The sequence below is a fragment of the Triticum aestivum genome, chromosome 4D (genome assembly GCF_018294505.1).
Source record: "Triticum aestivum cultivar Chinese Spring chromosome 4D, IWGSC CS RefSeq v2.1, whole genome shotgun sequence".
In the NCBI taxonomy this organism is placed as follows: Eukaryota; Viridiplantae; Streptophyta; class Magnoliopsida; order Poales; family Poaceae; genus Triticum; species Triticum aestivum.
Genome location: NC_057805.1, coordinates 73,066,712 through 73,138,800, shown reverse-complemented (window position 1 = coordinate 73,138,800; position 72,089 = coordinate 73,066,712). Strand labels below are relative to the sequence as shown.

At 47.9% G+C, this 72,089-nt stretch overlaps 1 protein-coding gene across 1 annotated transcript; it reads right to left on the bottom strand.

Moving 5' to 3' along the window:
- Nucleotides 1-17,378: 17,378 nt before the first annotated feature.
- LOC123096294 (protein translocase subunit SECA2, chloroplastic) lies at nt 17,379-29,018 on the bottom strand. The gene is made up of 30 exons (XM_044517988.1): nt 28,692-29,018; nt 28,533-28,602; nt 28,368-28,432; nt 28,156-28,276; nt 27,663-27,754; nt 27,435-27,500; nt 27,087-27,151; nt 26,914-27,001; nt 26,754-26,819; nt 26,544-26,659; nt 25,929-26,019; nt 25,055-25,138; nt 24,834-24,926; nt 24,650-24,745; nt 24,476-24,561; nt 22,317-22,395; nt 22,134-22,247; nt 21,893-21,988; nt 21,752-21,815; nt 21,365-21,654; nt 20,838-20,893; nt 20,604-20,721; nt 20,419-20,499; nt 20,016-20,095; nt 19,401-19,455; nt 19,239-19,308; nt 18,976-19,165; nt 18,744-18,867; nt 18,195-18,269; nt 17,379-18,119 (listed from the first exon to the last, which is right to left on the bottom strand). Exons 1-30 carry the CDS (start codon nt 29,001-29,003, stop codon nt 17,946-17,948), a joined length of 3,177 nt encoding a protein of 1,058 aa, XP_044373923.1. The 5' UTR covers nt 29,004-29,018; the 3' UTR covers nt 17,379-17,945.
- Between the last annotated feature and the right edge of the window lie 43,071 nt (nt 29,019-72,089).

Genomic DNA, 72,089 nt, shown 5'->3' with positions numbered 1-72,089 from the left:
CGTTCCTAGCATAGTGAACATGGAACTTTCCCCCTCCGGTCCATCTGTCCGAAAACGCGAAACATCGGGAATACTTTCCCGGATGTTCCCCCCCTTCGCCGGTATCACTTCTTACCGCGATTAGGGCACACCTAGCAACGCTCATTGTCATGTCATGCATCGTCATGCATATGTTTGCATTATATTTATTGTTTCTTCCTCCCTCTCCTCTCGCTAGACACCGAGACCGACGCCGCTGCTGGTGCCCAGTTCGACTACGGAGTTGACGAGCCCTCCTACTTGCCAGAGCAACCAGGCAAGCCCCCCCCCCCCTTGATCACCAGATATCGCCTATTCTTCTCTATACTGCTTGCATTAGAGTAGTGTAGCATGTTACTGCTTTCCGTTAATCTTATCCTGATGTATAGCCTGTCCTTGCTTCTACTGTTGTTACCTTTACCTGCAATCCTACATGCTTAGTATAGGATGCTAGTTTTCCATCAGTGGCCCTACATTCTTGTCCGTCTGCTGTGCTATACTATCGGGCCGTGATCACTTGGGTAGTGATCACGGGTATATACTTATATACTCTATACATGACACCTGTGGTGACTAAAGTCGGGTCGGCTCGTAGGAGTACCCGCAAGTGGATCTTTGTGGCGGAGCGACAGGGCAGGTTGAGACCACCTAGGCGAGACGTGGGCCTGGCCCTGGACGGCGTCCGCGGTTACTTCGACATAACACGCTTAACGAGTTTTTGGTATTTGATCTGAGTCTGGCCATTTGGTCTATACGCACTAACCAGCTACGCGGGAACAGTTATGGGCACTCGACGTCGTGGTATCAGCCGAAGCCTTCGTCACGTCAGCGACCGCGCGGCGCGCGCCGGATTGGACTGGAATGCCACTAGGCTAGGTCTGCTTCCGGCCGCGTACGCAACGTGCAGGTGTGCAATGGCCGATGGGCCCAGACCCCTGCGCGCATAGGATTTAGACCGGCGTGCTGACCTCTTTGTTGTGCCTAGGTGGGGCTGCGACGTGTTGATCTTACGAGGCCGGGCATGACCCAGAAAAGTGTGTCCGGCCAAATGGGATCGAGCGTGTTGGGTTATGTGGTGCACCCCTGTAGGGAAGTTTATCTATTCGAATAGCCGTGTCCCTCGGTAAAAGGACGACCCGGAGTTGTACCTTGACCTTATGACAACTAGAACCGGATACTTAATAAAACACACCCTTCCAAGTGCCAGATACAACCCGGTGATCGCTCTCTAACAGGGCGACGAGGAGGGGATCGCCGGGTAGGATTATGCTATGCGATGCTACTTGGAGGACTTCAATCTACTCTCTTCTACATGCTGCAAGATGGAGATGGCCAGAAGCGTAGTCTTCGACAGGACTAGCTATCCCCCTCTTATTCTGGCATTCTGCAGTTCAGTCCACTGATATGGCCCTTTACATATATACCCATGCATATGTAGTGTAGTTCCTTGCTTGCGAGTACTTTGGATGAGTACTCATGGTTGCTTCTCTCCCTCTTTTCCCCCTTTCCTTTCTACCTGGTTGTCGCAACCAGATGCTGGAGTCCAGGAGCCAGACGCCACCGCCGATGATGACTCCTACGATACTGGAGGTGCCTACTACTACGTGCAGTCCGCTGACAACGACCAGGAGTAGTTAGGAGGATCCCAGGTAGGAGGCCTGCGCCTCCTTCGATCTGTATCCCAGTTTGTGCTAGCCTTCTTAAGGCAAACTTGTTTAACTTATGTCTGTACTCAGATATTGTTGCTTCCGCTGACTTGTCTATGATCGAGCACTTGTATTCGAGCCCTCGAGGCCCCTGGCTTGTATTATGATGCTCGTATGACTTATTTTGTGTTTTAGAGTTGTGTTGTGATATCTTCCCGTGAGTCCCTGATCTTGATCGTACACGTTTGCGTGTATGATTAGTGTACGGTCAAATCGGGGGCGTCACACTTGCGCTGCCTGTCAGAAGAGAAAAGAAGAGTTGTTGGAGAAGAGATAGCCCGGCTTCTGGCAGCCGGCTTCATCATGGAGGTGTTCTTTCCGGAGAGGTTATCCAACCCGGTCCTAGTGCTGAAGAGGAACAAGCAGTGGCGCATGTGTATTGATTATACCAGCCTCAACAAGGCATGCCCCAAAGACCCATTTGCTCTGCCAAGAATTGACCAAGTGATTGACTCCACAGCCGGATGCGAGCTGTTGAGATTTTTGGATGCATACTCCGGGTATCACCAGATCAAGCTGAACCCGGCCGACAGGCTGAAGACTGCCTTCATCACGCCATTCGGAGCCTTCTGTTACCTGACCATGACGTTCGGCTTGAGAAACGCCGGCACCACGTTTCAACGTTGCATGCAGAAGTGTCTCCTCAAGCAACTCGGCAGAAACGCCCATGTCTATGTGGACGATGTGGTGGTGAAGACGGAGAAGCGTGGAATGCTACTAGAAGATCTCAAGGAGACCTTTGAGAATTTGCGCCGATTTCAGATCAAGCTCAACCCGGAGAAATGCGTCTTTGGAGTACCAGCCGGCCAGCTTCTTGGCTTCTTGGTCTCAGAACGCGGCATAGAGTGCAACCCTGCGAAGATCAAGGCCATCGAGAGGATGGAGGTGCCCACCCGACTGCTGGACGTGCAAAAATTCACCGGCTGCTTGGCATCCATCAGCCGTTTCATCAGTCGGCTGGGCGAGAAGGCTCTTCCCCTGTACCAGCTCATGAAGAAGACCACTTTTTTGAGTGGAACGACAAGGCGAATGAAGCTTTTCTCCATCTCAAGAAAATGTTGACCACTCCGCCTATCATGGCGGCCCCGACTCCTAAGGAGCCCATGCTCCTCTACATTGCCGCCGCCAGCCGGGTGGTCAGCACAGTCATAGTGGTGGAACGCAAGGAAGAAGGAAAAGCCCTACCAATCCAGAGGCCGGTATATTACCTGAGTGAAGTACTATCCGCTTCCAAGCAGAACTACCCCCACTACCAGAAGATGTGCTATGGCGTGCACTTTGCTGCCAAGAAGCTGAAGCCATACTTCCAAGAGCACCCAATCATTGTGGTCTGCACAGCTCCACTTGCCGAGATCGTTGGAAGCCGAGATGCCTCGGGCCGAGTGGCCAAATGGGCCATAGATTTGGCCCCCTACACCATCTACTACCAGCCTCGCACCGCCATCAAGTCACAAGCACTGGCCGACTTCCTCGTCGACTCGGCCGAGACCCAGTACCTGCCGCCAGCGCCAGATTCCACCCATTGGCGGATGCATTTTGATGGTTCAAAGATGCGCACTAGTTTGGGAGTCGGCATCGTCCTCACCTCTCCCAAAGGCGACAAGCTCAGATATGTGCTGCAAATTCACTTTGCCGCCTCCAACAACGTAGCTGAATACGAAGCACTCATACACGGGCTCCGGCTTGCCAAGGAACTCGGCATTCGCCGGATCCTGTGCTATGGAGACTCCGACTTGGTGGTCCAGCAGTCGTCAAGCGATTGGGACGCCAAGGATGCAAATATGGCCAGCTACCGTTTCCTCGTACAGCAACTCAGTGGATACTTCGAAGGGTGCGAGTTCCTCCACGTGCCAAGAAATGACAATGAGCAAGCCGACGCCTTGGCACGAATTGGCTCCACCCGGCAAGCAATACCAGCCGGCGTCGCCCTGCAACGTCTCCTCAAGGCCGGCTGTTTCAGGAGGAGCCGGCATAAAGATGGAATCTGACTTGAGAGCCCCAGCAGCCGGCACGGGAACTTCGGCAGGTGGCCCAGGGACTGCGGCAGTCGGCCCGGGGAATTCATCAATTCAGCAAGCGGCGTCCGACTCCAACCCACCGCCTCCCAGCCCAACCGCCCTCGTGCAAGTAGCAGTCCTAACAGTCGAAGAATGCAGCACCTTCATGGGCCCACCCCATCCTCAACTTTCCGGTGAACAAAAAACTACCGACTGATGAGATCTCGGCCCGGCAGGTGCAACGCCGGGCAACAGCGTACACCATCGTCAACAGAGAACTTGTGAGGCGCAGCGTCACTGGTGTTTACCAGCGCTGCGTGGAGCCGGAGCAAGGCCAAGCAATCCTCAAAGATATCCATCAAGGCGAGTGTGGTCACCACGCGGCTTCAAGAGCACTTGTTGCCAAAGCTTTCCGCCACGGTTTTTTCTGGCCGACTGCTCTAGAAGATGCCAAAGACTTGGTCCAGAAGTGCAAAGGGTGCCAGAAGTTCCGCTCCAAGCCTCATCAGCCGGCTTCTGCACTCAAGACTATCCCCATTGCTTGGCCCTTTGCTGTCTGGGGCCTGGACATGGTGGGACCATTCAAAACAGCACGAGATGGCATGACTCATCTGCTTGTCACGGTGGACAAGTTCACCAAGTGGATAGAAGCAAAACCAATCAAGAAATTGAATGGTCCGACTGCTATGACTTTCATCTCCGACATCACCATCCGGTATGGCATACCACACAGCATCATCACCGACAATGGCACAAACTTCGCCAAAGGCGCCTTGGCCCGTTTCTGCGCGACGCAGGGCATCCGACTGGACTTAGTGTCTGTAGCCCATCCGCAGTCAAACGGCCAAGTGGAGCGAGCAAACGGCCTTATTTTGTCCGGCATCAAGCCCCGACTGGTCGAGCCTCTGGAGCGTTCGGCCGGCTGGTGGCTCAACGAGCTGCCGGCCGTCCTCTGGAGTCTGCGCACAACCCCGAACAAGTCAACGGGCTTCACTCCTTTCTTCCTCGTCTACGGTGCCGAAGTTGTCATCCCGACGGACATAGAATTCGACTCCCCTCGAGTCACCATGTACACCGAAGAGGAGGCAGATGAAGCACAACAAGACGGCGTCGATCTGCTTGAAGAGGGCCGGCTGTTGGCACTCAGCCGGTCCACCATCTACCAGCGGAGTCTGCGCCGATACTACAACCGAAAGTTCAAGCCAAGATCCTTCCAAGAAGGAGACCTTGTGCTCCGGCTGATCCAGCGAACAGCCGGCCAGCACAAGCTCTCGGCACCTTGGGAAGGCCCCTTCATCATCAGCAAGGTGTTGGGCAACGACTCCTACTACCTCATCGACGCTCAGAAGCCTCGAGCACGCAAAAGAGATGATTCCGGCAAGGAGACGGAGCGACCATGGAATGTGAATCTCCTTCGAAGGTTTTACAGTTAAAGCAGTATGTACCACGCCAACTTTTGTATTAAGTACAAAGACTCCGGGTCCCCCGAGAAGAGCTCGGGGACTGCCCTCTTTTATCTATATGATAAGTATTACGCCTGTCATTTGTGTTACCCCATTAGACCGTCTGGCACCGGGTTCGACCAGTCGACCCAGGGACTTGCCACTTTGTACTATGAAATGCTTCCTGCAGCCGGACAAATAATGTGTTGGCACCTTAGCTTTCTCCTGCCAGAGGCCGCAGCTCGCAGAGCGACTGTTTGGTCGGCAGGAGCTAAGGTGAAAAGGGTGTCTGCATGAAAAAATGGCTAGGGACCTAAAGCATACACATAGTCCAAGCCGGCTTCTTGCCTCACCGACCGGCTGTCGAGCAGCCGGCCAACCAGCTTCTACTTAACTTGCTAGAAAACTCTAGCCGGCTAAATACTTGCCTTCCTGAAAGTGGCTAAGTACTTGACCCAGCCACAGTCCGCAGAGCGGCTGTTCGGCTGGCAAGACGGCAACCAAGGGAAGGCGGCAAAGGAAAAAAGCCAAAAGAGCAGAAAGCAAGGAAAGATAGAACTCGGCTAAGATATTTACACATCAAAAGGCCCTTGGCCGATATTCAACAGAAGTTTGAAATACACCCCGCGGGTGGAACTGTGCGAAATTAACAAAGTTTGTTGAGACTGATAAGCAGGAAGAAGCAAAGGTAAATGGCAGCCTAGGAAGCAGCAGACGGAGTCGGCGGAATGGTGGAGTCGGTGGTGCCGGCTGGTTGGGCGGCCGGCTAGTCGGTGTCCGCTTGGTCGCCCTCGGCAGCAGCCGGCTCGCTCGGGCACGGCTCGTTGGTGGAGGCGCGGTCGAGTTGAGGCTGGCCGTCCGCTCCGACCTCTGGCGCCTCCTCTTCACCTTCCTCCTCCTCTTCGTCTTCTCCCTCGTCGCTGGAGTCGACCACCTCGGCCGAGTCCTCGCCATCCTCCGGGTTCAGCCCAAACCACTCCGGTGGCGCCTCGGCACCGTTCTCGGCCAGCTCCGGGACGAAGATGCTGGTGTTGGTATACTCGGCGATTGCCGCCGCTCGCTTGACAAGGTCATCCTCCACCGCCACCAGCTCCTCCTGGGCTTCCAGTCGAAACGTGGTCAACTGGGCTAGATCTAGCCCAGGGTACCATGCCTTGACGAACTCCAAGGCCCGGCGTGCTCCGGCCCGGGCCGAGGAGCCCTTCCACGCCTCAAGACGGCCGGCCGCCACCTCCAGCCAGTCGGCAGTCCGGCTGGGTGTGCGTGGAGTCGGCATGTCTGGCCACAGGGCGGCGATCGCCTGGGCGCCGACACGCTGAAGGCGGCGCAACATCCGATGAGCCGGCCGAAGACGAGCTTGGATGTTGAGAAGTTGCTCGCCAAGAGTGCGGGGGGTGTCGGCAGCGATCTGCTCGCCTTCTGCCCTCCGTCCTTTGCGATCGGCCTCGATGGCCTGGTTGGCGGCACCAGAGTGACCTGGGAAGAAGTCTGCTCGGACAAAAAAGCAAAGAGTCAGATCAGAAACAAGAAGTCGGCTTGATCAGAGGCCGGTAGTTTGAAGAAAGAGTAAAGAAGGCAACCTACCGTCGACCATGTCTTCAACCTCGCCGAAGCTGGCAGTCAGCATTGCCTCCTTGTCGGTCCAGGCGGAGCGTTCGGCCGCGAACTCAGCAAGGAGGCCGGTCTCCTTGTCTTCCGCCTCCTTCTGGGCCTTCTTGAGAAGCTCCGCCTGCTCCGCCAGCTGCGTGACCAGCCGATCACGCTCCTCGGCCAGCTTGTTGCAGTCCGCCTCCTTGGCGCGCAACGCGGTGTTGGCTTCTCCCAGCTGCTGCTGCAGGGTGGCATTGGCTTCTGCAAAAGAAGAAGAAGAAGAAAAGGACATCAACAATCAGCGAAGAAAGATGAAGTTGCCAGGAAGATCCGGCCCGACTGCTCAGCAGTCGGCCCGAATCTCGGGGACTACAGCCCGCGGGTGCGCCAGCGCGCCCCCGCAGAGAAAGAAGAAGACTTACTCCGGCTCTCCGACAAGTCGACGGCACATTGATCCAACTCCTGGACTTTGGAGTTAAAGGCGGTCGCACGAAGGTTATGATAGTCCTGCAGCAAAGATATTAAGTACTCGGAGCTTGCCAATTAAAGTTCCGAGCCGCCTGCTCAGCAGCCGGCCCAAAACTCGGGGACTACACCCAGTGGGTGCGCAGGCGCGCCCCCACGAAGCAATATAAGAATTAAAAACAAAAGAAGCAAGAAGCATACCCGGATGGCCTCTTGTGATTCCAGGAACGCCTTGTTGCAGTGCTTGAGAGCGTCGGCTTCGGCGCGGAGTTTGGCTTGAACGTCCAGGATCGCGTTGTTCAGAGGGCCCGTCCCGCCTCCCCGCACCCACCCAATGGGCGCGGCGCTGGTCGCCTCGGTGTCCGGGATCGAAGAGCTGGCGGCGCCGGTCTCTAGTGGGCGTGGCGCCGAGGCCGCCTTCGCGAGCCGGCGGCGTAAGGGTGTGCGGACCCCGGGAGTCGGGCCCATCACCATCTCGTCTCCGGCTGGTGGCGCTGGTGGGTCGGCCGGCTGCTTGTCTCGCGCCTCCTCAGAAGGTGGCGGCGGGGGCACGATTACATCCGGCATGGCAACGTCGAAGCTGTCCCTCTCCATGATAGGGTGCTCGCCGCCGGCTTCCCCAGTCTGCGCCACGAACTCCAGTGGTGGCGGCTTAGAGTTCAGGGGGTGACAAACATCGCCGACTGACGGCGTGCAGCTTCCTCGGCCTGCTTCTTCGCTGCGGTGGCGGCCTCGGCCTCCGCCAGCTTCTTCAAAGCGGCAGCCTCCACCCTGTCCGCCTCCGCCTTCTCCAGGCGGGCGGCTTCCTGCTCCTCGCGCGCGTTCCGCTCCGTCACTATAACGCCCACGATGCGGCTATATCTCCCACGTGTCGAGGCACGACTTAGAGGCATAACCGCATTGTAGTTTTGTCGCAAGAAGGGTCATCTTCACACAATCCCATGTAATGAACAAGAATGGGATAAAGAGTTGGCTTACAATCGTCACTTCACACAATACATAAATGAAATCATACATCAATCAGAGTATGCACATAGGTCCGACTACGGAACCAAAAGAAAAGAAGACAACCCCAAATGCTAGATCCCCGATCGTCCCAACTGGGCTCCACTACTGATCATCCGGAAAAGAAACATAGTAACGACCACGTTCCTCGTCGAACTCCCACTTGAGCTCGGTTGCGTCATCTGCACTGGTATCGTCGGCACCTGCAACTGTTTTGGTAGAATCTGTGAGTCACAAGGACTCAGCAATCTCACACCCGCGAGATCAAGACTATTTAAGCTTATGGGTAGGAAAGGGTAGTGAGGTGGACCTGCAGCAAGCACTAAGCATATATGGTGGCTAACATACGCAAATAAGAGCGAGAAGAGGAGCAACGGAGCGATCGTCAACTAGTAATGATCAAGAAGTGATCCTGAACTCCTACTTACGTCAAACATAACCCAAAAGCCGTGTTCTCTTCCCAGACTCCGCCGAAAAGAGACCATCACGGCTACACACGCGGTTGATGCGTTTTAATTAAGTCGAGTGTCAAGTTCTCTACAGCCGGACATTAACAAATTCCCATCTGCCACATAACCGCGGGCACGGCTCTCGAAAGTTTATACCCTGCAGGGGTGTCCCAACTTAGCCCATTATAAGCTCTCACAGTCAACGAAGGATATTCCTTCTCCCGGGAAGACCCGATCAGTCTCGGAATCCCGGTTTACAAGACATTTCGACAATGGTAAAACAAGACCAACAAAGCCGCCCGATGTGCCGACAATCCCGATAGGAGCTGCACATATCTCGTTCTCAGGGCAACATCGGATGAGACATCCTACGAGTAAAACCAGACCTCGAGTTTCCACGAGGGGGCCCCGCAGTCTACTCAGTTCGGACCAGCACTTAGAGAAGAACTGGCCCGGGGGGTTAAAATAAAGATGACCCTTGAGTCTGCAGAACCCAAGGGAAAAGGGGATAGGTGGTAGCAAATGGTAAAACCAAGGTTGGGCCTTGCTGGAGGAGTTTTATTCAAAGCGAACTGTCAAGGGGGTCCCATAAATCACCCAACCGCGTAAGGAACGCAAAATCAAGGAACATAACACTGGTATGACGGAAACTAGGGCGGCAAGAGTGGAACAAAACACCAGGCATAAGGCTGAGCCTTCCACCCTTTACCAAGTATATAGATGCATTAATTAAATAAGAGATATTGTGATATCCCAACATAAACATAATCCAACATGGAGCAATCTTCATCTTCACCTGCAACTAGCAACGCTATAAGAGGGGCTGAGCAAAAGCGGTAACATAGCCAAACAATGGTTCGCTAGGAAAGGTGGGTTAGAGGCTTGACATGGCAATATGGGAGGCATGATATAGCAAGTGGTAGGTAGCGCGGCATAGCAATAGAGCGAACAACTAGCAAGCAAAGATAGAAGTGATTTCGAGGGTATGGTCATCTTGCCTGAAATCCCGCAAGGAAGAAGAACGAGTCCATGAAGAAGACAAACGGACGAAGTCGAACGAATCCTCAAAACTCCGGAACGAAACCGAAGCTAACGAGAGAAGCAACCCGGAAAGAAACAAACAACATAGTAAACAACCATCACATAAGCATGGCATGATGCAAAAACAAGTATGATGCATGTCCGGTTTAAATATGCATGGCATGGCAAAGTGCACCAAACAACACTACAAATTAAATGGAGCTCAATATGCAACGAGTTGCATATTGAAGAAACACCACATCAATTATTTAGTTCTCTCTCGTTTATGTACCCAACAATATTAAATGTTATTAAACATGGCAAGAGGTGAAGCATAGTAAGACTATCTATCTAGGCAAGCTTAAATGAGGCCGGAACAACAAACAACAATTTCGGAAAATCCTCATATGCATATTTTGGAATTGGTACTGTTCTGCCATAAACACAATTTTAATGTTGTTAAACAGCAAAATAAAGTGCACCATGTTAAACTAGGCATTTTTCTACCCCATTTACATATAAAGTTTATTTAAATCCGAGTTACGGTTAATTAGTTATGAAATAAATCATTTTAACATGGCATTTAAGCAAATTAAATAAACAGCAAGTTTAAACATTTTAAACATGGATGAGAGTGGCATATTATGAAACTAGATGAAAATCTAAGCATTTTACATGTTTAAAACATTTCAATCCGATGCACGGTTGTTGAGTTATTATATGCATGAACATGAGGGGTTTTTCTGTAAAACATTAAATCCTGGGATAATTGATTAAATCCGTCCAGAGGTAAAAACACTATACGGGCCGAAACTGGCTAGCCCAACAGTGCACCGGGGGGGGCTGCTCACAGTGGGCTGGCAGAGCTGGGTTCGCGCGGATGGGCCGAGGGGAGGCTGGGCCTCGGCGCTGTGGATAAGGCAGCCCACGCAGCAGGGCGACTCGTCAACGGCGCGGGCGAGCGCTCTGCTTGACCAAAACGAAGCAGGTGGCAGCGGGTGAAGCAGGGGACTTGGCGGGCGGCGCAGGCGCAGGGGCTTGATGCAGGACGGCGACGCTGGAACTTGGGGCTCCGGCAGCGCCGGGAACACGAAGACGGGTGGATCCGGTCAGCTGGCGCCGGATTCGGGCAAACGGCAGCGCGGACGGAGGAGCTTGGGCACGGCGGACGAGGAGCCTCTCAGGCGACGGCTCTGTTATAGAGGAGACAGAGGGAGTCCGGTGAGAGAGAGAGATGGGAAGGAGGGGACGGAGAAGAGGTGCGGCGACCTGCTGGTGGTGGGGAACCCCGGCGACGACGAACTGCAGAAGGCGGGCCTCGTAGCGCTGGAGCTCAAGGCGAGGGGCATCTTCTCGAGGAGGAGGAAGAAGTAGAGAAGGCCACGGGCTCCTGGAAGAAGATGGTGGCGGCTTGAGGAGTTTCCCATCGCAGATCGAGGGAGTCAGGCGGCGCTCCGGTTCCTGTGGAGAAGAGGCAGAGAGATGAAATGGGAGGGAGAAGGGAAGAAGAAAGGAGAGATAGGGAAGGAGAGGGCGGCCCTGCTGGTGCTCGTCTTGGCAGGTTCGGGCGGCGGACGGAGCAGCTCCGGCGGCGCGGGGTCCTGGAGGTCACCGGAGCTTGCTGGGGGTGGCGGAACGGCGGCGAGGCCGAGCAGAGGAGGCGCACGGGAATGGAGCTGCGGGCACTGCGCTGTTGCTGCGGGCTCGAGGAGAAAACAGAGGAGGAGCTCCTCTCTTGTGGGCTTGATCGAGGCAAGGAGGAGGATTTGGTGGTGGCTGGCTGGTGGATCGGGAGGAGGCTGCGGGATTGGCCCGATGGAGAATTCGGGGAGAGGAGGTGGGTGCATCGGGATGGATCCCGAGGAAGATAGTGGCGGCGGCCGAGAGGAATCGATGGGACATCTCCCTAGATTCTAGGGTTGGTCTAGTTTATATAGGAAGTGGATCTAAATGTAGACTAATGGAAGCCCTTTGATCTAAATCGAACGACTGAGAAAATATAGGTTAGGAAGTCCAATTAAGAAAACGGAGATGTTTTAGGGATGTCAGGGGATAATCTGAAAGCAACGGTGATGACTGAGCAGTTCGGGTTCGGGGCAGTTTCCAGACGCGTGTGAGGGGTTTGAGCATTGTGTAGAGAGGGTCAAACGGCCGGGCAACAAAAGAATTGTCGGCCTTGAGAAAGGTCAACAGAGACGAGGAAGAAGCGGCAACTATCAACGGGTGCAAGTTTTATGAAAACATGCGATGCAAAGCTCATGATGACATGATGAATGCAACAAACAAAATAAAACACACGGCGAACACGAAATATATGGAAGGCGTCTGGAGCGTCGGTCTCGGGGCGTTACAGTCACCTCCCGGAGGTCGGCGGCCGGATCAATCCGCCGGGTGGTGGTGGAAGTCTCCGCCGACCCCACGATGGAGGCGGCGGCTGACTTCTCAAGAGAGAGCGGGGCCCTAGATCAAGGGAAGCGAAGCGAGGAAGCTCAGACAAGATCAGCAAGGAAGGAGAAAGTACGAGAGGAAGACAGTACTTACGTGGAAACCAGCTGCGGCTCCTTCACCGCCTTGCAGAAGCGGATGGCCTTCGCGGCCGCTTCATCCCGCTTGGTCGCCGCGGGGGTGGACGTGAGATCGTGGGATTAACCGTGCCCACGACCCCACGCTCTCGCCTTTATCGCGCGAGTTACTGCGCGTAGTAACTCCACAGGGAAACCCAACCGCCCGCCTCGGCCGCAGCGAATCCGCTCGCAGGCCGAGGCCCGGTGGTGGCGGGCCCAGCCTGCGGTCGCGTCCCGTCACGCGCGTGGGCTGGCAGGTCGACCAGGCTGGTTGGCGCCATGTGGCACGCCCATGACGGGCGGCGGGCCGAGAAGCTTAGCAAGCACGCCACCTGGTTCCCGCCGATGCATTCGAAATTCCAGAAGGATCCGACTAGACATACCCAACTCCTGCCGACCAGCTCCCCAGAAGTCGGATGGAGCTTCCTTCAGAGCACCCGGAGGAGGAAACTGTTGAGGCTCCCCGGCTCCTCAACCGTGGCCCCTCACCAGCTTCGTGGACTACTGTCGGAGTAATGGGCCACGGGTAGCCTAATCCGAGCCCCCGAACCTTTCAAGACATCGAGGCCGGCTGCGCCCCTCAAGACGTCAAGATAGATCTCCGCCTTCTGGCGGCCGGTTGGCCGAACGGCCGACTGTCAGAAGGCGGCCGAGTTCCAGAAGACGGCGTCACAACAGGCCGACTCCTAGTGAGCGGCCTCCAGAGAGGCCGGCCCCTAGTAGTCGGCCCGTGGCGCCCTCAAAGTCTGCGCCCTCATCAAGGAGACAAGACAGGGTGTGGCTACAGCGTCACTCCTGACAGGCGGAGCCCTGTTCCCACGACGGCCTGTCAGTACGGCTTGCAGGCGGCGGGCCCTACCAGGCAGAGAGAGCCCTGAAGACGGAGGAAGCCAGGCCAGCCGAACCTGAGGGAAGCCGGCTTCCAGCAGGCGGCTTATCCCTCCCTCGGGCCCCGTGCGCCATCAACCAGATGAGACACGGTGTGGCTACAGTAATCTCCCATCAGGCGGCGGGACTGTAGCCACGCTCCCCTGACCAAGCCTGCGTCATTAGCATCACGGCTACAGTGATCAGCAGCCGGCAAGACCCGCGAGCAGCGGGAGCGGCCTGTTGGTTCCGTACCGGACCAGGCGGCGGGCCCCAGTAGCCGGCGGAGAAGCCGGCGGCCAGAGACACTGACAGCCGGGACCTACACCCGGCAGATTACCAATGTACCCCTAGGGGGGTAGGCCTATATAAACCCCCAGGGCACCCATGCAAGGGGTTGGAACCTATTAGAACTAGACTCATACCTAGAGGAGGGGAGAGCGTGCCTGCCTTCTTCCACCTCTAGCAAACAGCTCAAGGAGCACCATTGTACCACTAGTGCCTTAGTGATCATGCGGAGACCCTGCAGAGCAGGACTAGGGGTGTTATCTCCACGGAGAGCCCCGAACCTGGGTAAAGTTCGTCGGCGTACGTGTCTACGCCTCATCCCGCTTCCAGGCACCGGCGACATTCTACTCGCTCCCACCATGATAAGCCATCCTTTCGCATATGTCGCACCCAACCCCCGACAACCGAAGAGAGCAGCGACCGGCGCCCCATCAGATATGGCAACTCTAGATATTGACGAGGCCCCTCCAGGTAGCTGACACCTCCAGCCACCCGGGCAGCCTCGACCGCGTTGTCCTGTACTGCAGGTTGTCGCCCAAACTCCTGAAGTCATCGCGCCCGTGAGAAGAGGCACCTCACCGCCTTCATGCACCACCCGTACCGAGCCCAATCTCACCTACTCGGAGCTACCATCCCACCCACCTTGGGAAAATCTAGCCCGCCAAAGCGCTAGCCCTAGGCCAGAGTCATTGTCGTGCATGCAGCAAGCACCATGGCAAGGGGCCTCGCCGCCACCTACGCTGACCAGGATTCGCTCGATGACGTGCTCCAATGGCGATGAGGAGAAGGGAAGGAAGAGAAGAGAGCTACACAATGGCGGCTAGGGTTCCCTCCTGTCGCTCGAGGGAGCGACTGGAGGGACGGAGAGGCGCCTTACCACCCTTGTGCACCACCCGGACCAGGCCAAAACTCACCTACCAAGAGCTACAGCCCGACCCGCCTTGGGCACAGATCTGGCCCGTCCCAAGCGTCAGCCCTGGGTCAAAGCCACCACCGATGTGCATGTAGCCGGCACCACGGCCGGCACCCACCTAGCCCCACCCGCCACCAGCTTAAACCCGGAAGAAAGGTGAGGCCGCCACCGCCACCATGTGTCGCTTGAAGAAGCACGACCGCTAAATCAGTGTAGTCGTTGCCAGCACAGGCCCGCACCATCGTCTCGCAACCCTCTGTGTCACTGCCACCTACCACCGTCGTCGCCAAAGCGCGGTATCCGGTGCGACGCAGCTCCCCGCATAACATTGTGCCCCCACCTAAAGTAGCCGCACTGCGCCACCCCACCCTACGTAGAAAGGGAGAAGGGGCCCCGCCGCCACCCACGCCGGTCGGGCTTCACCTGATGATGCGCACCGATGGCAACGAGAAGGGAAGGAAAAGGAGAGAGTTGGACGACAGCGGCTAGGGTTCCCTTATGTTGCTCGACGAAGAAGCACCTCACAGCCCATGTGCACCACCCGGGCCGTGCCCAACCTCACCTACCTGGAGCTACATCCCGAACCCACCTCGTGCCTAGATCTGGCACGCCCGAAGCGCGACCCTAGGCCAGAGTCACCGCCTACGCGTATGCAACAGGCACCATGGTCGGCACCCGTCTAGCCCCGCATGTCGCTGGCTTGAACCTGGAAGAAAGGAGGCCACAGTCGCCACCATGCATCGCTTGAAGGAGCACAGCCACCAGATCTGTGTGGTCGTCGCCACCATAGGCCCACACCATCGTCATGCAGCCTCTGCGTCGCTGCCACCTGCCACCGCCGTCACCGAAGCATGGCCGCCGTCACACCACAATGCCCCCACACAATGTGGTGCCCTCGTCTGAAGTAACCGCCCGTGCCACCTCATTCCACGTAGAAGGGGGAATGGGCCTTGCCGTCACCCAAGTTGGTCAGGCTTCGCCCGATGACACGATCCGACGGCGGCGAGGAGAAGCGAACGAGGAGGAGAGATCTAGGCGCGGCGGCTAGGGTTCCCTCCTACCGCTAGCGGGAGTGATGGGAGGGACGAAATGTTTTCTTGGTACTTCTATCTATACTCACTAGGAGGTAGTTCTCCAACTCACCATGATATTTAAGTAGGGTTTCCACAAAGTAGGAGTACTCTTTCAACATGTGGTTGGATGGTTAGAAGGGTGGTTGTACCCCCATCCCATCAGGGACCAAACTTCATGTTTGACATATGTGTGTCTCATAAAGGTAAGGTGTATTATTTTTAGTGGGAGGCGACATTCCCGTCGATAGCGAGGTGTCTGTGTGACTTTGTCAATATCATTCATGGACGAATGGTAGGATGTCCATGCATGCATTTATATACATTAGTGTATATCCATTTGCGTCAGCATCTATGTATATACTGTATTTCTCAAATAAAACACCATTCTCCAAATAAAGAAGAGAAGAAGGATTAAAGCAGAGCCTAACGAAAATGCCCAGTTGAGTTGAGTTGAGTTGGGTTGAGCAAGGGGAAACTACTAGTCGCGGGAGAATGTCAAAGTATTGGACCATATGTGTGTGGTCGTGGTCTTTGTTCAGCAGGTACTGATGCGCCAGCCTCGGCGAAGACCACAAGATAAGTTGACGTGGAAAATTCAAACCAAGATCTTTCTTTTTCATTATCTTTTTTGCGGGTGGGGCTGGGCACACATGATCGAGGGCTATGTGCATACATAGAAGTGAACTCATTCATGGCCGAGTGGCCCGAGAATAAGTATATGCCGTATTATTTATTTGAATGATACTATGTGTTAACTAACATGCACGTCCATGCGTACATGCAGGAAGGACACCCTGCTGACCCACAGGGCATTCTGTGATGCCCTAGCTGAAGAGACTGCAAGGCTTATCGCAGCTGCAAACAACAGCAGCAGCACCAGTGATGATGGGTCTGATGATATGTAGTATACTTTTTTTTCTTTTCTTTTTTTGCGGAAGATATGTAGTATACTGGTAGTACAGTACTAGTCGTGTGCCCCAGCGCCAGGACACGATTGATCAGGCTGGTCTCGGTCCAAGTCCACTGCGGTGCAGATTCTTCACCATTCTGTGCGGCTGCAACACCGCAGACCACACATATATTGTGGGTGCAATAAATTCCCTGACGGCAAGGTAACCCAGCCGCTACTACTCTGATATAGCTGGTCAGATTCAGATAGACAGATGAGTGGCACTTGCCATCCAACACGAATGACACGCGACAGGATCACCCCATTCATTCCATCCCAATATCCCATCCTAATCCTAAAAAGAAAAATCGAAAATAAAGTTGGATGACACCCAACCGTTACTGAGATGAGGCGCACGCAACAGGGGAAACGCACGCGCACGTCATCCATGATGTCACACGCATTCTCGAGGGAGTGAGATCATCTCGCGTGTTGAGAGCGATGCTGGAAAAGGGGAAGAGAAGAGGCCGCCCACGCGAATGAAACGCGTGGAAGGTAAGAAAATATATACTCTACTCTGATACTACCTTTTATTATGTGAAATGAACACATGCCTGATAGCTACGCCGGGAAGATCCAAAGTAGAAAAGACAGCGTAGCTGCGTATACGTGATACCGTGACACGTCGCGTTACCATCATGCAGTGTCACTCGTGCCAACCACCTCTCTACTTGCTCGCGCGACACTTGCAATATAGAATGCCAGAGGGAATATGCGGAATGTAAGGAAGCCGCAAAAAAAATACCCTAGTCGGCAGCCAATGTGCAAATAGCTCATGACAGTATACCAATGTCGATAGTGATTCTATCATGCAAAGTATCTGGAAGGTTGAAATATTTGCCTTGTCATCATCATCAAAAGCAACGACTTGACAAATGTCAAACACTACTGCCCATTAGGACAGCCTCAAGAGTTCCGTGTCCACAAGCCAGATACTCCGCGTGCATGCAATTCCTACTTGTCTGGTAAAGGTTTCACTCACAAAATAGTACAGACTGGACAGAAATATATGTATGATACGACAACACAATGTGCGCAAATCTGTATTTTACTTGGAGTTGCAACATATAATGAAGCTCTGATTGTCACTGGCAAAAACTGATGAGCACTTCATGTGTGCGTCATCACCTAGATCCAGTTATGTAATATACATCCCCTGTCTGCACTTCATCTATATCAAGTTGCGTTTTCTACAGAGTTAACTCGTTGCTGGAGTTATCTACTCGTACTAGATAGTGGTTAATGTCTATTGTCTTGTAACCTACTCCCTCCGTTCCAAAATAGATGACTCAACTTTGTACTAACGTTAGTACAAAGTTAGTACAAAGTTGGGTCATCTATTTTGGAACGGAGGGAGTATATCTAAGACTCCGGGGGAAGGCCATCCATATGAAAAGCAGAAAGCCTAACCCTAATGTCACCTGGCTGCCATCCCAGTCAAGCCTGTGTTAAGAGACTTCCCCACTGATGAGGAACCAAGCCAGCAATCTAGACACGAAACACGTTCAAACAATATGAGATTGCACTGGCCATGCATCAGAAGTATCTGGGTGTGCAGTCTCTTGAGGAAAAAGATTCATCAGATGTGATGTTACTCGGCTATTGATCCGCAGTGTTGAATATCTCTTCAGATTCCATTGGAGATGACCAGTAACGGAGTAGGGCTTCGACTGTCAATCGTCGTGTGGCACTCAACATTGAGATGAAGAACCGACAGCCATCAATCTTATACTCCTCCAGAGGATTTCTGTGCCCAAAGCTCCGGACATTCACCTAGTAAAAAGTAAAAAAAATCTGAGTCAATGATAGAAAACTGGTAATCAAAGAGTCTAAAGAGATTGAAATTACCGCAGAACTAAGCTTGTTCATGTTAACTAAATGGTCCTTCCACAACATATCAAGTGTCTTCAGAAGTGCTTCCCTCTTCAATTCAACAGAGTTGCATGATTACATAAGAATATGTGTTGACTTGAGAAAAGGATAAAATGGTCATGACGAAACACATATAACTTGTCAGGTAATGCCAAAGTTACATCCATTATGCATTCCCATGACGCCACAATCAAGATCCTTTATTTGTAACTATAATCTTATGCTAGTTGGTACTCCCTCCGTCCCATAATGCAAGACGTTTTTGCAAGCTAACATAGTTTGCAAAAACGTCTTACATTATGGGACGGAGAGAGTAAATAATATGGTTTCACAAACAGAACTTCACATGATAAAAATGAATGGGAACTTGAAATAAGAACAGAGTAAATGCTATGCAGATTGCAACATCACTAGCAAAGTACCCAAGAAAGAATATGACCTTGACCTCCACAAAGAACACATAGGTCTCAGTGGGGCTTTATCCCCTGACAAGACCACATAAACATATTCGTAAGAGAAGCAAACCTCAATTCCCCTGATGTACGCATCATGATGACGGGACTCTTGCAGCACTTCCAGGTAGGTAGCTATTAGAAAATCCCCAAAATATTTCCGAAGAAGATTGACAATGTTTGTATATCTCCCTTTCCTGGATTTTTATCACATAGATGAAGTATAGAGAAACAATGAATACCTGAGGGTGAATGTGTAACACCATGTTGAAGAAAAACATATACGGGATTACATCACAACTTACTTTGATGTATCATCAACACACATGGCAAACCATCGCATTGCTGAAGATGTTCTCTTACGAATTCCCCTGAATGAATTAGGTGGCACTGGCATGTTTGGGAGAACAAAATTATCGACCTCCACAGAGCCATATCTAAGTATTTGCTCAAGTGATGATTGTAGGTCTTCCTCTTGGGTCTCCTTGAATGTTTCTGCAGAGTATCTCAAAGTCAGAAGAGTTAACTGCATAAGAACATGAATTCACTATATATTTAGGCTTATTACCTGTCAGCAAATTTCCGCCTAGACTGGCAAGCTCATCCAAAAGCTTTGCCAAATCCCACGTCTTAGGTGGCTGAAATGAAATGTAATCAGAACAGCTGACATATAGCACACCAAAAGGAAATTCTAAAAATGATATATAAAAATCAGGGCAAGATAAAGTACCTTCTGGGGATCAACATTTCCCAGAATAATTTCATCAACTACAGCTTGCATGTACCTAGTAGCATTTCAACTGAAGTCATGTAATTGGTGGGGTAAAAACTTTCAGAGATAAATGATTTAAGTTTAAAAACTGAATCATCTTGTATAAAGAGGAATAGATAGCTGGATAGTGATGATGATAAGGTAAAAGATGAACATTCTGAACAAGATCAATATAAGATTTTAGCATCAGATGGAAGGGGTGTCCTAGGAAACGCAAACTGAACTGACGAACAAGGAAAAGTGATTTTAATTGAGACAAAAGCGAGCATGCAATCAAAGAAATTATGACCTATCAGGGCAGTGCTCGAGCATCAATGCATCTCATGTTCACAGGAGCACAAGACATGATAAGTAAATCCTGAACTCCTAAGAACTCACAATTAAATATCAGCATATCATCTACTACTTAATAATATGCTTCTGACAAGTTACCCTGAATCCGCATAAGCAATAATGTATTATTTCTACTCTTAAGACATTATATAAAATAATGTTGTATCTTAGAATATGTTCGTTACCTCTCATTTGAATTTTTTTATTAGATAAATTTCAAATTAAGGATGCCAAACTTACTGGAAAATTTGTTCACTGCAGCTTTCAGAGTCACCTGATAATATCACCTGCCTAAGGCTATAGATGTGCTTTCTTTGGACCTATCAAATATGAATGATACTCCATGAACAAGGGAATTCAAGAAATGGAGAAATTACATTAACCAATTCAGTATTTAAACCCTGACGTGTATGAAAATTGAGCTGCGGCAGTAAGAACTAAGAACAATAAAAACAGTAACCTTTTTCATTTAGATACAAACATCATGGTTCAAATGAATCAAAGGGCCTTAATATCAACGGTATTCTGGGGTGACCAGTAAAACTTTATAAAGAACAAAACCAAAAAATAGCTGGATATTAGCATAACGGTCAGGGAATGAAACAACAGTATAGAAGTATAGCAACTGAGAGAAATTATATACCTCCAAGACTTCATCAAACTCAACAAGATTTTTCCTTATGCCAAAATAATACTTCTCTGCATTGATTTGAAGGCCTAGAAGCTGCATTTTGAGAAGTAATGCATGTAAACAAGAGTACAAGACAATACACTGTGATCCCAAAACAAAAGGTATCAATGTTAGCATATCAACAAATGTAATCTGACCTGTTTTACAACAGCATTGCTCTCGATCGCTATGTCTTCGCCATCTGTTATCCTTGATATTAGTCTCACGGCCCATTCTGTGTCCAAATTAAACTTCCGGAACATTTCATCTTGTAAGCTAGTTGACCAAAGTTAGAGACACTTAGATTTGTCAAGTAAAAGGATCATCAGATGCTACAATAGCTACAATAGTTTAGTGTTACACAAGTGTTTTTTGTTCAGGAACAGACATACCTCACCATAAACCGTGTGGAACCAGGATCACCTTGTCTGCCAGCTCTACCACGTAACTGCGGAAAAAAACTTGCAGATTTTATGCAACTGTGGCAGTACAAATTTCATCACACAGAACTATATTCTCAGCAAGTTTTTATTCAAAGAATTGACAAAATCCACTAATTCAACAAGACAGACAACATATTGCATCAAAAGCACAAAGTTTGCATGTGATGCTTTTGAAGAACTCTGGCAGCCATGAAAGAGATAGAAACAGCACACAAATAAAATGAAAATTGATTTATTTACAGTAAGATGTACGTAATTAACAGAACGGAATAAGACAGAACTTAATAGATTCTGTTTGCAATTTAATGCCAGTTGATTCTATGTTTATGTGCCCACGTTAAGCAGCTTATTGAAATTATTTCCCCCCAAAGATAGTCCTGGTAGCTAAAACTTATTTAGTTTCAAATCACATCTGACAAACAAGCCTAAGCATCATGCCTAACGGAGTGTACCCTGCAGCATCAAGAGTGTCTTACTTGGTTATCAATTCGACGCGACTCATGCAAAGAAGTTCCTATTACATGAAGCCCACCTAATGTCTTCACCTCAGCACCCTCGTCAAAACAATGAATTTCGCAATCCTTTAAGACAGTGGCATAAGCAAGTGCTATTGCATCACAAAGAGGGTACATCTCAGTCACTTCAGCCACACGCTCTTGTAGTTTTTCCAAGCCAATTGTATTACTCATTTCAATTGACTCCATAACAGCGGATTTCGCCTTCTGAAAAGACCATTCATTGCTCTCACTTTTGTGAACATATTTTGCTACAAGAATACATGGGGGAGTGAGCCACGCAATAAAAAAACCTTGTTACAGGTTATAGAACATACAACCACTGATAGTCCAACACTTATTACTAACCCATGATTGCAGCTTTGGCAAGCAGAGCTAGTGACGATGGCCCGAGTTTTATCTTGGAAAGACCCTGACAAAAACCGAAAGGTGACAGTGAGAAACACATTTGGAGTCTTAGGACGGCTAAAAACTCACAAAAATAATCACCTTGTGGGATGTGGACTCCCCCTCAGTTTCGACATCTGGGGTGTCGTGCGATAGAAATGGAAGTACATTGTCTTCTACAATTTCTTTTGCAAGCATCTACCAAGAACAGAAAAGTGAACTGATCAGGCCCTGGAGAGAAAAGTCTCTACTAGCTTTCTGCTTTCACATATATATACACGAAGAGAGCTATCAAGAGATGAGATTAAATACCCAAAAAAAAGAGAAGAGATTAAATACTAACCTTAGGGTTGCCACCTAAAATGATGTCTGTCCCTCTGCCTGCCATGTTCGTTGAAATTGTAATTGCATGTTTCCTTCCAGCCTGTGCAATTATCTCAGCTTCTCTAGCAGCATACTGCCGAGAACGATTCAATTAGCTCCAAACATGGAAGAATAAGTTAAACTAAATCAGGAATTTACATACCTTTGGTCTTGCATTAAGTACATTGTGAGGAATATTACGAGACTTAAGAAGATCCGACAGGTATTCTGAACTCTCAACACTGGAACGGGTATATATGCCATTAATTCCAAATGCCACAAACGTACCACATGCAGAAATTAAATTACTGTAAAATCAAGTGTTCATGCCCATGAACATTGAATGGTACCAACGGGCGAGGTAATTATAGCGACAGCCCCCATAAGATTTAGAGAGATTTTCTTCCCAGACAAGTAATATGATTTCATGAATATTTTGGTTCCTATGATAAAGGTTCATTGATTGGTATCCTATCCACTCCCTCTGCAAAATGTAGGGCCATATGTTGACTGATCAATTTTGAACTTTGACCGTAAATTCTGTACACTGTTTTATTGATAGCTACAGAATCACAATCACAAGAAAGTGTATTTTTCTAATGCGAATCCAATGTTATCAAGTTTATATAACATACCTCATGCATTGTTGGCTTAATTGTTACTCAAAGCATGGATTGGATAGTTAAAATGCACCCTACATTCTGTAACAAAGGGAGTATAGTTTAGATAGGTTATTATTGCGATTGATTATATTCGTATTGTTACGTGTCCACTTCATAAGGAGAGCATCATTACCATTACTAAGCAAGCAAAAAATAAACCCAAGTTCCTGAGAGAAAAGATTATTTCTTCCTGCCCCTGTGGTGCTCCCAGCCTACTTGATCCAAGGACACCTCAATCAGGCCCGGTCCATACCCAAGCAGACAATTACACAATGAGTCAATGACTTTTGCTGCGAAAGTTGCTAGCTTTGATAAAGGCCGACAATGTCAACATAATGGCCGACTGACAACACGATGGCACAATGATTGGCATGCAGGAAACTTTGGGGAAAATGGCGTCAGCATAAAGCGACACAAGCAAAGCGTGCCGCTTTGCCGTGAGGCCCACAGGCACTTCAGCAGAAACCTCTGTTTTTAACATCGCTGCTCCCAGTGCCAACTATGCTACTGGCATCTCTCCACTGTTAGAGCAACTCCAATAGCTCCTGTAAAAGTCATTTTATGTGGTGACCGTAAAATCTAGGGGAAGTTGTCTAACACCAACTTTTCTCGGTTCCTGTAGAATTTCTTCCCCTAAAATATTTTTTCCTGTTTCCCATTAAACAGAGCTGGGCCCTGCATGTCAGTGACACGGCGATTGGGAGCGTGGCGACAGCGGCCGTAGCGGTGTGGGACATGGGAGGCGCGGCAGCGGCGGGGTCGGCCGAACATGGAGACATCGGCTGCTGGTCGGGCAGGAGCGGTTATGGCGCTTGCCGCAGTGGTTGTGGCCTGAACGGCGAGCTGGTGGCGGAGGAGGAGAGGGGCGACGATGGTCGGTCACGGTGGAGAAGGGCGGCAATCAGCGGTGCCAACAGGCGCGGGCGCGGAGGACAAGCTGTGCGCGGAGGCGGTGGGGTCCAGCGACTGGATAGGAGCCGGCGGTGGTGCGCCGACGTCGGAGGTGATGGCCGGCGCCGCGGAGATCTGGTGTGCCGGCGCCGCAGTGGCGTTCCGGTGCAGCGGCGCGGCGACAGCCCGGCGTTCCACTCGTGAAGTTTCAGGCAGTTTCCTGCCCGCCAAAATTATACAGGAAGGTCATCTTCCCATAAACGTGAGGGAAGTTGGGCGCAATTATACGGGATCCCGTAAAAAAATCAGGTTTAAGGGAGCTGTTGGAGGCCTTTTTTTGCCTCAACTTCTCGTAAACTGTAGTTTTTTTAAGGATACGGAGCTATTGGAGCTGCTCTTGGTCCGTACCTGTGCAGCTTCTCCTCATTCTATGATACCAGCGCGCGGGAAGGGGAAAGCGAGCCCATGCGGGGATGTTTGCATGCCTGACTCTGCTAATAAACACAACGGGGAGACCTAATTGCAGCCCGACTCGTGAGAAGATTACGGGTGTTCGCAGCGTGCTATTAAGTTCTCAAACGAATGAGCGATTTACCGGGGGCAAAAGTGTCCGACTATCGGCAAATTTGCTAAGCGCGAGGTTGCCTTGGACCTTGTTCTTTGCACAGAAAATGTCACGCCCTCCTTCTGGGAATAGAGGGAGTATTATGTTTGGTAATATGCAATGCAGTGCAAACCAGATTTCTTCTAGGTTGCAAGGAAAATATACCTGGTAGTTCCAACCAAAACAGGACGGCCCAATTGAAACATAGACTCTACCTCTTCCCGGACATATTGCCATTTACCCCTTAAAGTCTACAAAACGTAATAGTAGACATCAGATGTTTTGTCATCATAAACAAAGGAAAATACTGGGTATGATCTCACTTCTCAGCGGCCTTACCGCAAAAGCTTGGATAGGTAAGTCCACCCGTATATTTGGCAGATTTGTGGGCACCTCAATAACTGGCATCTTAAACATCTTCAGAAATTCCTTTTCCTGCAGAACCAGTATATGATCATATTAGCGGAGCATAAATAATATGAACATAGAAACTATCCAGGAAGTGGTCAAGTAGATATCGTACCTCTGTCTTAGCAGTACCTGTCATCCCGGAAAGCTTAGGATAAAGCTTAAACAGAGACTGATACGTAATCTGAGCCACAATTACTGAGTCTGCCTGATGAATTGCAATTAGCATTGCATACAAGAAACTGTCAAACACTTTCACAAACAATGACAAGACTAATAAAAGAAAATTTATATTAGTTCATATGTACAAATTGCAATGGGTAAGTCAATGATTGCCTGGATTTTGAGGCCTTCTTTTGCTTCTACTGCTTGATGAATACCATCAGACCACCTCCTTTTGGGTTCGACTCGACCAGTAAGCTGGAGAAAAAAGTTAGGAATATAGTTTCAGAACAAAGTCTTCCTAAATGTGCCAATGTGCAATTGTAATGGACTAATAGGCAGTGTCAAATATAGGATCATGAAGATCTTTTGCATGAGATAGAGCATGGTAGAGGCGATAAAAACAGTGGTACTTTTCTCAGGTTACTAAATTGAAATAGTGCAGCCCAGCAGGATCAGAATGATAAAAAGAATGGACCTTAGTCAGGTAGAAAAATGATATATTAAACACGAGAAATATTGAGTACATCATATTTCAGCTTCATGTGACCATGGTAATAGCCTTACATAGTTTACCCCAAAACAGAATAGCATGCACTGGATCCATTTAATAGCTAGTGGACTGAAGCCAAGTAAGGCATGCCATATTTTTCGATGTTCTATCTAGTTTCAAGGATTGCATGATCCACTGAGCTTGTGGACTGAAGCCAAGAAGAGGACTACCATATGTTCCTATGTTCTATCGGGTTTTCAAGGAGTCAGTAGGTGGGGTGGGGTTAGTAATCAAGGATTATGATTGACTAGTGCACCGACAGAAGATATGTAATATCATCAGAAGATATGTTGTAGCAAAAACAAACTGCTGTGAAGCTGAACATAAGCTTACTTGTATAATTATCAACAGAAAAAACGTTTTGGATCTCAAATAAAACATGGAATGTCCGTCTCAGTCCACTATCTAAAAAGAAATGAACTAAGTCACCCTATATAAGTTCAAAAAAAAATCACCCTATATGGCAAATAAGCAATTTTGAAATTGATATAGTACCTCATTAATTATGAGAGCTTTTCCATTCCTAACAATGTACTGTACATCCCTTCGATAGAACTCTTTGGCCTTCAATGCATTTGTCACAAATCTGAAGCACTCGACAAGTTTAGGGTCAGAGTCATGTCGCATGTCCAAGTTGCTAGTAAGTTGGTCGCACCTCACATGCGGTTCCATAATTTAACACTAATTCTAAACAACCATTTGGATATACAGTGAAAGGAGGGAAGAACGTGCACAAGTGACAAGCAACCAAATGGAAAGACTACCATGGAAGAACTGTGTTGTTTCTGGGTTGCTGATAGGCAAAAAAAATATTGAGGGAAAAGATTGCATTTATATTAAAATATCATCACGGTCATTACAATCAGATAGCACCAGCAGCGCCAAATCCCGTGGTAGTTGGCCCATATAGACAGTCCCCCCTACCACAGTTGTTGCCATCTCTCCCGTGGCAATTTTAATACTTGAACAGAACTGTATATTAAATGTTGAGTTGACTGTCAATAAATCCATAGAGCAGAATAGCTACACTGAACAGAAAGCTACAAAAGAAATAAACAGTGATGGCACCTTGCAGACAAAAGCTAGAAAAGAAATAGACAGTGATGGCACCTTGCCCACGGATCATTCTCATCCCACAGATCATTGGTCCCAAGAATCATCTCAGCATAAGTAACTCCATCCTCTGTTAGATCTATATTATTGCCCTTCAGTTCTACAGTATAATGCTGCAGAAATAAATCAAAATAATGATTATAAGTGGGAAATATTAGTAAACCATGACCGTTGTAACTTTAATTCAAGCAACATGAAAATACTCACAGCACCCTCTATGAGAAGATCTGCAACTTTAGCAGCAACTGGATACCGTGCTGCTTCTCTATTATCCTAATATAGGATAGAAAAGGCTGGTGAACATCTTGCATTTTGACAGGCCAGGCATAGGAGGAACAGGGTTAGCAAAAAAAATAGCGAGGAAAACCTCTCCACTTATTAACAATGGGTTTCTTCCTTCATCTATAAGCACTGAGTCCACTTCATCCACGATAGAGAAATGGAATGGTCTTGGCCTATCAAATTGTGTATTACGCAGAAAATTAACAAATAAACAAATCACAGCTCTGAAAAAGTGAGAGGGAACAGCCTCGAATGTACCATCTCATGACTAACTGTTCTTTCTTACGTGACAAGTTGTCACGAAGATAATCAAATCCAAGCTCCTGTAGGTTATGAGCAGTCTTTGAGAACCTATATATATTGGGATATCACCATAAAGTACTACATAACCAAGATAAGCAGGTAAAGGGTTCATTAACAAGTATGGCCGCAGCTCACAGGCAGATTCTCGTAGAAGATTCAAAGACAACTTATTTTATTATTACTTTTAATCTGAAATGAAGACAGCTTTAACATATAATACCAAGTTGCAAGAAGAAGAAAGGTCCTCAGATGAATAGCCACTATAGAACTATCTAAAAGTTGTTGTTCTACTGAGCATCTTACCGAGTTATTAGTGTATGTAATGTCACACATATAGTTGGCTCTCCTCTCATCAGACTTCATACCCGCCTATGCATATGCCACAGATGAAAGAGTGAAAGAAGGTTAAATGTTTGCCTGCGATCATACGTTTCTATAGAAATACTGTAACAGCGCAAAAACTAACTAGTTCCAAGCAAGAACGATAAGGGAGTCTAGAAAGTATGACAACAGCATTATGTAGAAGTACACCTGAATTAGACCGACAGTTAGGCCAAGAAAACGATGAACGCGACCCATCCATTCAGCATCTCGCTGTGCCAGATAATCATTTACAGTCACCACTGAAAAAGGATTACAGTGCTTATAAATGTGAAGAAGTGGGACCAAGGACATGGATGCCTGACTAGGGTTTAACAATGCAAATGTGGAAAGTGGATCAAATCAATGTATAATATCAACAAACCAAGGACATTGAATAAGCATCTTTGTTCGGATCAACAAACACAGGCAAGAAGAAGTTTATAATCCGAGTAACAAAAATATCTTATATATACTCATGCATATATTATTGAATAGTATGATTTTAGCAAACTACGGTGGGGAATATGGTGGTATTTAAGAACAAAAGAACGAGCATGTGCATTGCGCTCATCCATGCACAATGCCATGATAGACTCAATGGTACAGTTTAACTCGGAACTTTTGATTGGCAAAACGCAAATAATCTAAATGCATACAGTACCATGAACTCCATCCCCAGTCAGTGCATTGAGATAAGCTGCCAAGGTCGACACGAGTGTCTTCCCCTCGCCGGTCTTCATCTCCGCAATGCACCCATCGTGGAGCACGGCACCGCCAATAATCTAACACAAAACATGAGTTAAACGAAGCTCGATCACCCCCAAACAAACTCGTGCATTACCTGAACATCCTAACAGAGCAAAGCTTGTATACCTGAACATCAAAGTGCCGCATGCCGAGCGTCCTCCTTGCCGCCTCCCTCACCACAGAGAACGCCTCTGGACAGGAGCAAACACACACCAACGCATCTCAGACGACAGCTCGAAGGGAACGCTGCAATGCAACACTAACAGGAACAGGAACAGCAAGGGGACCGACCTGCCTGAACGTCGGCGAGCGTCTCCCCGCGGCCCAGGCGCGCGCGGAACTCCTCCGTCTTGCCCTTCAGCTGCACGAACACATAAATCCATCACCCACACAACTAAAAGAAATCGGGAACCAGGAATCGTGGGTGGGGTGTTCCACGCGGCACGCCACCTGTTCGTCGGAAAGCCTCCGAAGAGGCGGCTCGAGTGCGTTGACGGCGGAGACGAGGCGGTAGTAGTCACCCACCACCCAGGCGTTGAGGCCGCATAGGTCCCTCCATGAACCGGCCTTGGCCGCACCGGCGGTGGTGGTGGGCGAGGCTGAGGGGGACGGTGACGTGGCAGCGGAGCAGGACAAGGGACGAGGCTTCCTGCAATTGCTCTTGCGCTTTGCTCGGGGAGTGGCTGTGGAGTTGGGGAATAGGCGGGGCGTGGGGGCGGGGAGGAGGTGGAAGGAGGGAGGGGAGGAGAGGGAGGCGGCCATGGAAAGCGTCGAAGCGAGAGACGAGGAAGAGTGCAGGGAAGAGAGGAGGGCTTACATGTGGTCCCACGAGCTACAATAATTTGGTGTCTAATAAGAGGGGGCCACACCGTCTCACATTAATTATACCCGTCCGATCAAGCAATCCAACGGTTAAGAGCCAGGCTTCCTTTTTTCTCTACTAGCAAAAGTGTCCGTGCGTTGCAACGGATGAATAACAAAAAAATCATAAAATTTATAGACCCAAAATAAAATAATTCGAGTTCAGGCAAATTGCACCAATATGTCATCAGTTTTACAGATTGATAATTAAGAATAAATGATGCAAGAAAGCAAAGAACACGAGACATCAAATTTATGACAAAAAGAAATAGATCAAAGATTTTTAATGATGTAGGCAGTCGATCCCCTAGGGGCCCGTGCGTTGCAACGGGAGACCAAAAATACATGCTAGCTAAATAAGTATGACTTAATATCAAGACATATGAGTGTCCTCTATTTTAACATGGTGGCTCACCATGTTGCCACATATATTTCTTCTCACTCTGGTTGATGATGGACACAATATCCATGTGGTCGTAATGCATTCGACGTAGTAAATCCTTAGGCAATGAGCTTGCCACTGCACGACACACTTGTCATTGTCTCGCGCAAGGGAATATTTAAATCTTCAAAAACAAATCTCATCGACCATGAACTACTCCCAATGCCTAGACATATAAAGACATTCCAAAAACTAATCAAATCCTAGACATAAAATACTTCTGAATCGGCGAACAGTTTTTCAAATCGACAAACATCTTTTTTAAATTAGGACATCTTTAAAAAATCATGAACATTTGTTTATTGAAATGCATGAATAGTTTTTGAATTCATGAATATTATGTGACTCAGCTAACATTTTTTGAATTGATGAATTTTTTTCAATTGCGGCATGAATTTTGAATTTCGTAAAAAACATTTGATTTTTTGAATATTTTCTAAAATTTCATGGAGATTTTTTCCAGATATTTTTGAATACACAATCATTTTTTTCAAAATTATGAACATGATTTTACTTCCCGACATGTTTTCCCATATTGTGATTTTTTATAATTTGTGAACAGTTTCGTAAAATCACCAACATTTATTTGAAATAGCGAAAAATTTATGATTTTCGGAAGATTTTTTGAATTCACTCACATTTTATAATTTCTCTATCATTTTATTATAACTGGAAATTTTTTATAATTTGGAATTATGAAATTAATTTAAAGAAGAAAAAACTAAAACAGAAATGACGAAAGAAAAGAAAAGACAAAATGAAAAAAAACAGGGGCATCACACCCCGTAGGCCGGCCCATGAAGGCGTTGGGGGGTGGAGGAGGTTGACGGTGTCCTGAACTAGGGGGTACTCACTATGTTGTCTCCCGACCAGCCGGATCGAGCCGAGGACCCCCATGGCGGTTCACTATTGGGCCAGTTCGGACAGCGCATGCTGCATATAAGGAGCATTCCACAAGACTTGGCGCCCAAGACAAGGATTCCTCTAAACCCTAGGCCTACGGTGCATATATAAACCGAGGCCGGGCTAGTCAATAGACAATCTCATATTCATTACTACAATCTCGTGGTAGATACCTGTACTATGTACTATTCCCATATGAATACAATCAAAAGCAGGACGTAGCGTTTTACCTCCATCAAGAGGGCCTGAACCTGGGTAAAATCTCGTGTCCATGTTACCATCGCTCCAAGACGCCTAGCTTAGGACCCCTACTACGAGATACGCCGGATATAAAACCGACAGAGGTGCCTAAGAAAAAGGAGGCAAAAAGTTGGTATTACCAGGATTTAAAAAGTTGGTCTTCAGGGTAGAAGCAACAAGCTCTAGCCACCACGCTGGTAATGTGTCTCTGTTATAGGTAGGACATCATATCTCTAAAACCACTGAGCACGGCGGCGCCTTTGAAAATAAAAACCGAATCGTTTTCTTAACTTACGGGTGGCATGGCGGGTAATTTATAGCTAATTCGGGGGCGATTATTTGGATGGACGACCAGAAGCATTATTTGCTTTATTATTAGGGGTAGATATTATACTCTCTCGGTTTTTAAATATAAGACTTATAGAGATTTTAACATGGACTACCAGATTGTTGTGTCATAGGAAGGATAGCTATACTAATTCGGTATACTCAAACTACACTTTTGGTACAAAATTGACAATCTCATCTCACAAGGACGAAATATCAGTAATTTCTATTTACTGGTCGATCCCATCTTTTATGGAATCAATTTTTTTAGTGTACACAAATTTTGGGAGTCATATTTTTTTCTTCCTTTTGGTATTCGAGTTGAAGAAATACAAAAATTCTATAACTACCAAAATTTTCAATCTTTTCATTGGTTTTAGTTATATAGTTAATTGTTTTTTATATTGGGAAAATATATTAGTAATAGAATTCTAATTATAGTAATTAAATTAATTAAACTTTTTTAGAGGTTGATAGTTTATTTACTGGGGAAGAGTCAACATACAGATGTATAGACATATTTTAGAGTGTAGATTATCTTATTTTACTCCGCATGTAGTCCATATTGAACCCCACAAAAAAAATGTAGTCCATATTGAAAGGGCTTATATTTAGGAATGGGGAGTACTTATTTATACATTTTATATACTATTAAAAGAAAGTAACGTTCTTTTCCTTGTCAGGCAGAACTCTTCTTCAACCATTTTTTCCCCTCCTACCGTGTCCATCAATTGATTTTGTTCATCCAGACAGCTTTTTTCCACCACGTCATGTTTAACCCCACCTTTCAAATACGTCACTAAACCATATTAATTTACTTACCTTTTTGCATGACTACACGGACTCCACTTAATTAACTTACCTTTTCCAATAATATGAAATTACGTCATTCGATTCCACATCATATTTCACCGCACCTTCCCGTACATCGTTCAATCATATTGATTTATTTACCATGCATGACCCAAGTTACCAAATTGTCAGGGTAAAAAGAATGTGACTCCCATGCCAACGCACATGCACGTACCTAGTCTTTTTAACAGAAGCGCTAGGCGTTCCATATCCAAGGGCCATGCTAGCGCCAACCGGTTGTAGCAAGCCAAAAATCAGCCGTTGTCTGATGCAGTCGATCACAGCCTTCTTTTCGTGATCCACTATCCCCAACGCATGCATTTCTCATACATTGAGCATCCGCACCTCAGGTCAACGACAACATCCTTCCAGCACGACGACGCCTCATCATAGTGTCGGCTCGTAGTGTGGGAGCGCCCTCAAAGCATCGGCTCAGTCCTCATAGTGCAGCACCCGCCAATACCGATGAAGCACGGCGACCTCAACGTTCTGTCCTCACATAGACTTGCCCCTAACAAGGAGGTAGCAGATATGGACCTCCTATGTGCCCCTTATTGTGGTGAATTGCTCGCATTTTTGCACAGGATAGTCCCCCGCCTGGACCAGCCCATGTAGTAGGGGCCGCATGCGAGCAGTGCAAAGATGCCAATAAAAGCGGCGTGATGGTCAGGAATCAAACTCACGACCCTCAACTTGTGGTTGCATGTAGCTAGCCAGTTGAGCTGGTGAGTACTTGTGACTAATAAGCAACACAAACCACCAAGAACGAACAGCAGCAGGAGATCCAAAAAATATAAACGTATTCTGAATTTTTGAGTAAAATTTTAAAATTCAGAACATTTTTTGTCAAACATGACTTCTTTTAAATGAACCATTCTTATTTTAAAAAAACAGGAAGCATTTTATGAATTGTGAACAAATTTAGAAAACTAAATGTTTTCTAAAATTTCCGAACAAATTTGGAAAACCTAGATTTTTTTGAATTTGTGAACAAATTTTGAAAATTAAAGTATTTTCTGAAAGATGTTTTTTTAACTTCAACATTTTTCCAAATATCAACATATATTGGAAACGCAAACACTTTTTGAATTTGTGAAACAAACTTAAAACATAAACAGTTTTGGATCTTCAGAACAATTTTTGGAAAGCACGAAGATTTTCTTATTTCCCGAGACATTTAAAAAAGTGAAATTTGTGAACCACATTTAAAAAGGCATTTTTTAAAAAGTTTTGCACAATTCATGAAAAACACGACCATTTTCAAAATTTCTGAACATATAAAAAAGGGGAAAAAAGGAAAAGAAAATAAATAATGAAAATAAGAAAAGAAAAAACTAAAACCCGAAAGGTGGCCAGCCCAGCTCACACCCTCGAGTTAGCTCCTTGTGCGAAGCCGCGAGTATGTGCTGCAATGATCAACACATAGGGTTTTCCGTCGGATAGGAGCTCCCGTATACAACCTCCCGGTGTTGTTGTTGGGTTTACCAATGTGCTGCAAATCCACAACATATTTTCATAGCCGAAAATATTGGCCTCTCACAATTCCTTCGACCGGTGCTTTAGCTTATTCTTATGGAGCTATATCTCGTTTATAGCGAGTATAGCTTCGGTCTCGCCTAAAGCATCTTCGCAGCTACAGTTTCGATTGGTCACACTGTTTGGCTGCAAAAAAGAATTTGTTTTCTTTTTCTGTCTTTTATTTTCTACTCCTTCCGTTCCCAAATATTTGTCTTTCTAGAGATTTCAACAAGTGACTACATACGGCGCAAATTGAGTGAATCTACACTCTAAAATATCTCTATATACATCCGTATGTTGTGTCCATTTGAAATGCCTAGAAAGACAAATATTTGGGAACGGAGGGAGTATTTCCCTTGGGTTTCCTTCGGTTCTTTTCAGTTTTATTCGTTTTCTTCTGCTTACTTTTTTTGTTTTTGTTTTTCATTGTATTTTTATGTTTTCTCTTTCAGTTTTCTTCATTTCTTTCTCGTTTCTAGTCAGTTTTCTTCATATTTTCTATGTTCCTTTTACTTTCTTTTTTAAATATTTTTAATATTTTATTTATTTTATTTTATTTACTTCTTTCTCGGGTTTTTCAACATGTATCTCTTTTTTCCACACACAGATTACATTTTTTAAACATCATGAACATTTTTCCATATACATTGTATACTTTTTGTATACATCTGGAATATTATTTTTATGCATGTTTAACATTTTTTAAATACATTATTAACATTTACAAATACACATTTTTTAGCACATGTCTACCTTTTCTCGGTACACAATGTACATTTTAAGAGCAGACGTGAACCATTTTTCCATACATGTTGGAATTTTTAAATATGTGATATACATCTTTTTAAAATATATGTTTTCCACTTTTTTGAATACACGGTAACATTTTCCAAGTACATGTTGTACATTTCTTTAATAGTAATACACATTTTTTCTAAACTACAAAAACATTTTATTACATAGTTTTAAATGTTACAAACATTTTCCTGGAACGTGGGAACATTTCTTTAAAATGGCACGTACATTTTTTTAAAAGTACGAAACATTTCACTATACCATGCAAAACATTTGATTACATTGTATACACATTCCTAAAACAAATGACATACATTTGTCTAAAACGTATAAATATTGTTTAAGCTATTAACATTTTTTAGTTGCACTTACATTTTTGTACCATGTAACATTTTTTCAAATTCCTGACCTTAATTTGTTTGATGCAAATTTAAGTTTTAAAAACATAGTCATTAAAATATAAATAAATTGAAAAAAATAAGAAAAGGATAAAAAAACAGGACATCATCATGGCAAACACACTTCCTTCCTGGGCCGGCCCATCACCGGCTCCTACCTCGCATAGTCGTGCCCTTTGGCCTTAGATGTAATTTATGTTTTCCTCAAAGAAAAAAAAAGAGGTCCAAGCCGGCCAGGCACCACAACAATCAAAAGTAATCACACAATGGCCATGTCGACTGCAAACTGAAGAAGACGGCGACCGTGCTTCCAAATGATGTCGTGGTCGAGATCCTGGCACGTGACGGATGTGGCGGCCTTCTTCCCTTGCACTACGGCGTGCAAGGTGCAAGGGATTGCGTCGGCTCATGCATAGTCGGGCTCTCGGGAGTCATTGCACGCCTCCCTTGGTTTTTCCGCCAGCATTCGCCACGACGGACATCGGCACCCTTGGCAACTTTTTTTAACACGGTACAAACGCAGACGTTCATACATACACAAATAAACTCATCTCTATGAACACACGCATACACATCCTACCCTATAAGCATCTACGAGAGGCTGAACCGGTACATCATCTTGAGATTGACGGCATCCTCGGCAACTTTGCCCATGGCGCGCTCGTCGAAAACGTGACGCGCCGAAACTAGGCACAAAACGTGAGCTGCCACAGCAAACCGTTTTGGACGAGTGGGGCCGAACCAAAATTTGGCTTGAGATTTTGAAAGCAGCGTGGCACTAAACCAAAATTGTCACAGAATGATGTAGGAGCTGTACGTACAACAAATCTACCACGTACGCCGGTGACACGACAGTGGGAGGAATAATGCGTGCATATGCTAAACTTGGCGCCAACACTTGCGCCCTTTTGGAAACCGCAAACTTTAGTGATATCTAATGGGCAGTCCGGTATATATGCTGCCAACTAACTTAGCTCGCACGTTCGGCCTTCTATTCCTGAATGGCGACAATGAAGAAGTCATGAAAGGGATAGTGCGGAGGTGTCCAGGGCGTCGTCGTCCTTGTGTTGATGCTCCGCGGGGTTCGGCAGAAGGAGGAGGATTGGGGCCGCAAAGACGACGGCGACCAGACCGAGATGCCCAGGGTGAGAGAAAAAAAACTACTGCTCATTACTCCATGCATTGATTATATCTGACGGCCAAGAGCAATCAGAAGGCCGATCCGACGGTCCAAAACGCATCAAGCTCGAGATCGGACAGCCCAAGGTCGCTGAGCTCCGAGAGAGCCCCATTTCAAAGAGACTATAAGTATGGGATGTTTGGGACTAGTAATGGATTGGAGCTGCAAGTATTGTGGGAATGTTAGTATTGCAAGTTTCTTCTTTCTAAGTACTTCCTCTGTATAGTGATCTAAACGCTCTTATATTTCTTTACAAACGGAGTAGTTCATTTCTTGCGCTTGCGCGTTTTTCTAAGTAGAGTATTATGCATGGTGACGCCTGATTTGCTTAGACGGTAAGTAGCCTCATCTACACACAGCTGTTAACCGATGACACGATGAATTATGAAACAATCAATCATGAAATTAACGCAACCAAAAGCGCTGATTTAACACTAAATTAACGTAGCTGCGCGGATTATGTTGCTTAGTTTGCCAAGGAGGATGTCGGTCGGGGGTCCGGCCGACCGGGATGAACCACTGGATTAACTGATCCGGATAACAACGCAAACACGCGCACACGGAACACCGGGCACAAGTTACACACATTAATCAACCTCTTAATTAACCGGCTAGCTTAAGCAAGCAATGTGCGACGTACGCCAACACAGACGCCACGGCTGTGTCCCCGGCCGACAGGGCTAACCGACGACCGGCTGATCGATGGATGGACGGTGCATCTCCGGGCGACCGGCCGTACGTTAACTAACCCCGCCTCCATAATTTAATCTCTCCTGCCGCTGCTGCACCTGCATGCATCTATAATCCGCTGCTAGCTAGCTGTACGTGCCTCTCACTGTAGGGTACTGGTCAGGCACGAGAGGATAAACAAAAACGCAATCAAAACATCACAGGGCGCCGTCTCAGATCATGTGCGCCCTGCTCCATGCATAATTAGACTAGTACCAGTTCTATCGATGCATCATGGGTACTTACAGTACTGGAAAAAGAAGATGATGAGTTTACCATGCACGTACAGTATTAAGCTGTGATGTGGCCATTTATAGGGCGGTTAATTAGACAAGCGAGGACACGAAAATGCATAGGAGCTCTCTGGTGCTACGCCCCCCTATATTCAAAAATAATTTAGTAATTCAAAAAAGCGGAAAAAATCCCGGAACTTTTTATGGAATCAAACATGACCAAGTATTGCACTCGTATAATTTTTTTTGATAGGAAATGACTTTTATTGTATCCGGGGTCAAAGATTTCTCAAAAAATGCTAGATACAAGTACTATTCATGTTATATTGTCGTCATAAATTTGTTTTTATTGCCCTGAAGTCAACGAGAATTATTCCTTGGCCGAACTTTTTATATGAGTACAATACCTAGTCATATTTGGTTCAAAAATACATCAAGGATTTTTTGACCTTTTTTTGGATTATTAAATTATTTTTGGATATAAGGGGGTGGAGCACCCGAGTGGTCCTAATCCGCTCCCAGCGAGGACAGATCTATGTGGATGCATCGACGCTGTAGTACTGTGAACGAGCACCGGAGGACATGTAGAAATTAGAATCACCGAGGGGCAACGGGATTGCATGTCTACCACGAATGCCTAATTGAAAGGCTCGCCAGGCCGCCGGAGCAGCAGGCACATGAAGTACCGGCCGGCCGGCGGGCGAGCGATTTATGAGGCCGGCGTCGGTGCATGAGAAAGAGATAGTAGAGAGAGATGGCGACGGATGGGCCGGGAGACACGCGTCCGTAGAGCCTGCCCGTTTTACTCGTGCACCTGACAGCAGCATCCTGCAATATCGTCCACCGCACATGCCTGGACTACCGGCCGGCCGGTACCGTGCATGTGACTGCCGGCAAACTGTCAAATTCTGAGCTAAAGAGTTACGAGGTGCTGCATGCTGCCCATGCTCGTCGCTGCACGCTCACACGAGGCCCCCATGGATTTTACTAGCAGCCGCGACGCCAAAATAACTGTTTTCAATTTTGTTTTTCACACTGCAGGGACGCAGACGTTCATACATAGGCACGTACACTTATCTCTATGAATGCATATATATACTATCTATATAAGAACCTCCGAGTAACTGAACCAGTACAAACCTCCGTAGTGGACAGGAACGTCTCCTCCAATTAAACAAACATCCACAAAAGACCTTAAATCAATTCAAAAAATGCGAGCACCGATGACAATCTAATACTTAAACTCTAGTGCGTTAGGGATATCACTATCGTTCTAACCATTCAACCACATGTAGGTTCACCTGTTTTGAACTTATTAAGAAAAGTTAGGACGAAACGATTTCGTTTTGAATCTTCTGCAAGATCTAATCCTTTTGTCTATCGCCATACATGATGATGGTGGGATTAACAAAATGGACCCCACTAGTCAGTGAACGTTTGCCGGGAGGGGGTGGCAACTGTGAATTTTCAGATGGCAAGTTTAATTGTATGAGGTGGCAAATTCTTCAAGAACACATCGCATTCCTGGAAAAGAGAAAAACTTGCGGCAAGAAAGCACAAGATTTGCCATCTCCGACCAGATAAAGTTGCCACACACACAATAAAAGCATTTGCTTGCCATCTCCTCTCAGCCGACGTTCGTCAGTTATCATTTCCATAACGAAATACCGCCCCGCTCAATGGTTGTAGACCATGATCCACATCCGCTGACCCGGCTTACGTGGCTACCGCCATTGACCCCAGCGGTAGGCCACTAACCCTATCGCCACGGGTGGCAGCGATACACTCTTGCGAAGAGGTAAGTTGCGGCGTGGCTATGGGCGGGCAGCCCAAGCGGCTCAGCCGACCGCTCCTACTTGTTTCATCCCACGAACAAAAGAGAACCCCTCCCCCTCCGCCTCTCTAATTCCCTCTCATATCTCTCCCTTTTGTGACTTTTTCGGGGAGCATGCCTGACCTATGTAGGTTAAGGTAATGTCCTCCGATTACCCCAATTTTTTGGCTGAATGCTACTATTTTTATGTACGTATTTTTAGCACTAGGTGAAGCCCTAATTTCCTCATTTTCTCAAAATTTCACTCATTCATGTAAGTTCCTACCCATATGTTAGTTTGTTTTAGGTGTGAATCAATAAAAATGTGTGTTAGTTTTATCTATATGCATTGACATGGAATTGAGATAGAAATTTTATTTAATGTTGGATACAAAATATGTGTGTGTGATGCAAGTAATTTTTCCTGTCCTGCGTGATTTAAGCTACACACTTGACTGAAGTATCTTCATCACATGGAGGTTCTTTTGGTGCATGCGCTGGAGTAGGTTCTGGAACAACTTACGGTGCCTCCATGTGGAATAGACGAGAGAGAGCTCGTCGTGCTTCTCCGTCGGCGCCGGTGGCTTGGAAACAGAGATATGTGTGTGCTGCTCCATCGGGATGGAAATGGAGGTTGGGGATTCCAGAATGAGGATAAGGTCGCTCCTCTTCCCCTCCACCGAGTGGAAACGATAAGGCGAGCGTCGTTCGCGCGACACGTGCTATGGAGCAAACGGGGAAAATATCAGGTACTCCCAAACCTTAGAGGCTACAATTATACGAACTTCTGGGCCATTGGATCTGGTAGATCTTAGATCCAATGAAATTTGTGCATCTTCTGTGTTTGTGTGCAATCCCCAAATTCTTTGAGGGCTTTTTTGCAAAAACTTTCAGACCTCTAGGGGTTGTTTGGTTAACGAGTATTTAGAGATTTAGTTTTTCTTGAACTCGTCTAGCAGCGTAACAAACTAAAACTCTGTTTGGTTTTCTCTAACTACTCCAAAGATATCCAAAACTGGTTCTCATAACATGCAAAAACTAAGCTTTTAGAAAAAGGAGTATTAGTCATTTTTGTATAGCCGCGTTTATCCTAACCCTAACACCTTAGTTCCTCGTTTCTAGCTGGTGCGTTTATCCAGTGTGCCCCACCTACATGCAAACGGAATCACATCCACCGAGTTTTTTTGTGAAGGTAGGCAAACGTGGTTCTCTACATGCGTTGTTTAAGGCTTTCTAAATCCAAACCGAATTTTCTACAAGTGATTTCTTAATAGATTGTTAGTAAAACCTGATTTTCTACAAAATATTCTTAAAACAGGTTTTGAGAAAACTGAGGGTAATTTTTCTCGAGTATGCATAGCATGCGTACTATTCTATATAAGAGGGGAAAAGGCATGAAGAGCCCTCCACCGGTGTGACAAGTACAAATTACATGTTACCTCTACTAACAATTGCTCCACACTCACACTCCACATTCAGGACTACTCACGCCTATTCCACGCACTCAACTGTGCAAAGAAACCCTCTACATTGCCCTTCAGGAGCCCTACATTCCACCACGCACGCCCTTCCTGCTCCACCCGACGCATGACCTTGGCAATCCATGGGGTGACACCATCGAAGACCACAACGTTCATGTGCTTTCACAACTCCCGTAGGCCAAGCAGGATGATTGCTCGAGTGGTTCTTTTTCGCGAATACGCGTTGTGGCGTATCATTCCATTGATAGAAGAGTGATAGAATACAGTGTTGGTATCCCTAATAGCCGTACACTAAGAGGCGACATTAGGGAGACCGGTGAGCCAGAGAGAGGGGGTTGCTCAGCCCCAAAGTACAGAGGTCAGGTTACAGGGAGGATCCTATCTAATCCTCGGGCGCCGGCCCTAGCCCAACGTCTAGCCTCGGTCTCGATCGTGTTCAGGAGCTCACCACTGGAAGGTTGCAGGCCATCGAAGATGATGCCGTTCCGGTGCTTCCAGATGGCCCAGGCTGTTATGGTGACCAAAGAAGCAAAGCCCTTGCGGAGGCAGGATGAGGCGGCCAGAGCGCTCGCGGACCACCAGTCGAAGAGCTCAGTTTGGCCATCCGGGGCGCAATCGGCGGTCTGCACCAGGAAAGAACTTCATGCCAAGTGATACGCGCGAACACACAACCAGCAAGGATGTGGTGCAGAGTTTCATCGTCCTGGGCGCAGAACTAGCAGGCGGCAGGGTGTGGCAGGCCACGGCATGCCAAGCGGGCCATCCCCGTCCATCATCGGTTTTGAGAAGCAAGCCAGAGAAAGAACTTGACGTTGAGCGGTGCCCAGCTGCGCCAGATGAGTTTCCGGAAGGGCGCTGTTGTTAAGCCAACGAACAGGGCGGTGTACCAAGAGCTGGCAGTGTATACACCCTTCGAAGACCATCACCATGTAAATGCATCCGGAGTGGAGGAGAGGGAGACCAGCCGCAGGCGGCGCCATAGATCGACGTACTCGAGCGTGGCCAGCGGGCCAATGGCGTCGGCAATGTCAGAGATCCAGCCCTGGTTACGCAGGCCGTCGCTAACAAGGCGCGTGCGCTTCCTTCTGCGCGGGACCATGGCCGCGAGGGCGGCAGCGATCTCGGCAATGGACTGGCCGTGTAGCCAGTGATCCGTCCAGAACCTGCAAGTTTCACCATCGCCCAGCGTCCAAACCGTAGAGGCCCGGAAGATTTGCTGAACCTCACGATCGTACGGCAGGTGCAGGTGCCGCCATGGGCGCGTCGGGTCCGTGGCCTGCAGCCACAACCATCTTGTGCGCAGCGTGATGCCGACGCGGTGCAGGCCCCGCACGCCCAGGCGACCCAGCTCGACAGGGTGGCAGACCTTGGCCCAGCTGACAAGACAGCAGCCAGTGCGCGCGTCTTTACATCCTTGCCAGAGGAAATCGCTAATGATGCGCGTGGCCTTCTTCAAGATGGGTTTGGAGACAACCATGGTCGTAAGGATGTGGGTTGGCATCGCGGTGAGGACATGCCGCACGAGCGCGAGCCGTTCGCCTCGGTTGAGCAGCGTGGCCTTCCATGTCGCAAGCTTGAGGAGGAGCTTGGCTAGCAGGGGCATCAAGTCGGAGGAGGAGGCCTTGCGCACGGACAATGGCAAGCCAAGGTATTTGATCGGGAAGTGCTTGATGGGGCAGGACAGCGTGGAAGCAATGTCAGGCAACATCTCGGGAGGGCACCTGATAGGCGTGGCCGAGCACTTGGCAAAACTAGTCTGAAGGCCAGAGGCGTTGCCAAAGGTGTCTAAGAGCTCATGGATGGTGCGCAACTCGGCCGGGTCGGGATGGCAGAAGAGCACGACATCGTCGGCGAAGAGGGAGATGCTAGACGCCGCATGCCTGGTAGTGAGCCGGCGAAGGATGCCGTTGCTGACGGCATGCTGGAGCAGGCTATTGAGAGTGTCGATCACAATGTTGAAAAGCATGGGGGAAACGGGGTCACCTTGACGCAAGCCTTGCTGATTGCTCCCTGACCATGGCGCCAGAAAGCTCCTGTCTGCTAGGACTACGTCGGTATTTCCCCAAAGAGGAAGGAATGATGCAGCATAGCGACGGTAGGTATTTCCCTCAGTGATGAAACCAAGGTTATCAGACCAGTGGGAGAACCAAGCAACACAATGTAAACATCCCCTGCACACAAATAACAAATACTCGCAACCCGATGTGTTAAAGGGGTTGTCAATCCCTTTCGGGTAACGATGCCAGAAATTGCGTGACGACAAATAAAGTAAAGTGCAGCAAAGTATTTTTTTATTTTTGGTTTAATAGATCTGAATAAAAATGCAAAGGAAAAGTAGATCGCAAAGCAAATATATGAGAAAGAAGACCCGGGGGCCGTAGGTTTCACTAGTGGCTTCTCTCGAGAAAAATAGCAAACGGTGGGTAAACAAATTACTGTTGGGCAATTGATAGAACCTCAAATAATTATGACGATATCCAGGCAATGATCATTACATAGGCATCACGTCCAAGATTAGTAGACCGACTCCTGCCTGCATCTACTACTATTACTCCACACATCGACCGCTATCCAGTATGCATCTAGTGTATTAAGTTCATGGAAAAACGGAGTAATGCAATAAGAACGATGACATGATGTAGACAAGATCCGTTTATCTATTGCGTAGATATAGATCCCATATTTTTATCCTTAGTAGCAACGATACATACGTGTCGTTTCCCTTTCTGTCACTGGGATCAAGCACCGTAAGATCGAACCCACTACCGGAACCCTCTTCCCATTGCAAGATAAATAGATCAAATTGGCCAAACAAAACCCAAATATCGGAGAAGAAATACGAGGCTATAAGAGATCATGCATATAAGAGATCAAAGAAACTCAAATAACTTTCATGGATATAAAAAGATATGACTGATCATAAACTCAAAGTTCATCAGATCCCAACAAACACACCGCAAAAAGAGTTACATCATATGGATCTCCAAGAGACCATTGTATTGAGAATTCAGCGAGAGAGAGGAAGCCATCTAGCTACTAACTACGGACCCGAAGGTCTACAAAGAACTACTCACGCATCATCGAAGAGGCACCAATGGAGGTGGTGAACCCCATCCGAGATGGTGTCTTGATTGGATCTGGTGGTTTTGGACTCTGCGGCGGCTGGATGAATATTTCGTCGACTCCCCTAGGCACTACAAAAAATAGACTTCCGTGATGATGCGTGTTTGTCACAGTAGGTCGCGTTTTCTGTCATGCATGTACATCCATGAAAAATTTATGACAGAATCAAGATAGTCATACCTGTGCTGTTGTAGAAGTGCTCCATGACATTGCCAAAATTATCATCACGGAAGTGTCCACTTCCATGACGATAAATCGCGCGTCACAGAAGTGCTTTCGTCGTGACCGACACGTGGCATCCACCGTAATGGAACGCCGTTAAGCTATCGGGTCGGGTTTTGGATCCGATAACCCGTTAACAACCCCGACCAATGGGGATTTTCCGCGTGTAAAATCATCATTGGCTGGAGGAAACACGTGTCGGCTCATCGTTGGGACAGATGTCATCCACTCATTGGACGGAAGGCGCCTATGATACGTCAACACGTGGCACGGCCCAACAGAGGCCCATTCCTGTGAAAAGGCCGGCCCGTTTGACTTGGTCAAAAGGTGGTGGGCCGGCCCATGGAAAGCCTGTTAACGGCCTGTTCGCATATAGCCCATTTACAGCCCGCTAACCCGAGGCCCGTTACGCCCTATCCGAATTAGGCCCAGTAGCGTCATCTGGGCCATCCAATATGATTCCAACCCGTTTTCACTTCTGGACCATGTATGGCCCATGACGTCTTTCGGCCCATATGAGGCCCTATGTAACTCTTGGCCTATTAACGGCCCATGTTGAAACTGGCCCATAATGAACAGTGTATCACTTTACACCCATTAACGGCCCGTGGTGAAACTGGCCCGTAATGAACAGTGTATCACTTTATAACCATTAATGGCCCGTGGTGAAACTGGCCTGTAATGAACAGTGTATCACTTTATACCCATTAACGGCCCGTTATTCCGTTGGGCCGTTTCTAGCCCATGTTATCTTTCGGCCTTCTCAGAGCCCATTTATTCTTGGGCTCATTTCCAGCATTCGTTTACTTACGGCCCGTGTACTGTCATTTTCTGCTTGTGGGCCAAATTCAGCCCGTGGTTACAGTCGGCCCGTTTGTGGTCCGTTAATACGTTGGGCCGTTTTCATAGCGTCATCAAATACGGCCTATTAATGATGGCCCGTTATGGTCGGCCCATGAACGGACGATTCCAACTCTAGCCCGTTTACGGCCATAATGTGGCCTGTTATTGGCCCATGTTTGGCCAATCGATCATACGGCCCGTATAAGGCCCATTGATGATACGACCCATAGAAGGCCCATTGTTTCTACGGCCCGTAGAAGGCCCATTGTTTATACGGCCCGTAGAAGGCCTACTGTTTCTACGGCCCATAGAAGGCCCACTGTTTCTACGGCCCGTAGGAGGCCCAGTGTCACTATAGTAAATATTAGCCCATGGTTATTGTGGCCTAGTTTTAAAAAATAGGTTATTGCAGCCACTAGCAAACCGCGGAAAAAGAACTGCACTGACTACAAGCAAACAAATAAACAAGACAACAAGGAAATAAATAAGCAAGCAACTTATGCTAGGCTATCTAGGCTATTACACATATTACATCCACTAGGCATCAAAGTTCGCCACGAGTGAAAATATAGGGAACAAAGCAACATATAAACACCGCAGCAAAACAAGTCCAGAACTGAAACCACTTCAGAAGAGTTCAAGAAACAATATCCTGGGTACCCATAATGCTGGCAAGATGCTTAGCAAGCTTATTAACTTTCTCTTGTTTGGCGCTTAAATCCTCCAGCGCTTGCTGTTGCACAAGAAAGTACGCATCTGAATTCTGCAGGGACTTCCTCAGTCCTTCGGCTTCTTGCCGCAGCACAGCTGACTGATGCCTTTCAGGTTGTAGCTGAGACTGAAGAAGCCGAAGTGATTCAGACAGCGAGTTCGAAGAGCTTGTGCCAGCGGTACTGGCCAGTAACTCGAACACTACATCAACGCAGGACTGTGGGGTTTTCTCACTGTCTACAAGATTGTTTTTATCACCTTTCTTGGAGATCAACAGGGTTGTCTCACTATCTTGAACCTTATCTGCATTACTTTCTCTACCATTGCATAGTGGGGTGCTCTTCTCCAATATTATGTTTGCATACTACAAGAGAAACAAGCAGACACATCACAAGTTTAGCTTGTAGTATACGAAACTCATTTTGGTAAACCGGTTCAGTAGTAAGGTGGACAGGATAACAGCATGAAACAAACATATATCTATGTACTATGGTCACTGTATTGTCCATATCATTCTAGTTTATGTTCCCTAATCAAGATAGAGACACAGTTCAACTCATATATTTTTAAGACACAGCAGCATAGACAGAATATAAGTGTGAGAAACTACACAGCATTGGCAGCACTTGTAATGTGCATCACATGAGAACATAACTGTTTATACAACTTAAACTGAAATCAACATAGAGCAAGAAGTTAGAACAACAATCCAGTTAAAGAAATAGGTTTAAAACATACCTGTTGCGCCATTGGAGTTTCAATTGGATCCTTCAAATTCGAAAGTAGTTGGTATGAGTAAATACAGTGATGCAACAGCAAAGGAGTATGGACCATAGCTATGGAATCTGACCTGAGAACAGTTGCTCTTCTGCTTTAAACGTGGAGTTTGGGTTAGCTGTGGTGGTCTTCGTGCTTTGGGCACTGCAGTAGCTTTACAAACTGCTCGTGTGGGGGTACTCTGTGGTGGACATGGTGCTTTGTCAACTATAAGTGGGTTACTATCCGCTGGGGTTGCGGTTAGATGGGTTGTAGCTGGTTCTCCGCCCAACAGTGTAAGTGTGCAATCTGGAAGAGTCTCGATTATGTGTGGTGGGGCTAGTTTGTGGGCCAGTACAACCATGGTTCTATCTGCATCGACGGGTAGCACTGTCTTTTGTGAAGAACGGGTTTTTGCTCCCTTAGATACTGCCATCACTCCCTCCAATTCAAATGGCTGATAAACAAGAAAAGAAATTGAACGTACAGACATTGTATGATAGACAGATGTGGTAATTCACATATATGTTGTCTAACCAAACAGGACAACATGACACAATTTCACATATATGATGCCTAACTAAACAGGATAGCATGACACAGTTTCAGATATATGATGGATAACTTAACAGGATATAATGGCATAATTCAACATATGATGAGTACCTAAACAGGATGACATGACAAAACTATATGATGTCTTTCTAAAATAGGTTGGGATGAAATAATTCGCATACATGTTGTCTAAGTATACAGGATGGCATGATATAATTGACATAATTGATTCATATACTAAGCAGCTGGCACTCGCATGTATGATCTCTAAACTAAGCAAATAGAATTCAATATTGTGCATATGATGTCTAAACTAAGCAATGCAAGACACCATATGCATCATATGAGAAATATAAACATTGCAACTTAGAGCATACACCTCAGGTGGGATATAAGACTGGTCATCTGTCTCTGAATCCTCCTCTGAGGAGCTCCCTGTAACCATCGAGATATATGCTTCAACAGGTACCATTGTCTGCTCTGAAGACCTTGTTTTCACTCTAGATTTTTCCATAACCGGCTCAAATGGCTGATACACATGAAGAGTAGTTCAATATACACAGATTGTCGACAAATGGAATACATAATGAAAAAAAGATGGCATGAGATAATTCACATATATGATGCCTGGCTCCATGGCGGTGCATAATTCACATATATGATAACTGGCTGAAAAACATGGCATTGCATAATTCACATATCTGATATAGAAAGCAAACAGTAGGCATTCACACAAAGCATGTCTAATCTAAGCAGATGGCATGGCAATGCAAGACACCATATGCATGATATGAGCAATATAACCCAGCCAAGTTAGAGCATGCACCTCGGGGGGGGGGGAATACGACTGGTCATCTCTCTCTGAATCCTCCTCTGAGGAGCTATCTGTAACCAGCAAGAAATCTGCATCGACAGGTAGCACTGACTGCTCAGAAGACCTTGTTTTCACTCCAGATTTTCCCATGACCGACTCAAATGGCTGATGCACAGGAAGAGTAGATGAATGTATAAACATTGTTGACAAATGGAATACATTATGGAAAAAATATGGCACAATACAATTCACATATACGATGACTGGCTAAACAGGATGGCATTGCATGATTCACGTATATGATGCCTGGCTAAAGAAGATGGCATTGCATAATTCCCATATACTCCCTCCGTTCCTAAATATTTGTCTTTTTAGAGATTTCAAATGGACTACCACATACGGATGTATATAGACATATTTTAGAGTGTAGATTCACTCATTTTGTTCCGTATGTAGTCACTTGTTGAAATCTCTAAAAAGACAAATATTTAGGAATGGTGGGAGTATGATATAGAAACCAAACAGGTGGCATTCACACAAAGCAAATCTAAACTAAGCTGATGACATATAAGATGTATAATGTAAGCAATGCAAGGCGCCATATGCATGATATGACCAACATCAGCATGCCAGGTTAGAGCAAACACCTCAGGTGGTAAACAGGCGTGGTCGGCTCCTTCTGAATCTCCATCTGAACAGTTATCTTCCTCTGGAATACAATCTGGAAATGCAGGAGGGGGGGCACTTCGCCCACCATGGAGCGGCGTCTGCATGACATTATATTCGCACGCAACGGTCTTCTCTTTTTCTCTACATGTTCAGTACGATTGTGTACAATATCTGACATGCATAATAAAAAATAGTTAGATTTTGTAAGGCCTAAGGGGTGCATGCAAAAATCAAGACTGATGGTAGCAAACGAGTGGATGGATCCAAAACTAATGATAGCAGGTAGATTATAGCTTCAGTTTAAAAAGATAGACAATGGATCATCTATTGTTTGTTGCCCACCCAACATGAACCACATAGAAGACCCCAGATGAACCAGATAGTAGACAGATACTATTCGTTGCTGGCTCGATATGAGACCCATGGGCAATTCAAAACTCAAGATTGAACGATAAAGTAGCAGGTAATAATAACCGATGTATAACGTAAGCAAACACGAAAGACTGCGACCTCTCTTCCGGAACTGTGTAGTCCTCAGGTTCATCTGCTCAGTCGATGATGGTAATGCAGTTGGCGTGGCTGCCGGCAACGGGGAAGATGATCTGAGGCGGCGAAAGGAAGTCTGCAGGGGGGATCTCTGCTGCAGTGAACGCTTCTGTCGATGGTGCACCTCAGGTGGGGTGGATGACGGCACGGCAGGAGCAGGACATAACACACAGAGTTTTCTTTGACGCCTATCTGAAAATGAAGTAAATCTGTAAGGGCTCCTTAGAATTGGAGGATTCTATAAACGCAGGGACAGGAAAAACACAGGAATAGGATAGGAATGCACGTGCAAAACAGAGCATTTGGAAACATAGGATTTCAGTCAACCTGGGTGTTTGGCTCACATGAATTGGAAGAACAGAGGAATGGAGAAACAAACTGATGCGACGAGTGTACAACCTCTTTGGCATAGCCTTGTGGACCTCAGCATCATTGGGTTGGACGTGGAGGATGGTGATGATGCTGGTGTGACTGTCGGAGGCGGGGAAGAAGATCCGAGGCCTCTGGAAACGGCGCCGAGGGTACTGCTCCGCTGTGATGGACGGTTCCGTCGTTGGAGCAGCTCCGCTAAGGTGTACGGCGACGAGGCTGAAGCATGACAAGACAGACAACGTTAATCTGAAGTGGGACCCTAATATCATCTGCAATAGATGATGTAAAATACATCACCAAAAAGTGCTAGATGTAAAACGCATCAGCCGCGCCACGGCCGCTCCGACAGATGCTGTAAGTACTGTTCACTCTGAACTTAACTGAAGAAAATGAACTTCACAGTCGAAACTGAATTTTACTGTCGAAACTGATTGAACTAGTAACAGAGCATTGCAATAGATGTTTAGGGCGTTCGAGCACTAGTAGCAGAGAAGCAGTGATCTAAATCAGCAGACGCTCGAGCAGGGAACGCACTAGCAGAGAGCAAGTCGTGCAGTAGCACCGCGAGCGAGTGCTAAAGCAGCAACTCCTGTAGCTGCCGGAGGTCGTGCAGCAGCAGCAGCAGCGCAAGCGAGAGCAAGAGCAGAGCAGCAGCACGAACGAAAGCAGGAGCAGTGCAGCAGCGCGACCGACAGCAAGAACAGAGCCGCAGCGCGAGCGAGAGCCGGAGCAGCTGCAGCTAGTGCCGTTGTGGAAGTCGCCGCCGAGGAAGCAACGACATGGGGGAGAGACGCCGTGGATGATGTGGCCGGCGACGGCGCCGTCGATGGAGACACGCCATGTCTGCTCGGTATCGAGCACCGGCAGCCCCGTGAGATCGAATAAAAGATAAAATGCAGCGGTGAGTGCAGAACCTCCTTGGTGGCGCCGAGTTGGCCTCGGCTTCATCGGAGGAATTGGTGAGGGTGCTGCGGTTCCGGTGGGGCAGGTCAAGACGGCGCTGTGGGGATTGAGGTGGCGCGATAGACGAGGCGAACGTCGGGGAAGCTCCTTGGAGGTGGAGGACGGGGCGGCTGATCCGGCGGGACGACGAGATCGACAACGGATCCTCATCCGGTGCGGTGGATGAGGGACGGCGAGCTGTTGCGGTGGACGACGTAGTCGGGGAAGAGTCTCCGGCTGGGCGGCGGTCGGGAGGCCGACGGAGGAGCGTGGGGTTTCGCGGGTTTTGGCGGCCTCGGTGTACGAATGGGGGGGCGAAGGGGGAGGGGGAGCCAAGCTTAGGGACGCGCTTGTCCGAAATGTAGGGTAAGTTACCAGCGTACCCCCACCGGTTTTGACACCGCGACGTGGAGCTTCATTTCCGGCTGAGGGGTAGAAGGGGGATTTCGCGTGTCTGGGCTGCGGGAGCGATTTCGGATGAGGAGGGAGTTCTCGCGCGCGTCCAAATTTCGGGATAACAAGGCGCGGCGCGGGTTGAAGAAGCGGGAGTTTCAAAGCAGGTGAGACAAAAGATACTCGAGCTTGAAAATTTCGGGATAACAAGGTGCGGATTCCTTGTTCGGCAGAACAAACTTAACGTGTAAAAAAACAATTCATACAAGACACAAGAGAGTCATGTCCCCTTTTACTATATTGCTATAGATGCCATTGAAAAAACTACAAGAAAAATGTAAAAAAAATCGGGAGAACAAGATTACCCTGCACAGTACCAAATCGATTCGCACTTCCCTCAACAACAACAAAAAACAAATCAATTCCCACCAAAGAAAGAGTAATGTCCCTTTTTATATGATTACAGATGCCATGATCTCGAATTTCAATTTTTGAATCCACGTTATGTTGAATTCGAATATATCGTTAGGTGACCTTGCGGTTTATAATTGATGTAGTCGTACATTTTGATCTTCCATCATATATGAACATTTTACTCCACCATGTGAACATATATATTGTCGTCTACCATATGGACTAAATTTGAATCAATTTTCCTTATTTGAATACGATTGTTGTCAAGTTATACAATAATTTAAATATTATCTTGATAACAAAAAACATACATATAGCAGTAATCATATTTCACTATGAACTACATGTACCATACGCTCTCCAATTCAAATATTTGTATCCATTTTATGTTGAATTCAAATCATAGTACATTATTGGTCTAGGTAGCGAGATGTTTGGGATAATCAAAACCCTGTTTTCATACGTATAATTTTTGGCTGAATTGGGACAAGTTTTGGTATAAGCCTCTTGCAAAACCGGAGATTCTCTCAACAAGCCTCGTGGTTCCGAGAGGGAACGTGTCACCTTTGTGTGCGAAACGATATACGCTGCCTCCCCCCTGATTTTATTTACAGAGGCAACATAGAACTATATGAGTGCCCTGTTAAATTTTGGAATTATTTCGGGTTCATTTGGCCTTTTTATACATTAATTGAGTTTCTGGACTTTTAATGTGCATAATCTAAATATGAATTGCATGCACATGCTCCGGTGCACCAAAGTGGGTTGAAAAATCACATGTGTGTCCTTGGTTGAATTTCTAGGTCCCATGGAAGAAATGAGAATGAAATTCAAACATCTGGGCGTCATGACTCGGCCGAGAACATCGAGAAACTTTGATTTTAAATTCATGTAAATCCAAAACTCGCCTGGAAATCATGAAACTTGGCATGGTGTCATGTCATGGCACTAACATGTTGTGGTAAAAAATTGGGCCGATTTGGAAGCTCGTGGTTCTAAGAGGGAACGTGCCACCTTTGAGTGTGAAACGATATACGCTGCCCCCCCTTGAGTTTCTTAACAAAGGCAACATAGAACTACATTAGTGCCCTGTTAAATTTTGGAATTATTCCGGGTTCGTTTGTCGTTTTTTATACATTAATTGAGTTTCTGGTCATTTAATGTGCATAAGTCAAATTTGAACTACAAGCACATGCTCTCGTGCACCAAAGTTGGTTGAAAAATCACATTTGTGTCCTCGGGTGAATTTCTAGGTCCCATGCAAGAAATGAGAATAAAATTAAAACATCTGGGCATCGTGGCTCGGCCGAGAACATTGAGAAACTTGGTTTTAAAATTCTTGTAAATCCAAAACACGTCTGAAAATCATGAAACTTGGCATGGATGTCATGTCATGGTACTACCATGTTGTGGTAAAAAAATTGGCCGAATAGGAACAGATTTTGGTATAAGCTTCTTGCAAACCGAAGCTTCTCTCAAGAAGGCTCGTGGTTCTGAGAGGGAACGTGCCACCTTTGAGTGCGAAACGATATACGTTGTCCCCCTTGAGTTTATTTACAAAGGCAACATAGAACTACATGAGTGCCCTGTTAAATTTTGGAATTATTCCGGCTTCGTTTGGCCTTATTTACACATTAATTGAGTTTTTGGTCATTTAATGTGCATAATTCAAATTTGAACTACAAGCACATGCTCCCGTGCACCAAAGTTGGTTGAAAAATCACATTTGTGTCCTCGGGTGAATTTCTACTCCCTCCTTCCATCTATATAGGTCCTAATGCGTTTTTCGAGGCTAACTTTGACCAAACGTTAGAGCAATAATATATGACATGCAACTTACACAAAGCATACCTTCAAATTTGTATGTCAAAGGAGCTTCCAATAATATAATTTTCATAGTATACATCTCATGTGCTATTAATCTTGTCAATAGTCAAAGGCTGTCTTGAAAAACACATTAGGCCCTATATAGATGGAAGGAGGGAGTAGGTCCCATGCAAAAAATGAGAATAAAATTCAAACATCTGGGCATCGTGGCTCGGTCGAGAACATTGAGAAACTTGGTTTTAAAATCATGAAACTTGGCATGGTGTCATGTCATGGTAGTACCATGCCGTGGTAAAAAAATTGGCCGAATAGGAACAAATTTTGGTATAAGCTTCTTGCAAATCGGAGCTTCTCTCAAGAAGGCTCGTGGTTCTGGGAGGGAACGTGTCACCTTTGTGTGCATAATTCAAATTTGAAATACAAGCACATGTTCCAGTGCACCAAAGTTGGTTGAAAAATCACATGTGTGTCCTCGGGTAAATTTCTAGGTTCCATGCAAGAAATGGGAATGAAATTCAAAATTCTGGGCGTCGTGGCTGGGTTGGAAACATTGAGAAACTTAGTTTTTTAATTCCTGTAAATCCAAAACACGCATGAAAATAATGAAACTTGGCTTGGTGCCATGACATGGCACCAACATGCTGTGGTAAATTTGCAGTCCGATTTGCGAAGGCGCACACATTAACAATCAACAAAGTCATTTTGGAACAAGTGCTGTCACGTTACAATCGGAAACACAAGTATTATTGAAACCGTGGGCGTTCTACTTACTAGTACCATTTACGTGCCGCCACGCGTCCCCATTTTTTATTAGCTAGGAGGCGCCGTGCAGGGTAGCTATTTGAGTACGAGAGGCGTGCGATCAGACCCCTGCGCGTGCTTATCGGGAGGAGAGCCCTTTGACCTCCATCTGCCGTCCACCTCTCTCCCAAGGTCTCCATTAATGGCGCCCGAGCCTCTGTTTAATGGCGTGGCTATGTCTCACTCGACTGAGATTTAAGAGAGAAAAAAGAAAATCTGAAAGCACGGATCTTGATGTAAGATCCGACGGACCTATATAGCATCTACTGCGACTTATAGCAAGACTGATGAATATATAAGGACGATTAATTTTTTTTGATCAAAGAAGGGCTTGCCCCTTCCGATTTTCATTACTGAAAACCACCACAATTCACAAGAAGTTCAGCACAACTCCAGCCTAACACGAAGGACTAAAAGCTACCAGATTGAAATCGCAACATCCCAAGAGGCCAACAAAGGCCAAACATCCGCGCTAGAACCCAACATTTCACAACCGACGACACAATCCACATCCTAAACCGATTATTACATCAAAAGAAACCAGGAAACTGAAGGAAGCCCAGCAGCAACTAGAAGAACAGCAACGCCAGGGTCGCCACAGCAAGAGTTTTCTTCATTCCAGCCTCGCAACATTGATCTTCCACAGAAAGATAAGGACGATTAATTGTCTTACATAATTAGAAAGATAATTAAAAAAGCCACATGCGGCTACGCCCGAAATACACAAGGGCAAAAGAAGAAGGAAGACAAGGATCTGGCTCGCTGATCTCTACTTTCTTGATGCGTTGCTGCAGGCCGCGGGAACTAGTCTCCGCGGCGAGCGGCGATGAGCTCTTTCGTGTCCTCAAGACGCTGCTTGAGAACATCCACGGATTCCTCCACCAGCCTTTGGCGCTCGTTGCGGAGCATGTCATTCTCGTCCATAAGTTTCTTGACGATGACGCCGGTCCTCTTCAACAAGGCACTGGTCTCCTCCTGCTGGTCTGCACTTCGGACGATCTTCTCCCTCAGCAGGTCGCGCTCGGCCCGGAGCCTCTCATTGCCCTCCCTTAGTTGCCGGATGACGCCGGTAGCCTGTTCAAACGAGGCTTTCATGTCGTCCTGCAACCTCGCCCAGCCGGAGATCTGATCCATCTGGCTATGGACGATCGCATGCATGCGCCTGTAACAGTCGTCGCCTGCCCGCGAGAAATTTTCCCAGGCCGCCGCGGCGCGGCGGGACATCTCTGCTGCTTCCGCGGCGCGGCCGGACCAGTCTGCTGCATCGACGGCGCGGCGGGACCTCCGTGCTGCTTCAGCGGCGCGGCGGGACCTCTGTGCTGCTACTTCCGCGCGGCGGGACATGTCGGCTGCTCTCGCAGCGAGGCGGGACATCTCTCGTGCTTCCGCTTCCATGCTCGCCTCTCCCTGGTGGCAATCTCTCGACCCAGAACTCACGCTGGCCATGGCAGACGCAAGGGAAGGATGCTGAATGACTTGTTTGTTTTTGTGGATGAGGAGTTGAGGAGGAATGTGCAGTCATCTTGGCATACTAGTATTTATAACCGAGTACTAATACGCTCCTAAGTGGGAAACCGTTTAGGTTGTGATCGGTGTGAACAGGTTTGCAATTCAATATAGCGTGGTACTAATACGCTCCTAAGTGGGAAACCGTTTAGGTTGTGATCGGTGTGAACAGGTTTGCAATTCAATATAGCGTGGAGTAATTTGGAATGTGACGAGACGCAAGCTCAAAATTTATTGACGGTTCTAGTTTCGAAGTGCGGCACTATTCCCGGATGGAGTACTTCTTTTTCTACTCCCTCCTTTCCGGTTTTATAGGGCTTATCTCAAAATTTTAGTTTTTCCATTTTATAAGGCTCAATTTGGTTGTTCCCCAACACATGTTCAGATTCCAAGGTGCATTAAATCATTGCATGCAAGTATTAAGAGAAAATTGACCAATGCATGTACTTTATGCATGCATGCATTGCAATTAATGCATTGATAAACATAATTTTTTGAGAAAAACAAGAGCATTAATTAGGTGCTTTTGCAAACTACAAAAAATATTCCACCACTCACCATCTTGGTTGGTGAGATTTTTGAATTAAGCCCTATAAACCGGAAAGGAGGGAGTACTGCTGTGTACGTGCAATAACTGGCACCGTCGTATACATATCTTACGGTTAATGGGGCGTTCGACAGGAATAGCCGCGTGGCGAGCTCTCACACACGCGTCTGTTTTTTCTCGAAAAGGAGGATGATGACCCCCGGCCTCTGCATCTGGGAGTCACACACGCATCTGTAGCTACGAATTGTAGTGTTCTCAACCATCCGATTGGCTCTATCATGGATGTACCTATATACTAAAACATGTCTAGATACATCTATATTTTGACAAATGGAAGGCATGTATTGTGGAACGGAGGGAGTGCTTGTCATCAAAATGGATAAAAAGGGACGTATCTAGAACTAAAATACGTCTACATACATCTCCTTTTATCCATTTTGATGACAAGTAGTACTTCTTACCCAAAGGAACTTTATATCCAACAGACACAAAATATCCGTTCGACTGTTGGAAATTACTGATCTGATGTCGAAGTAATTGCTGCATCGCCACCAAAACCCACCATTTCTTAAGCTAAAGTAGACCAAGGTAATCCCTATATTAGCATATTACTAAGATAAACAGAAGGCACTGTAGAAACATTTAGGACGTGAGCTTGTCAATCTGAATGTGGAGGGACACAAGCTTAGCCCCGGCCAGCAGCTTGGGCGGAACTGTCAAGAAGGTCAGCTCCTGCACGTCGACGTCGCCGGGATCCTTGCTGCTTGTCACCTCCATTTCCACCTTGACGGCGTCGGTCGTGCCTTTGGGCTCCCCCGGCGGGCCGTTCGCCCACAGCTTGGCCACGTAGTGCGGCAGTGGGGACGCCCCCGCTCTGATGCAGACGACCGACACGGCGATAGGCGCGCCGATGTCGAGCACGCCGCCGACCAAGAAAAATGCGCGGCGGTCCTCCTCCGCGAACAGCAAGAGCCGTGGCTCCGACAGTGGCACTTGCAGCTGGAGCACCTTGCCGTACTGGATCCTGTGCACGGGCATGGGATGCGCGGTGCTGATGTGGTGGTAGAGCGCCGGCGGCGGGCCTTCGTAGCCGCAGACGGGCACGGGGCATTTGCAGGGCGCGAGCGGACACACGCTCTGGTGATCGGCGAGCTTGTGGTAAGTGACGTAGAGCCCACAGCCTTCGTGCGGGCACTCCACCCTCACCGACGAAAGGACGGAGTCCACCGCCGTGTTCCGCACGTCGAAGCCACCGCCGCGCTCGCACTTCTGGCACTGCCGCTGGTTCCCGGGGCGCTCGACGCGGCAGTCCGCGCAGGCCAGGTGCCCTCCCTTGCACTGCAGAAATCAATCGAACAGCACATCAATCAAGAAACCTGCACCTTGCTCAATCAGCCGAACGGACGAGGTGTATTCGAACCTCATACACTGGAGGCGTCAAGGGGCGGAGGCACAAGGGGCAGTGGAGCACGGTGAGGTCCATCGAGACCTTAGAGAGCTCCATCGTCGGGTCCTGTTCGGTCTGCATGATCTCGCCCTCCTCGTGCACAACCATCTCTCGACTTGGGCCGGGGTATTACAAAGCTTTACCGTCACATATTTTATACTACTTCAAGGTGCATTAAATCAACACATGCAAGTATCAAAAGGAGAGTCACGGCATGCATGCATGCGTTGTAATTAATGCATCGGTAAACGCAAATTATTGAAATATATCGAGTGCAGTGCTTTGATGTGTCGCGTCAACTCGTACATCAACGAGAAGTTTGATTATCCTCTCCCTCGCGGACTTAACTGCACCTGCCTTTGGCTGTATGACAGGTTGGCCACACACCTGTCGGGCCCACCTGTCATACACGCAAAGGCAGGAGCGTCCCTCCCTCGCCCATGAGCGTGGTGGCTGGCAAGACTAGGAGAAGCTTTCGCTACACGCTCTCCCTCCCGCACGCGGTGGACATGCAGCAGTTCAATCGGTGTCAGATGGCCAGAAGCGTACTGTAGTACTCCTCCAGTGCAGTAGTACTCCATCATTGTTCGACTTCCCGAAGAGGCGAAGAGCCAAGCGCAGCCCGGACGCTCGTGTGGCAGTTTCATGTGTAGAGTAGTCTAGGATAGCGTGTACCGTGCCTGTAAGCTTAAAATCGTTGGGGTCGGCTCCATGCTATGTGGCCGTCTCGAAGTTTTAAAAAATTAAAATAGTCTTCTGGCCCTACCTGACACCCTGGTGATTGTAGTTTGCACGCTCATCTGGTCAAGACAGGAATATATATTTTAATTTGTTTTTTTCGAAAAGGGGGGACTCCCCGGCCTCTGCATCAGAACGATGCATACGGCCACATATATTTTAATTTGTGGTGGGTAAATGTTAGAGGTTGCAGCAAATATATTGTACACTGCGGGTCTTTCAGCCAAGTTTAGAGGCAAGCATGTGGGGCCAGTGCTATGATGTGTCGCGTCAACTCGTACAACGAGGAGAAGCTTGATTTTACTACACGCCTTCTCCCTCACCCATGCGCGCGGTTGCTCGCAAACGAGGACAGGCTTTTGCTTAGTAGTACTTCTACAACAAGCTATCCGTCCCGCTCGCGGTGGACGGACATGCAGCAGTGGATTCGACACTGTAGAAGCAGTAGTAGTAACATCATTGTTCGTCTTCTCGAAGAGGCGAAGAGCCAAGCGCAAACCGAACGTTGCAGTTGCGAACATTGGAGCACGCATATAGCCAGGCTCTTGCATGAGACAAAATTGCTATGTGAGCCCACTATTGTACTAGTACGTACAACTACTTGCTAGTATAGCCCTGTAAACCAGAAAGGAGTATTTGCCCTTCTAGAGATTTCAACAAGTGACTAGACTACACCGAGACGGAGTACATATGGAGCAAAATGAGTGAATCTGCACCGTAAATAAATACGTACTAGTTCTATCGTTTTCCTCTCCGAGGTGCACAATATTGAGTATACTGACTAGTCTCTTTTTGACACGCATTTACGTTTTTTTACACAGTACAGACGCAAGCGCTCATATACACGCGCATACACTCACCCCTATGAACGCACACACGCACGGCACTATCATCTTGAAATTTACGAAGTCACCATAGGCACCTCGTCGTCGACGGGTCCATAGGTGCTTGAATGCCAAGGAGGGAGAGGGTAGCGGTTCCCGAGACGTTGAACGGTCAATGATGCATCCTCAATTACATGCAGAGGGAATTAATTGGAGAAGCAGAATAGAGCCAGCACGATGTGAATGCAACACAGTTTGGACTCTCATATAATAAAGGCGCCCCACCACTCCAATCCATCTACTCCCAAGTCTCTGCGCAACACTGCTCACTCCAATCCAAGACCAAGTGACCAGAAGCCACAAGCACCTATGGAGGCGATGGACGCGAGCGGCAGTCGGCTGTGCCAAATCATCCAAGGCGCCGGCCTGCGGCCCCGCACCGCGCAGCGTTTCCAGACGGTGCTGGCGACCGCAGGCATCGTAGCCCTCGCCGACGCCGGCTTCGCCTCTCGCATGGACGACATGATGGTCAACTCCATCCGCAAGTTCACCGCCGTCAAGAAGCGCGCGGACGACCTTGCCGTACTGCTCCAGCCCGCGCGCCCAGGCTCCTCATTGCCTGCCACCCTCATCGGCCTCCATGGTGACGAACTCTTTCAAGCCCTGGTGGCCCTGCAGGTGCCGGAGGTCGCGACGAAGAATGTGCACCTCGAGGCCGCGCTCGCCGCGCAGCGCCTCGCCATGCAAGAAACCGTCGACCTGCACATCCACGTCTACGAGGAAATCGTCTACATAGGCCACTACAAGGCAAGCGAGGACAGAAAGACGTTGGCCTTCTTCCAGCGGCTGGAATCTTTGGACGCCATTGTTCAGAAGCACGTCGACCTGGCCACGAAAGCCGCTGCTACTTAGGCGCCGTTCGGTGGGCCGGCGCCCTGAGTCGAGGAGGTGGACGTCGTCGATGGATGCATCTCTTCTTGCCTCCTGTAACCAGCACTGCATCGCCTCGTGGCCTTAATGTTTTATTAGTATAGTACTCCCTCCGTTCCCAAATATAAGTCTTTCTAAAGATTCCAGCAAGTGACTACTACATACGGAGCAAAATGAGTGAATCTACACTCTAAACTATGTCTACATACATCTGTATGCTGTATTCCATTTGAAATAGTATCTAAAAAGGCTTATATTTATGAACGGAGGGAGTATATGGCATTTTTATTCCAGTCGTAACGTTTTCACTGTGAGGTGGGGCCGCAGTTGAGCAAACCCACCCCGCCCACCGGGCGTCGGCCGAGTTTAGAATTAGAAGAGAGAAACGAGGGAGGAGAGCTAGCTGTAGCACGGACGCTGTTGTCAGATGGGACTCGTGTTTATAGAATAGGAGTACTGAGCACTCGTGCCTCTTTTTTTTGAGGGAAAAATTAGTCGTATGTCTAGTACCACTAGTTGGGTGCGTGCGACCTATAGCTGTCATCACTTTAGGTCTCCTTTTCGAACCGCGGCTACGCTTCACAGTACATATTATTTCACGCATTTATCCTCCTATATGTACTCCTAGGCTATTTCCACGTGCTCCCATTCGCCGACATGTGGGACATAGAGCATCTGGGTCGTAGTGCATGCACGACTCGGAGCATATGCCGGGGTACTTTACATTTCAGACCTCACGAATTACATGCAAACCCCCCGCAGAAGAATAAATAAATGAATGAATTACTACATGAAACCGGATTATTTTCGTGGAAACCGGAGCACGTTCATTAAATTTTGGACATAACACGTTTATAAAAAATGACCGGACCGAAACCAGTCTAAGGGCCTCTTTGATTTTTCCCGCAAAAAAAGGGCCTCTTTGATTCGCAGGATACTGAAAACACAGGAATGGGGAAAGTATGATGGCGATGAACCGAGACGAGGAGAACTCTAACTCAGTTAGAGGTTAGAGTTAGATTCTAACCCTGAACTAACTCTAAACCAAAGAGGTGTATGGATGGCAGGGTTAGATTGACAATAAATGCTCTATCTCAATCATTTGACTACTTTGGACCCTATTTCCTGCCGGATTTGGAGGGTGCTTGGATACGTTTTAGTTCCATGACTAAAAGTAGTGGGACTAAAACTTGCTAGCCTCACCCATGCTTGGATCCAAATACTAAAGAGACTAAAATCAAGTTAATGAGCATTTATTATCCTCCAAACCCTCCAATCCAGAACTCGCCTGTGTTAAAGGAGAGGAGTTAAATGAGGAGAGAGAGGACTAATCCACATTTTAGTAGGGGTACCCCTGACTAAATTTTTTAGTCTCAAGACTAGTTTTAGCCCCTCTTTAGTCAGGGGTGCTTGGAACTTTAGCCTCTTAAAGAGACTATTTTTAGTCAGACTAAAATAAGTCCCTTGGATCCAAGCACCCTCTTGGTGTGGCCGGCTCTTCTGTGGCCTCCTCCCGCTCACAATTGACATAAACGAACCATCTATACAAATCAAGCATGCAAAACATGATAATTTTTACTTTGTCCATACAAATGAGATATCCCACTTAAACATACAAGTCGTCAATCAAGCTTCACAAAATAAAAAAACACTTCATGAAACAAAGAATGAGCTAACTCATCACGGAAGTCATTCACGATAGGGAGGGAGCCCGGAGCCCCTCACGCACCGAGGGAGGAGCTCGCCATCGTCGCTCTGGAGGAAGGCTCTGTAGAGCCCAAGCCCCGGGAACCCCTCCGACGCCGGCCCTTGCGAGTTGAGGTCGACACCGGCATGGGTAGCAGGGCCGCTTGCCGCCGACTGGGAACTTAATCTTTGGGCCTCTAGAAATAATGCAAGCCTGTAACTAAAATACCTAGAAAGGTGAACTGAATCTTTGGGCCTCTAGAAATAATGCAAGCCTGAAACTGAAATACCTAGAAAGGTGAACTGAATCTTTGGGCCTCTAGAAATAATGCAAGCCTGAAAGTGAAATACCTAGAAAGGTGAACTGAATCTTTGGGCCTCTAGAAATAATGCAAGCCTGAAACTGAAATACCTAGAAAGGTGAACTGAATCTTTGGGCCTCTAGAAATAATGCAAGCCTGAAATTGAAATACCTAGAAAGGTGAACTGAATCTTTGGGCCTCTAGAAATAATGCAAGCCTGAAATTGAAATACCTAGAAAGGTGACCTGAATCTTTGGGCCTCTAGAAAGATTTATTACCTCCTCAAGCAGCATCAAACAATTCCATGCGTGCACCACAAATCTATACCAAGTTTGATCAGGATCTACTTTTCCAAATCAGAATTAGCGCTAGAGCAAGCAAGATCAATGATATGGCCGTGAGACAGAGAAGGAACGAACAAACTCACCCCTCTCGCGACCTCCCTGGTAGATGCGCCGCCGCCGCGCACGACAGAGGGAGAAAAACGACTGGTGAAGGGGGAGCGGGGCGACCTTCGAAGGCCGGAGGGAGAGGGCGGCCGGAGTAGGGCGGCGGAGGCCGGAAGGAGAGGGCGGCCGGAGGAGAGAGAGGGCGAGCGGCCCTATGGGGAACAGAGAGGAGTCGTGCGAGAGGGGGGAGCGATCTGGTGCGGGCAGGGGAGATTTTTTTAGTTCTCTTTTAGTGGGCCCGAGGATAACTAACCCAATTAGAACCTCTCCACCGGGCTAGTTTTTTTAGCTGGGTTAGAGCAAACTAGCTCAAACTAACCCCTCTTGTTTCGATAATTTGAGGCTATTTCAACCCAAACTAGCTCTAACTCAGGGATCCAAACAAAGAGGAGTGTTACTGTACATGCTACAGTGTGGACCGTAGCACATTGTTTTTTATGGCCATATCACCACATTGTTTTCTACTGCTGGTTCACTGGGCTACCGTGGTTCGCACTGCTGGTTCACTGGGCTGCCGTGGTTCGCACTCCTCCGACCTGAGTAGTACTCTAGTATAGTACTAGTATATACCGCATCATTCTTTGCTCCTTCTTACTACTCCGACATGTGGGAGAGCCAGCATCCGGGTCGACGTGTCATGCACCAGATTAGAGCGCGGAACGGAAGGGGGCATCACCCCGGTCGGAGCGCCAGTAATTCATGACTATAGTGAGTGGTCATATCACAAGTCTTTCCAGCAGTAACGCGCCGTCAAATCGCACAGCCCCACTCGCTCACCCTCCTCGCCTCTCTGTCAAACCGCCTACCCGAAAACTGCCGCGCGTACTGCCCGGGAAAAGCCCCGCCCTCAACTTTTAACTACGCGAAAATAGTTCGAGCTTGTTCGTTCTATATAAATACAGTACTTACTGTATGTTTATTCACCCGTGGGGTTGTTCAATGAATGAAGGGGCGGGGAGCACAAGTGAACAATACTGTAGTACTACTAGTAGTAAGTAGGAGTCGTACAGTAGTCACCTTAAATAGAGAGTTTCTTTTCTTTAATGCCACGTACACAAATTGAAACGCTTGTTGTGGAGAGAAAAAAGATAATCACTCCACTATATATGGACGCAGGGGCCTGAGCGCTTGCTTTACTAGGGTTGCTCTCTTCATTCTCTCATCCTCTCCAGATATAAACAAGACAGCGGTAGCGACATTTTCTCTCTGCTCACCGCTGGTCACAGATCCGGCCGGATCCCTTCGGCCGGTGTGTGTAGAGGACTAAAAGGTGCATCGTTCACGCGGTCATCGCCGCCGAGGGAGGAAACCCACAGCTGCCGGAGGGGCCCGATCCTCTGCCCGTGCCGTTCTCTCTGACACAGCGCCGGCTCGGGAGGTCCTCCGACCCTTCTTCCTCCCTGCCGTATTGTCCGCAGATCCGACCTGCCGCCGCCGACATCCCGGCGACCCTCAGGTATAAGTTCTTCGAAAGCGGCCTTGCTCTACTGCCCCAGCTCCCCACGTGTCTGCATGTGCATCTTTTTCTACTCCCATCAGCTCTTCCAAAGCCACCTAAATTTTTAGTATTATTAGAGGTAAAGCTACTTCATGCATTCGAATCTAGGGCTTTGTTCAAACAACGAAGAAAGGGGGGAAAGTTGTAGCATGAATCTAGGACTTGATTCAAAGAGGAAATAATATGGTGAAAGTAGTAGAGACCGGATACCCAACCGGTCTCTTGGTTGAAAAGGGAAATAATGGGAAAACGCAGTACAAACTGGATAAGGAACAGATCTATTATTGGTTGAAAAAAGGATAGAAAGTGGCGGCTGGTGGACAAGTCAACAGAGTATGTCCAGGATTAGATTTGCTGCCATCACATAGTAAAAGGTCTCCAGGATTAGATTTGCTGCCCTCACATAGTAAAAGGTCTCAGGATTAGATTTGCTGCCCTCACATAGTAAAAGGTCTCAGGATTAGATTTGCTGCCCTCACATAGTAAAAGGTCTCCAGGATTAGATTTGCTGCCCTCACATAGTAAAAGGTCTCCAGGATTAGATTTGCTGCCCTCACATAGTAAAAGGTCTCCAGGATTAGATTTGCTGCCCTCACATAGTACAAGGTCTCCAGGATTAGGTTTGCTGCCCTCACATAGCATGAACAAACTCGGCATCACCACTTTATGCCTCCTTGTAGGTACATTGTGCTGATGCGTCCACTGTCGCATGTCCTTATACCAACCTTTTGCTGTTGTTAATGTAAGGGCGCATGTAAAATGAAGCGATCACACTGTTACCTTAGGGACATGTCTAACCAGTGTTATTGTTAATCTAATGCCTCCAGTGATAAGATGCAATTAAACTGTGTTACAAATGGCACTCCTGCTGTTTTCCCCAGTATGATAAGTAAGTTGCTCCTTTACGCTGCTGAGTGTCCTGGTGTCCCCACGGTCCCATGCCCTTAAACCAACTCTTTAGCTGCTGTTGATTTACTGTGTCTGGTAAACAAGCAATGCCACCATTAAAGTAATCCCATATTTGAGGAATCTCATTGTTGATCGTAATGCTTCTGGTAACATGAAGCATTGCTGACGTTTTAAAATTTCTACTGTCCTTGCGTGATTGCCATGAACATAATTAAGATGCTTCTTTTCATTTTGTATATGTTTCGTATATTCTTATTGACCAGCAACTGTTTACTTTCTATCTTTTTGTGCAGATAGGGATATCCATTTCACCTTGTTGCTATTGTGACCTTTTGGTGAACTGCACAAAACACTTTTTTGGAATGAGTGTCTTGTGCAGTTCAACTAAAATGTTACATGGGCAACATCTCTCAATTTTGGTGGAACTGCACAAAATGGTGATTGGAGTTTCCAAAATCTCCGTCAAATTCTGCTGGTAATCTCGTGCAACATTTTATTAGCCTTTGCAAGATGAGCCGTAGCTGAATGATGCAATCTTTGCTTCATTTCAGGCGAACTGCAGAAAAAGTGGCATGAATTGAATCATCGGGTGGAGCTGCAGGTTGACTTCCACTAGTGCCACTATTATAGTAATCATGCTCTTTATTATCTGCGCTGTGCAAACAGGAATACTCAACTACAGATGTTGTGACGGTCAAGAGCATTCGCCAAGTTCTTCGATTGTATGACATGGCTAGCCAAGATGGATTTAATCCCGATATTCACTTTATCAAAAGGCTCTAATGGGTTGGTTCTGAATCTTGCAAGCTGGGAATCAGTGAGATGTGTAGGCATCTTTGTTGTACTTATTATTTGAATCTTATTTGTTGGTTCTGAATCTTGCAAGCTGGGAATCAATGAGATGTGTAGGCATCTTTGTTGTACTTATTATTTGGATCTTATTTGTTGGTTCTGAATCTTGCAAGCTGGGAATCAATGAGATGTGTAGGCATCTTTGTTGTACTTATTATTTGGATCTTATTTGTTGGTTCTGAATCTTGCAAGCTGGGAAACACGGCATGATGATGCAGAGGACAACAACCATAACAAACAGTTCAAACTTGGTAGTATTATCTTTGTGAAAGTGCGACAAATGTGCTGATCGTGAGCGTCCTGAGAATAATAATTCTAATTGTTGTGCATGTTGATCCTGTGGCACTGATAGAACGAGCGAATGCATTGCTTGTTTTAAGTATAAATTTCTATTAAAGCTAATTAAATTTAAGTAAAGTGACCACTAACTCCTGTTATTACAGTACCAATACAGACCCGCTCGTGAACCGACGTGTGGCCGAGGGTGCATCTTCTGCCGGGCGTGCAGCGGACGAGGGAGGGGTAGTAACTGTTGTCGCCTGTACACACTCAGCTTACTGTTGAATCCAGTTCCCCAAGAGCTGAAAAACGAACTGCTGCCGCCGCCTACACACTCGTTCACTCGAAGAGACTCCAATGGCGATCCGAGGGGTGAGCCTGCTGGATATGGACTTCAGCAAGGAGTTCCCCTTTGAGTTCGCCGTTCAGTCCTATGGCTGCACCAAGTTGAATGTGATGTACACCAACGATACGGACTCGGTGAAGCTCTGCCTCGCCTCAGTCCTATGGCTGCACCAGGTTCTGGAGCATTCGCCCGTTTCATCGGCAGCGCCGACTGCACCTTCGCTACGGTGGAGAGAAGGAAGAACGCGACGATTCGGCCATCTGGTGCAACAAGCTTGTCGACATCCAGAAGCAATACAAGATCATCAGCAACGGGCAGGAGAAGGACTCCGTGGTTGACCTCGCTGAGACCATCATCGACCCCTGATACGCCAACATGAAAGAAGACGACCTGAACACGTGGGAGGTACCTCTGAATCTAGCCTACATAACCTACGCGGCCAAGGACGCATACGCATGCTACGACATGTACAGGCAGATCTTGGACATGAGGGCGTGTCTGCTTCCCGTAACCGACGAGTACACGGACAGCCGCAGCGTCATGATCAAGCGTGCCAGGAAGGTCTAGATGTTGTACTTTATCTGTTTATAAGCACCTTTATCATCTGAGTGTTTCATGCATTAGCCTATGTGTCGTAATTATCTGTTTTGTCCGAAATATTTCTTTTAAGAACCCATTAACCTGATTGCTTTTTTAGTGGCTATTTGCTTATGTATGTAAACTAGTTCACTTGTCCGTAAAAAAACTAGTTCACTCGGCTGCCGTGCTTTGAATCTCCTTCCTCCCAACATATTCCCCTCCTCAGGTGGACCCAGCAGGTCTCTGAATTTTCTCCCACTTTCTTTTTCGATGTAAACTGAGTTTTCTCCCAGTATTTTCTTCCACATGGGCAAAGATGCCCCGTCTTCCCCATCTCCGGGTCGTTCCAGTCTGGGTGCGCTCGGCACGGTGTGGTCAACGTGGTCAACAACCGAGAGTCATCGGAAGATGACTGTACGTGAGAGGCTGACAGTGGGGACGCACCACGCCCATGGACGCATGCATGCAACGGAACACGGCGAGGTCAACGTGGTCAAGGAACGACTTCCATCGGAAGTATACTGTACGTGGAGAGTCTCAGCTGGGTCCACGGCCGCAGCAAGTAAGTGCCTCCTTATTACGCGGAAAATAATGATTCCTCCAACTGACCGCAGGGACCCACTGGACGGGCCACCGTATTTTGCGAAAAAACGTTTGCCCCCTGACTGCTGGGACCCACCTGACGGGCCCCCGTATTTCGCGAAAAAAACGTCCCCCCCCTGTCAGCTCGGACCCACCGGAAGTGCCTCCTTATTACATACAAAAAATGAATACTCCCCCGGCTAGCTGGGACCCACCTTGGTGGGAGGCTGACTTGTGGGCCTACTAAGTTGACGGGGACGAAGGGCTTTGTCAACTTAGTCAATATGAACGATTCTAGCTCTAGTGACCGTACGATGTCCATCCAACGGCCGTAGTGCTTCTTCAACCTCTGGTCTTCTTGCTCCAGCCGCCCAAAGCAGCGCCGGTCGTGCCGCATGCTCCTGCCTCCCGTGGCCGGCTGTGCTGCCGCGGAGGCCTCACCGCCCCTACTATTCCCACCGCTGGCCAGGCCCTGCGGCGACGGCAGCCTCACACCGCAGCCGAACCAGTGAACCCTCGTACTCCTCTCCGCGCGGGCTTCCACTGCCGCGTCTTCCCCGGCTCCGCGTCGTCCCCTTCCTAGGCCTCGCCGTCGTCCACCGCCGTGGTGCTCTCCGCGCGGCGTGGTCAACGTGGTCAAGGAACGACTTCCATCGGAAGAGTACTGTACGTGGAGAGGCTGACAGCTGGGTCCACGGCCACAGCCCAGTTTTTTTTGTGATTTGCCAAGTAAGTCGCTTTGTCAGGCCTGTTGGGCTGCAAATCTTTCAAGACGAGGAGAGCTTTCATTCGGCTGGCCGAGAAAATGGCCCATCAGTAATGAGAAATGGGCTGTACATTTTTAAAACACATCAAACCGGCAATTAGTTTCAAATATCTTTTTTTTCATTTCGAGATTTTAAATTACATTAATTTTTATGCGTGGAGAATTTGTTGGATTTTATATTGATATACATTTATTTTTAAAATCAGTTTGAATGTGAGTCGAAATTTCGGGATTAAAAACAGTTCGGACCGCACCGAAATATGCAAAATTTCGTATAATTTTTTAACCGTGGCCACAATATGGGCTGTAATGCTAACAAAAAGAATATGGGCTCCAAAAAAACCTTAATAATTAGCAAATGGGCTGTAAATTATTAGAAATAATGGCAGATGGGCTGTATGCTGTTTTCCACAGATTTGAGGCTTTCCTAAAAAAAAGGTTGACGCACAAGCAGTGACTGTTGGATGGCCATCCAACGGCCGTCGTGCTTCTTCAATCTCTGCTCTTCCTGCTCCAGCCGCTCAAACAAGCGCCGGCGGGACTGCCTGCTCCCTCCTCCCCGCGGCCGGCTCTGCTGCCGCGCAGGCCTCACCGCCCCACCGTACTCCCATCGCTGGCCTAGCCATCCCTCTACTCACCCACACCTGCTGTTATTCTCCGGCGACGGCAGACGAACCAGTAAACCCTCGTACAGTCGTACTCCCCTCCGCGTGGGAAACAACTGCCGAGTCTTCCCTGCCTCCGTGTCGTTCCCTTCCTAGGCCTCGCCGTCGTCCACCGCCCTGGTGCTCTCGGCGCGGCCTGGTCAACGTGGTCAACGACCGACATGCATCTGAAGTGGACTGTACGTGGAGAGGCCGACAGCTGGGTCCACGGCCGCACGCAAGGAAATGCCTCCTTATTACGCGCAAAATAATGATTCCTCCACCTGACATCAGGGACCCACCGAAAGGGCCTCTGTATTTCGCGAAAAAAACGTTACCGCCGCTGACAGCTCGGACCCACCAGCTATATCTTCGCACGCAAGGAAGTGCCTCCTTATTACGCACAAAAAAATGAATACTCCCCTGCTAGCTGGGACCCACCATGGTGGGAGGCTGACTTGTGGGCCTACTAAGTTGACTGGGACGGGGGCCTTTGTCAACTTTAGTCAATATGAACGATTCTAGCTCCAGTGACCGTACGATGTCCATCCAACGGCCGTAGTGCTTCTTCAACCTCTGGTCTTCTTGCTCCAGCCGCCCAAAGCAGCGCCGGTCGTGCCGCATGCTCCTGCCTCCCGTGGCCGGCTGTGCTGCCGCGGAGGCCTCACCGCCCCCTACTATTCCCACCGCTGGCCAGGCCCTGCGGCGACGGCAGCCTCACACCGCAGCCGAACCAGTGAACCCTCGTACTCCTCTCCGCGCGGGCTTCCACTGCCGCGTCTTCCCCGGCTCCGCGTCGTCCCCTTCCTAGGCCTCGGCGTCGTCCACCGCAGTGGTGCTCTCCGCGCGGCGAGGTCAGCGTGGTCAAGGAACGACTTCCATCGGAAGAGTACTGTACGTGGAGAGGCTGACAGCTGGGTCCACGGCCACAACCCAGTTTTTTTGTGATTTGCCAAGTAAGTCGCTTTGTCAGGCCTGTTGGGCTGCAAATCTTTCAAGACGAGGAGAGCTTTCATTCGGCTGGCCGAGAAAATGGCCCATCAGTAATGAGAAATGGGTTGTACATTTTTAAAACACATCAAACCGGCAATTAGTTTCAAATATCTTTTTTTCATTTCGAGATTTTAAATTACATTAATTTCTATGCGTGGAGAATTTGTTGGATTTTATATTGATATACATTTATTTTTAAAATCAGTTTGAATGTGAGTCGAAATTTCGGGATTAAAAACAGTTCGGACCGCACCGAAATATGCAAAATTTCGTATAATTTTTTAACCGTGGCCACAATATGGGCTGTAATGCTAACAAAAAGAATATGGGCTCCAAAAAAACCTTAATAATTAGCAAATGGGCTGTAAATTATTAGAAATAATGGCAGATGGGCTGTATGCTGTTTTCCACAGATTTGAGGCTTTCCTAAAAAAAGGTTGACGCACAAGCAGTGACTGTTGGATGGCCATCCAACGGCCGTCGTGCTTCTTCAATCTCTGCTCTTCCTGCTCCAGCCGCTCAAACAAGCGCCGGCGGGACTGCCTGCTCCCTCCTCCCCGCGGCCGGCTCTGCTGCCGCGCAGGCCTCACCGCCCCACCATACTCCCATCGCTGGCCTAGCCATCCCTCTACTCACCCACACCTGCTGTTATTCTCCGGCGACGGCAGACGAACCAGTAAACCCTCGTACAGTCGTACTCCCCTCCGCGTGGGAAACAACTGCCGAGTCTTCCCTGCCTCCGTGTCGTTCCCTTCCTAGGCCTCGTCGTCGTCCACCGCCCTGGTGCTCTCGGCGCGGCCTGGTCAACGTGGTCAACGACCGACATGCATCTGAAGTGGACTGTACGTGGAGAGGCCGACAGCTGGGTCCACGGCCGCACGTAAGGAACTGCCTCCTTATTACGCGCAAAATAATGATTCCTCCACCTGACATCAGGGACCCACCGAAAGGGCCTCTGTATTTTGCGAAAAAAACATTACCGCCGCTGACAGCTCGGACCCACCAGCTATATCTTCGCACGCAAGGAAGTGCCTCCTTATTACGCACAAAAAAATGAATACTCCCCCTGCTAGCTGTGACCCACCATGGTGGGAGGCTGACTTGTGGGCCTACTAAGTTGATTGGGACGGGGGCCTTTGTCAACTTTAGTCAATATGAACGATTCTAGCTCGAGTGACCGTACGATGTCCATCCAACGACCGTAGTGCTTCTCCAACCTCTGGTCTTCTTGCTCAAGTCGCCCAAAGCAGCGCCGGTCGTGCCGCATGCTCCTGCCTCCCGTGGCCGGCTGTGCTGCCGCGGAGGCCTCACCGCCCCTACTATTCCCACCGCTGGCAAGGCCCTGCGGCGACGGCAGCCTCACACCGCAGCCGAACCAGTGAACCCTTGTACTCCTCTCCGCGCGGGCTTCCACTGCCGCGTCTTCCCCGCCTCCCCGTTGTCCCCTTCCTAGGCCTCGCCGTCGTCCACCGCCCTGGTGCTCTCGGTGCGGCGTGGTCAACATGGTCAAGGAATGACTTCCATTGGACATGGACTGTACGTGGAGAGGCTGACAGCTGGGTCCACGACCGCAGCAAGGAAGTGCCTCCTTATTACGCGGAAAATAATGATTCCTCCACCTGATAGCTGGGACCCACCGGACGGGCCACTGTATTTCGCGAAAAAATGTTTCCCCCTGACTGCTGGGACCCACCAGCTACATCTTCGCACGCAAGGAAGTGCGTTCGAAAAAAAAACAATTTGCCCCCTGACTGCTGGGACCCACCAGCTACATCTTCGCAGGCAAGGAAGTGCTTGACAGTCAGGACCCACCTGGTCGAAGCGTACGTAGCATTGTCATTCTGGTCGCGAACGTGTACGTACATACTGGTCGATGTAGAGGCGCGCACATGTCGTAGTAGAGGCGCGCACGTAGCATGTACACGTACGTACATCAGCCAGTTTGCAAGAAAGAAAATACGGCCACATATGTACATACGGGCAGGGTCTCGAACGCCTACTCGCGCATACGTACGGCCAGGGCTTGTGTTCATGGCTGGGTCGGAACGGAGAAACATCGTCGTCGTCGTCTTCATGGGGAGCCAATTGGCTGGGTCGGAACGGAATGTGTCGTCGTGTTCATCGGGAGGGCTTGGACGGAACAGCCGATGGAAACGAGGACTGGCGTACCGCAGAACGGAGGAAATGGCCTTGTGTTCGACCGGCCACGTTTGAAATGGGATCCTGTTCATCGGGAGGGGTCTGGCGTACCGCAAAATGGAGGAAACGGACCTCCTACGGTCGAAACGGGGGTCCTGTTGATCGGGAGGGGTGTGGCGTACCGCAAAACGGAGGAAACGGACTTGTGTTGGAGCGCTACGGTCGAAACGGGGGTCCTGTTCATCGGGAGGGGTGTGGCGTACCGCAAAACGGGACTCCACGGGACGCTGTTCATCTCCACCGTCGACCCCCTCCCGCCTCCACGGGCTACTGTTCATCCACCGTCGACCTCCTCCAGCCTCCACCTGCGACTGTTCATCCACGGGCTCCTGTTCATCTAGCCTCCACCACGCGCTACTCCACCGGCTACTGTTCAACCAGCCCTCTCCACGGGCTCCTGTTCAACCACCCCTCCACGGGCTACTTTTCATCCAGCCCTCCACCGTCTACTGTTCATTCTGCCCTCCATGGGGTGGTCCTGTTCGTCCTGCCCTCCACAGGGTCCTGTTCATCCAGCCCCAACCGGCTCGATCGATCGGGGTCCTGTTCATCCAGAGGCAACACCACGGGGTGCTGTTCATCCACCCCCACCGGGAACTGTTCATCCAAACCCCCCAGCAACGCTCACTGTTCATCCAGAGGCAGCATCGTTCGGCTTCAGTTAGCAGCAGTAGCGAAGGAATCGCTCGATCGGGTTCAGTTAACGGCCATCGATCGATCGCTCAGGTTCAGTAACGCGTAGCCTGCAGTGCAATCACTCGGGTTCAGTTAGAGCCCAACGCCTCGCTCAGGTTCAGTTAGAGCCAACGCCTCGCACACACGCGCATACGTGTATGAGAGAAACGCGCATCGCTCGGCCCCCGACCTCCCACCATAACCGGGAACTCCCTGAAATTTTCCTGGCCCTCGCTTCTGCCACAGTTTTTTCCGTCATGGACGGCCCAAAGAATGTCATGCAGCTGCGTCTCCAGCCCGCCCAGGACGAAAAGCCCATTTTGTGTCATGATTTTTT

Coding starts and splice junctions, on each gene's coding strand:
- LOC123096294 (XM_044517988.1), bottom strand. CDS start 29,003: ATGGCCGCCTCCCTCTCCTCCCCTCCCTCCTTCCACCTCCTCCCCGCC. Junction 26,820..26,913: donor CATTGTTAATAAGTGGAGAG/GTTTTCCTCGCT, acceptor ATCCTATATTAG/GATAATAGAGAAGCAGCACG. Junction 25,139..25,928: donor AAGCTCTCATAATTAATGAG/GTACTATATCAA, acceptor TTTTTTCTCCAG/CTTACTGGTCGAGTCGAACC.